The sequence below is a fragment of the Quercus robur genome, chromosome 7, assembly GCF_932294415.1.
Source record: "Quercus robur chromosome 7, dhQueRobu3.1, whole genome shotgun sequence".
Classification (NCBI taxonomy): domain Eukaryota; kingdom Viridiplantae; phylum Streptophyta; class Magnoliopsida; order Fagales; family Fagaceae; genus Quercus; species Quercus robur.
Window position 1 is genome coordinate 13,271,660 of NC_065540.1, and position 60,948 is coordinate 13,332,607.

Below are 60,948 nucleotides of genomic sequence, written 5' to 3' on the forward strand. Positions count from 1 at the left end.
TATCCAATTTATTCAAAATCCATGATCCCACCATACTTTACACATATATCATTGTACAATTCCAATTTTACCCTTAAGATCAAATGAGCGAAAAAAAAAAAAGAGAGAAAGAATTCAACATTCAAGAACAGACAATTCTTTTAAATTTGCATCCTTAAAAAATGAATTTATAAATATAATATTAACGAGATAAAAAAGAATTATGATTTTACAATATCCAAAAAAAGAAAAAAGATAAGAGTGGTTGTCACTAAGGGTCCGTTTGGATAGAACTTATTTTGCTGAAACTGAAAACACTGTAGCAAAATAATTTTTAAATGCGTGAATAATATCGTGGAACCCATTTTTAATGAAAAAGTTGTTAAAAAGTGAAGTTTGTGGGTCCATGAATAGTATACCCATGCACTGTTCATGGGAGAAAAGTCAATATAAGCGGCTAAAAAAAAAAAAAAAAAGAGAGAGAGAGAAAACGCAGCCGTGAATTAAGTTGGATCCAAACAGATACTAAGTGAGATAGTGACAATATCCTAGATTGCCAACATATCAAAGCACAATCACTTTAACCCTAACTCAGATTTCATTTCCAATCTCTAAACTTGACTCCTCTTCACGTTTTTCACAAGTAGTTTTCTCTTTCTACAAAATAAAAAATAAAAAATTGAAATAAAATCTATCCAAGGAAGATCATTGACAATTGGAATTTGCAGTGTTATACCAACTCGTGAATAGTTTTCATTCAACGTGAATCATGAAGCTTTATGATGTAGGTCAAAAGTTATAAGAAATAAAACATGTTCCTATTAAGAAAATAGCTTGAAATTCATAAAGGATACCTTGAATCTATAAAAAGAACCATTGGAATCCGCCAAAAAAAAAAAAAGAAAAAAAAAATGAGAATAACCTCTCTAAAAAATTTATTAAACAAGGTCTTAATGTCTTGTAAAAAATTTAAACTTGACAAAATTTACTAATAGCAAGGAGTAATTTGTGTATTACCAATCAATCAAAGGGACACTCCTTAGTTTTATAGTTTAGGGGGGCTTGGGGAAATTGAGATTGTCCCCATAGTTTATTGGAGCAAAGTGCAATTAACGTGAAAAGGTAAGAAAGAAAGATCATATCCATACCTACTCTACCTAAAGATAACCATATTAGTGCTTTTACATGTTGAGGAACTGATATTCAAAGGATCTAGATGATTGCGAGAACATTTTCAGGTGGGCTAAGTCATATTCTAACCCAAGTCCTACTCAAAACACTAGTTTTTTTTTTTTAAGCAATAGAAAGTCAGTCTTTAAACCAAATTAGTGTCACGTTATCATCTCCAAAAAGTTAAAACTTAGGACCTATCTCAAACCAAAATCCTAACAAAGAATGTCTTTTTCAAGATTTGAAACCCTAACAACCTCTATAGAAAGAGACACAAAATAGTGAAATACTACGGTTAGATCTAAATATACATATCTATATATTATTGGTGACACAAAAATCAAAGTTTATAAGATCAAATTTTAGCTTTTATATACAGTTTTTCAAAACTTTACTTTTTGTTACTTTTTCTCACTTTTTCAGATTAGAAATATACTTTAGCATGTTTTTAGCATAAAGCTGAATAAACTATTCTTAATTAAACGGGCTTAGTTGATAACAATCATTGGGCACCGATTCAAAACTGTTAAGTTTTTCACAGTGAATACAGCATCACGTGAGTGTGTGAAACTTGGCAGCACATGAGGGGTTGAGAGTTAAGAAGGTGTGTGGGGAGTGGGTGGGTAAGGGAGCATGTGTGAGAAGGCATGGATTGTTGGGCAGCTGTCTTTGTCATAGGATGGAAATCACGTGACTATCACGAGGGTCCCTCTCGAATGTCTGTTCCTCCACACAATTAATTCTAACCCTCTCTCAAGTCTCTAAGTCTCTGCCACCTTCTTTTTTAGCTCCTATTGTTATCAGCTAGTCATTGAGGGCACCATTTAATTCTTGACAAGCTTGATATACTATTGGGTCTTAGAAATTGCCTCTCAAATGTACATAGAATTACACACACACCACACAAAAACAGCACATTCCCACTTTTATCAATTGTAACGGAAAAATTGTAAGATAATATGAAATAACATAATTTTTGTCACAATTGTTTACATAGTAGACGGGTAGACTATGAGCAATAGAAAAAAGGTAGTGAATTTATATAAAAATAATAGACAATTATTTTCAATTTAACACATACAAATTGTGGTAGTTTATATAGTAATAGAATTACGCAATATAACAACTTTAAAATTGTGATTTGATGTGTACAATGTGGAATGTGGTACTTTGGTCTTTCTTTCAATTGGGTTTATACGGGGAGGGAGAGGGTGGGCTATAACTATCCCTTCACAGCTAAGCATGGACCAAAGGTCCAAAACTCAGTAGGAAAGAGAGTGTGTCAAGTTGTAAGCATTTAACTCCAAAAATATCCCTTATCTTCCATATCTAAGTGGACCCACTTTATATTATACCTCCTTAAAATAATGGGTTCCACCAAATTTTACTTAGTCCTTACCATTCATCAATTGGGTCCCAATTTTGACAATGCCCATTGGCCACTCTTCCTTTGACCACAAAAAGATCCAAAGCTTTTTTTTTTTTTTGGCTGAAAGATCCAAAGCAAATTATACACCCTCTACATCTACACTACATGGTAATGGACCTTTAACAACCTGAAAAAAACCCCATTTATGATTTCAAATTGGAGGGGCTTCTCATGGCCACAAAAATCCAAAAAAAAATTTTGCTAAGTGTTTTCAAGATCCATACATATAAGATATTATTAATAGCAAGAAGAAGCATTGAAAAGATTGATGGGAACAGAAATCTGGGTATTTATCCCATTAAGCCTAGAGAATTTTGTTAGCTTCTCACCACCATTGATTGTTTTATCAAATGGACAACGATGTGTAATGAATTCTCCTCTAGCCAGACAGGTGAGAGACAAGCCCCATTGCTATTGCAATTTGCCAGATGAAAGAAAGTGGATATTGGTAAGCACCAGTGCACCACATCCTCTGAAAGGGGCTGTTTTTATTACATTACTTCATGTAGGGACTGTATGTTCCTAAAGGTACCTAATGTAAGACTTACAATTATTCATTTCATTTTATTTTAGAATACAATACCAAGTATTTAGTACGTCATACGTGACGAATTTCACGTCATTTTTGTTTTTTTACAAAACGGAAAGTTAGTATTATTGATGTTATTTTAAGAGCTTTGTAGTTCAAATAATACTTTTTCCTGTATCTAATCGAGACTTTCGGAATTTAAATGCTCTTCTCTCAACTATCAAATTATAAAAATTAAAAATTAATCACATTAGTTCAATATACACAATCAGTTTTTTTCATGTCAGTTATTAGAATAATTCATTTACATTTCATTTTATAAATTATAGTTAAAGCAAAAAAGCTCTATTTATTTATCATGATATTTTCTTTTTCTTTCATGAACAAAGGTCACTAGCTCCATTTTCTTTTTCTTTTTTTTTCTTTTTCTTTTTTTCATTCACTTGAGGCCAAAACTCATTTGAAAAACGATGCATGAATGTAAACGAAGCTTGATGCCGAGGACCATTTGGCAGCACGAATTAGGGGCCGTATCTAGAAGTAGCATGTCTCAGAAAGAACATGACCACATGGGTTACAACGTGACCTATACATCAGTTTGAAGATATAAGCACATCAATATATGATTCTCAAAAAAAAGAAAAAAAGAAAAAAAAAAAAGCACATCAATATATAGTACAATTATAATAGCCCTTGATTGATTTGAGTTCTGGTGGTAACAAAGTTTTCTATAGTCTATGTATGATTCATGTGCATCGTACTACGTACGTATATTTTCTCTGACAATCTAATTGACCCACAAAATTAATGCCCAAGAAACATTTCTAATTGTCAATTGTGAATCCTAGGTTAAAATGAACATTTGTCTATTTTGCTAAAAAAAAAAGTAGTAAAATACCTTTATTTTGAAACTATTTAGCTATATGTTCTTGTCTTAAACTTGATTTTATAAAAATCGAGTTTCATTGAAAAACTTGATTTTTAGAAAATTGAGTTATAGGCAAAAAACTTAAATAAAAAAAAAAAAAAATTACATGAAACTCGAGTTCCATGTAACATTTTGCAAGTAACTCGATTTTCATTAAATCGAGTTTTTCATTGAAACTCGATTTTTTAAAAATCGAGTTTCAAAACAAGCTATTTTACTAGATAGTTTCAGAACATGAACATTTTCTACTTATTTTGAGCAAAAAGGACAAATGCTCATTTTCGCCATGAATCCTAATATAAATTTTCTTTTGGCTGAGCAAATAATGTTGTTGCATACTTACTGAAGAGCTGGAGATTCTCAGTTCCCAACAAACCCAGGTCGTGATTTTTGTAACACAAAGATTGAATTGCCTACTAATTTGCATTATGAACATGAATAATTTATGAATGTAACTCATAAAAACGAGAATTTCCTGTACAAAACACGATGCTTATTCTGATTTCCATTAATTAATGTTAGTGACATTATTAGTATTGGTATAGCAATATTTAAGTGCAACAAGTATTGGGTGACTAGCTCATCATTAGTGATTTAGAGGCAGTTTGGATTCAGCGTTTTCCGCTGAATCCAAGCTGCATTTTCTGAAATTTTTTTTTTTTTTTTTAGCCGCATATTTTGACTAAATCAACTGTGAACAGTGCATTTGTGCACTGTTTACGGACCCACAAATTTCACTTTTCAGCAACTTTTTCATTAAAAATGGGTCCCACGATACTATTCACATATTTAAAAATTATTTTGCTACAGTGTTTTCAGTTTCAGTTTTTAATTTCAGCAAAAATAAGCTCAATCCAAACGGAACTTAGTCTACTCCAAATCATTTACCATATATGTGTAGATTAGCAATAATCAGAAACCTGACCATAGAGAATATCTCAAGTACCCAATGCCCTTTTTTTTAAGGGACATATGAAACGGTTTTCAGTTAGTATGGCAGGTTCAATTATGATTTTGCTCTCAGATCACATAGCATGTGACATTAATTTTTTATGTTGTGGTTATAGCTGGCACACGATAACTTTTTGATTCCCCAAGATATAGAAAAATGGAGAAATTATGAGCCTAGACTTAACAAAGTTAAATGCATTATAATAAGAAAAAGATGAAATATATATGTCTAAGAAAAATGTTAAATTATATTATTTTATTATAACATGTTTACAAATTTTTTTATTATAAGAACATGTTTACAAATTGATACATGATGATAATGAATGTGATTGATACAACTTCAACACATTAGCTTATAAAGAATGTGAATTGTGAATGTTGAATGTTTTGATATACATGCCTCTATTTACCAATGAATTAAAATTTTGGCCTATGGATTATATAGTCTATGCAACTATTGAAACACCCCCTCTCTCACTTCTTAAAAAAAGAAAAAGAAAAAAAAAATGAAGCCTAACCAGGATATATGGGATGTGACTAAAAGAAAGAGTGGCAAAGATCAACACACACAAACACTTAAATTTACATGATTCAACTAGCAGTTTAGGGTTATATTTATGAATCGAGGTTGCTACAATTTTATTATGATGGCAATAGCATGAGTTGCATGAATCATTAGCAGATATATACCGTTCTATTACAGTATTACTTGAACTACACGCATGTGAAAAATTGCAGTAAAGGGCTTAAGATATCTTAAGTATACTCAAATACTAGAAATACTTCAAGTAATTATACAAACACTAATTTTGTTTGTCTTGACTTCCAAAACCCTCAAATAACCATCATAAGTAGTACATTAGGCTTCAAATTCATCCCGTCAAAACCATCATAATTATTGGGGAATATTAAAAATGCAATTATCCAAAATTTTCCTTCATTATGGTGTACTGACCATGAAGTTAACAATACAGATCAATGATAGAACCTAAGAACTATGGTTTTTCTTATAGAAAGATTAGGATACAACTTTTAATAAAATTATATAATATTCAATGTAAAATATTAAATACAAAAGGTCTACAAATTCTTAGATAAATATTAATAGGGTAAATGACACCAAAATCTATTGAGGTTTTATGAAATGACTCTATTCCCCAAATATTGCACGAAATGAAACTCCAGAATTCAGGTTTAGTTAATTAAGTTTTCACTAATACTAGTTTTCTTTGTAAAAAGAAATTTTAGTAATAGAATATTCTATTTTTAAAATAGATTCCTAATAATTTATACATGCCTAAGTATCATGTATGATGTATCCACAAATTTCAAGGGAATAGAGTGTTATTTCTTTCATAGTTTGCTTAGATATATTTTTTGAAAATGAAATATTCTACTAGTTTAATCATAGTTTAAGAGGACATAAATAAACTTAATTGTTGTATTTATAAAAACACTAAAAGAGGAAGTGTCATTTATATAAAAGTTTTGGGGAAAAGGTTCATTTTGATAAACCTTAGGGAAAGGTAATGTAATTTACCCATATTAATATCATCATATGATGATTAACACATCAAAATAAATAATAAAAAATAGGCAGTGTCTTTTTCCTTTTTTGTTTTGAACTAATGTGTTTCTCATTTTGGGCAAGTAAATAGCTAATCAATGCATGAAGACAAGCGAGACAATAATCCTATATAGTCAAAATACATAATTACATATATTGGGAATGGGCCACAACAACGTAAATGGAGAGGCCATTGACTCGTTTTGCATGAGATAAAAGAAGGTGATCGATCAAGTGGGCTGTATAGATAGAAACCAACGTGGATTTAGTGCAAAAGAAATCATATTGAAACCCCAATCGAACAACTCGAAAACCATATCTGACTAAACCCACTACTCGATCTCTCTTTCCTCTCAAAATTCGAGTAATTATAATCTATAAGAAGTTAAGAACAACAACAACTACTACAACTAAACAAAGAAAGAAACACTCTGAAGTGTATTCGAGATATGGCAGCCTCTTTTTCGGCGTGCAAAGAGGGCCAAGCTTTTTAGTTTTCCACAATCTCAGGCTCTCTCACAGTCTCTTATATCATATACTACTTTTACAAACAAAAACACACAACAACAAAAAAAGTAACAATTACTTAATAATAATTTTAATCAAGTGGTACAGAACTAGTGCCATGCCACACTCTCCTAGAACCATCACTTGATCACATGGATTTGTATCCATAAAGTTAGGCATCTGACATTTCTCCTAATCCAGCGCCAGATTATTTACCTTCTTTCAAAAAATTTGTGTTACTGTAAAAATAATATATACTATAAACTTGTTGCCTGTCTTTCTCGTATTCTCACTCAGACTTGGAGGCTCGAACCCCTTTTTTTTTTTTTTTGTCAAAACACTTTGTCAGTACCAAAGAAACTATAAAAGTCAACTTTTTCCATGCACGTTACCATTTTTCATACTGGAAAAGAAAATTGTGGTTGAAGTTTAAAACACATGTATATATTCGATGATTGTGTATTTTCCAATCATCCATCCACGTAGAAAGAATGTGATTGTCTAAGGAAAATTAATATTTTTAAAATAAAAAAAATAAAAAAGAGTTTTATATATGGACAATAACAATCCAATTTAAAATTTCTTCAGATGTTGATATTGTTTAGTTGTACATAGTTTGGAAAAATATAATACTTTAGAAAGTTATACATTCTTTTTTAAGATGAAAATAAATAAATAAATTTGAAAAGCCGAGAGAATCACCTAAATAATCAAAATGTTCATCACAAAACCCATGTGAAACTTGGTTTCATAGGTTTTTCCCGGTCTAACAAATTTTTAAATATTACATGGACGACAAAAATCCAATTTAAAATAACTTTACAAAATTTCAAATGCTGTGTGCCGCTGTTTAAACTTATTTTTATTAAGTTATAGTTTATTATGTGAAAGTATATTTATATCTTAAAATTTATGATATTTTGCAAGGATGTACATTCATTTTTTAGATGAAAATAAATTCAACAAAACATACTATAGTTGATTTTTTTTTTAAAAAAAAATTTTTAGAGACAAACTAACTGTTTAATACATACACTTAATTGCACTCTCTCATCAAGCTCAAACATATTACTTAACCCTATTATAAATGGTTAAATTCCTAATTAATTAGGTTGGTCCCAAGTCAGATACTCATCACCAAAATCTTTATATGTTCATCTGAAACAAAAACTATGTGAGACCATTTATGTGTATATACATAGGTCGGTCCCATGTCCGACAATTACTTTGAGCATAAGAGTGCATTCAGGTGAAAATATTGAATTCTTTTCGGAATAAGAGTTATAGTTATTATATACTTATAAAGGTAAATAATGAAAATTTATTTTGTTCTGTACGAGCCAAGCTAGATTGATCAATTCACTGTCCCCTCATCAGAGGAGCAATTGCACTGATCTCATACAGACCATTCTTGAAACTCTTCCATGAATCATCAATAGGAACAGTAGTGATTAAAGAAACTGAGCCCCCCACCAGAGACTCAATTTCACATTGAGTTTTTGGCAGTGGTTGGTACGTATATCTGTGTTAAACTTGAAAGTCTGAATATGGAGATTAATTTAGCCTGCACTGCATATACAGTACCATATTTATTTAATAATTTGCAATTATTACTCCATATAAACTGTGTTTCACTCCAGCCATGGAAAATCTCTGTACGTTTTATATGGTGGTTGAGATTGCCGTGTCCAATTAAGTTTGATATTATAGAGTGGAAAAGGTGGCCCACGTAAATGCTTGATTCTAAACAGTGATATCTGGATTCTGGAAACAATGTTGCATGGTTTGAATAACGGCACCATAGGTATCAGCCTCAATGCTTCCCAGCTTTCAACACCACACAAGCTTTCTCCTGGCCTTGCTTCTGTGCACGGTCGCCATTGCAATGTACACAAAAAATTTATGGGCCCCCTGCACCCTAAATGGGCCAATTCATCCCTCAATGTTGTGAGCGAGCGCTCTCACATTACTTTGTAGCAGAAAAATGTATAATTCTACATGATGGTGCTTCTAGTACAACTACTCCAATAGAAATTGAACACCCGTGCCCCCTTGGACTAGGGGTGGTAGACACTGAAAAGGGTAGTAGCCTAGAGCAAGACTTCAAAATTCAAACATAGGTATACATTATTTTTTGAAAAGATCCAACAACTCTAACGACTATAACATTGGACTAACCCAAAAAGATTTGTAACTTGACTGTAATATTTTGGCGTTTATAACGAAAATGTTTAGGGCTTAAATTCTCTTTTCCAATTTAACCATTAAATTTTTAAAAAAAAATCTCAAAGTGTGTTTGGATTAGATTTTTGAGCCCAATTAATGGGTTTCTTTAGGAATTTGTTTATAAATCATGTTAGAAAAGTTTTGATAAATGTATAATTCTACATGATGGTACTTCTAGTACAACTAGTCCAATAGAAATTGAACACCCATGCCCCCCTGGACTAGGGGTGGTAGACGGTGAAAATGGTAATAGCCTAGAGCAAGACTTCAAAATTCAAACATAGGTATGCATTATTTTTTGAAAAGATCCAACAACTCTAACGACTATAACATTGGACTAACCCAAAAAGATTTGTAACTTGATTGTAATATTTTGGCGTTTATAACGAAAATGTCTAGGGCTTAAATTTTGATTTCCAATTTAACCATTAAATTAAAAAAAAAAAATTAAAAATCTCAAAGTGTGTTTGGATTAGATTTTTGGGCCCGATTAATGGGTTTCTTTAGGGAATAGGTTAATAAATCATGTTTAAAAAGTTTTGATATTACTTTAATAGGAAGTAAAAAATAAAAAAATAAAAAATTGACATGAAAAGTTTCTAAAATTATTTTCTTATGAATGCCCTTAGTGCATCCATTAACAAAATCCTAGTTTTTTTTTTTTTTTGTTAGCTTATTAACTTATTTATTTATCAATATTTTTTTAAATCCACATTTTCTAGGTGCAATTTAATTTTTATCAACTTTCAACAAATAATTAAGCAAACAAGTTTTTCAACAAATTAAGAGGTAATCCAAATTCATGTTTAATCTCATTATTCCAAGTTAAGCATGTTTTTCAAATAATTGTTTAATTCTTGGCAGGATATTATTACTCATTGCAAATGAACTGTAACTCCTTATGAGTTAGTCCAATAAGCAAACAATAAGTCTAGGGAAACAATATTAACTAATCACATTTTTTTTTCATAATTATTTACATTGCATGTTGTGATATGTGTATAATAAAAGTAGTATTAGAGATCGATTCAAGTGAAATCGATGTTGTTTCAATTAAAAAAAAAATATCATGTTAGCAATTATGAAACAAAGTTAGGAAAAATGATGTGTCCTTACATTAATAGCAAGTGAAATTGCAAACCTTTAGCCTAAATGCAAATGACAAAGTTTTGCTCCTAACGTGTTTAGGACTATATTTTTCAACTCATTATGCGACAAATTATATGACTATTCATAAATATTATATAAACAAGTACATAAATCATTAAAAATGCCATGTAACTACACAAATGATTGCTTCAGTTGTCACATAGTAAATTGGAGCAAGACAGCTCCAATAATTTTTTTCCAGCTAAACTTTTTTCAAACAAAAATTAGAAATATAACATTTTTAATTTCTCATGATTAGGGACAGATGGTTGACTATATTCTGTGGCATGTGAACTCTTTTCTCTCTTTTTAGGTAAAAGACGTGTGAAATCTTTGAGATCTATAATGTTTAGGCAACCGCAATGACCCTCATGAAAAGAAACTTAGAACCCCACTTAGAGAATTAAAAAAATGATGCAATTTCTAAATATACTACTGTGGGGCCCAACAATATATGGGTCAGGCCCACTTGTTCATGGGAAGCTTTAAGGCCCAAGCCGAAGAAGGTGGTAGTCCAAGCTTATTAGCGCAAAGCACAAATGGGCCCAGAAAAGTGGCCGAGGACGGTGCAGTCCTCGGCTGGCCCAAAGCTCCACCAAGAAAAGGGGGCAAAAGCGGCATAGGGATAATCTTAAAAGAAAATCTGAAATATCTAGGAAAGGCTGCCCTTACTGCCTTTCCCAGACTGAGTTTTGCACCTAACAGAGCCATATCCTTTAGCTTTATCAACTACTCCCAACGACTTGGGTTTGGGACTGATGAGACAGGTATCAGTCTTGGAAAGGTCGACCCTACACGTGGACGAAGGAAATTGAACGCATGCGAGTATAAAAGAAAAAATATGTATCCTAAAGAGGGGGGGGGCCACTAGGAAAAAGAGGGTTCCTGAGGTGAATACACCTGAGCCATGTAAGAATACCTTAACAAAAGCCACCGCCGGGTAAACACGACTTAGCCTTTCGATCCCACTCTCTACAAATGATATTGTATGGGTTCATTCACGTCCTGACACAACAACTATTATGGTTCGTTTCGGAACGTGACCCTACAACTACATTCCAATAAAGTTCAATTTCCGTTTCCAATATTTCGGCTGCTAATAGTTGTGACTCTCGAGAAGAGGAAAATTTTCAAATAAATCGATCGATAAACTAATTATAGCTGCAAAGTTTGACCAAATGATTTACACTAGATCTTCTCCCTTAATTTTTAATTTTTTTAATTTTTTTTATTTTATGAAATAATTATTGGATTTGAGAGTTAGGAATAGATTGCATAAAAACCATGAAATTTTTTTTTTTATGAAATAATTATTGGATTTGAGAGTTAGGAATAGATTGCATAAAAACCATGAAACTTAACAAATGGGATTGGAGTTAGTGGGGTTTGGATCCCAAATTAAATTGTGCTAAGATCAGAGATTGATAAGCAAAGGGAGATGAACTTCAACGAAATCGAAAATCGAGGGATAATAATGACAAGTCAAATGTTACTTTGTATTTAATCGAACTTGTGACATATTGGTACCAATGAATTCTAGTTGTATTTATTTATTTAATTTTTTTAGAAAGAACATGGTTGATTCGAATTCAAGAAAATCAAAATAGATTTTGTCGGCGTTAGTTTAGCATGGGAAATGGCTTGCATGGAGGTGACAGAAATGGTGGCAGTGCCCAACGTTGTCGTAGGGTCCAAACTAAGTAATCCACAATTTCTTTACTGTAATAATATAAACTTCTTGGCTCATAAAAAATCAATATTAAAAAATTTCTTAAATTTTCCGTACATGTGTTTGGTTAAATTAATATTACTAATATTAATTTGTTTTTCAATTCCAACTTCTCTTCTTCTTGAAGTCACACTTTTTTTTTCATGTGAGCGTGTAAACGTTCACATTCTGAGCTATAATGAGATGTCAATTTTTTGTGAACGTGGAAGTTTTAATATATCCATCAAATAATAAAGCCTAGCAAACATGAAAAAGCTAGAGAAAAATTTTTAAAAAGCCAAAAACTTTAGCTTCTCTTCTAGGGTGGTCCAGCTTATAAGTTTATGGAAAACATGACACGGTGAAAGGCAAAGAAAAACATATCAGTATTATCTGTCTTCAATTTGATAACACCATTATTGGCATTATTATAAGCTAATCACACATAAGAAAGAAGAACCAGAGGAGCAAAATTGATAAAAACGCCTAAAGCTTTCTGACTTTTGCAAAATACCACGGCCTAGCTAAAGCTATATACTACTAGTGTTATAGTAAAGTAATTGAGTACTAAATTAAGCCAAACGTAGAGTAGGGTAACAATTATTTAGTGGGCTATTCCCAATATAATCATAATTTGCACAGAAAGTTGGTAAATAAAAATTGCATGAAAGCCACTCATATTGCATGGGACATCAATGGTGCTCTTGATTGTGTATATTTTTTTGTTTGCTTAGCTATCATGATTACTTAGTAATTAGTAGTACTCGATAAGACATGAAAATTGCTATAATTTATATCAGTCACGCACCCTCTTAATTAGCCCTACATATCAAAGACCCCCCCTAGTCCACCTGATGCTTTGATGAGCTACTTTGTATAATATAATGAAATAGAGAGACATAGAGTAACATACCAGCATAGTTATATATCCTTACAATATATGTTAATTTTTAAACCAATTTTTAAAGATATTTAGCTGGATTAAGAAACTATTAAAGTAGTCTCTTATGGTGGGCAAGACTTGGGAGAGAAATTATGTCATAGGGTTCTTGTTACCCCCACCAATCAAAAAAGATTCTAAAGAGAGAGAGAGAGAAAAAGGAAAAGGAAACAAAAGGAGAAGCCATTAAAGAAGAAGAAGAAGCCTCTCTCTCTCTCAATGCCTTCACTTTATTTTTCTTTTACTTATCCAAACCATCATATGACAATTGGTTCCAATACACCTAAGCAGCAAACTTTTGGGGATCTGGAAGCCCACAATTTGCAACTTTTTCGTTCCACTTAGCACTGTTTTTTCTTTCTAATCAATTTCGTCTTTGTTTCTTTACTAATAAATTCGGATCGTATTTTCATGATTTCACAACTTACTATAGTTGATTGGTACAGAACATAGCACTTCACATTGCCTAATCGTCATGCTGATGAACGCACTAGCCTAGAAGAGAAAAAAGAATATGGAATTTTATTTTTTGTGAAGTGGCGAGTGGGTACCTTTCAATTGAGGCATTCACATGCTAGTTTTGAGGGATTTGGGACCCCCATTGATGGGGCTAAGCATAAACACTTGAAATTGCCGACTTTGGAAATGCGTGACATGATATAAACTTATTATAAAGTTTAAGCTACAAATCCATAGTACCTAAAAAAATAATGTATGAGAAAAGAATATCCACCTAGAAAAAAAGAAAAAGAAAAAAGAATGGGCTAATTAATTAACATACATTACATGTTCAAACGTTCAATCTTTGTTAGTGTATTTGATAATTATGCTTCCTGTTTTTTTATTACACAAATTCCTTCTGTGTATAAAGTTTTTTAGGGAGCCCATTATGGGAAATTTCTAATGGGGGCAAATGGAATAAATGTCTTTGTAGCCAGCTTAAAAGGGTAAAAATTTTGACAAAGTTTTGGGTCCTGGTGATATCTTCCACGAGCCAAAGCCAAATGTTTTGTGGGGGGCCATGCCAGCATCGATATATGCTGACCTATTTCACTGTAAAATCTATCCTTGTTTGTGTTCAATGCTTTAGCTTGATAGGAATGGTAAAGAGAGAGATTATGGTGACTGATTGTTTAATTATGGGTCTAAACGGTAGTGTTTTTCCTAGGTTGCTTTAGACTAGGTTTGGATTGCGATGAAAAGAAAAAAAAATGCGCATCTGCGTTTTTTCTGTGGGTTCCGTGCATTGTTCACGGGACCCGCAAGTACGGATTTCAACAAATTTTTCTTTAAAACTGGGTCCCATGGTACTATTTACATATTTAAAATTATTTTACTACAGTGTTTTCAGTTTTTAGTTTTCAGCAATAAGCGGTATCCAAATATACCCTTAATTTCTTTTTCGTTGTGCTTTTTCCCAAACCTTGGCGATCCCAACTATTTCATATTGGAACCAAAAAGATTCCTATTTATGTGAAAGATTCCTATGTATGTGCATGCTTTGATTGGCATTATTAAGAAAGTAAGAGGCTATTTGGCAGGATGTTTTGAGTAACAATTTTTAGTGTTTAAACAATATTATATGTATTTTTACACTTTTTCACTTATACATGTTTCTAAAAAATACAAATAACATTACTAGAACAACATTACCAAACAACTCCTAAATCTCTTTAAAAGATGCATGGGATATATATAGATATGCAAGTGCTAAATTTGACTAAAATTTTAAAGGTAAAGAAAAATGCTAAAAAAAGTGAGATTGTAATGTATAATTGGTATCACATCAACAACATAAAAAATAAATTTTTTTTAAACTAATTTTTTGTCTTGTATTTAGAAGTTGACATAGTGAAGTTATTGTAATTATTTTTTTGGTATCCTAAAAACACATTAGTTTTTTTTTTTTTTTTTATAATTGAAAAAAGTATTCTATCATACTAGGTAGACCTCTGTAGTGAAACCTAGACACATGAAACTCAATAATACTCTCAAGAAAGAAGTTAATGAATTAATTAATAATGTTAGCTTCACTTCCATGTGATCATGACATAAGAAGATCACATACATAGTACTATTTATTTTCCGAATAAAACAATTTAGAACATCTATATATTCTGTTTCACTAGCTAGGTTAATTATCGGAGGGGGAAGATCAATCATTTCAAATGTGCTGGAACAACATCAAAGTTAATGTAGGACAAAGAAATTAGAAGCTTATTAAAATTTATTGCAAATAATTATACCCATTTCTTATTGGTACATAGGTCCTAGCTAGCCTCTTGGGGAACATGTGTTATACAGTGTATGAGCATAATCATTCACTAAAAGCAAGAAATTTGAATCATGCAGTAATTGAAATAGCCTTTTACTTGGACAGTTTTTACAAAAGTAGGGCATGCAAGACAACTAGACAAGGCAACAAGATGTTTACCAAACATGGTAATTAATCTACTTTTCTTTAGAAGACAAATATTATGTTATGAGAACTTAGTCATCCCCATGCAAAAAGATCCTCTCTAATAATGATGCATATTTAAGCAACTGATAAATGAATTGATAAAAATGTTGTGAATCAATTATGTTGATATATATTTTTTTCAACACCTACATCTACTCAGGTATTGATTCCACGGCAGACTTGAAGCCAAATCAATTATAAAAAAAAAAGCTTTAATGCTATACATATTGGTTCAGTCAAAGAGACCGTCAAAGCTAGTTTTGAACCAAATACCAATCTATGCGATTAAACTAATTAAATCTAAATAATTAAGAAATGAGAGGTTCAAATCTCAAACACCAAGCATCCCAGAAGATACCGATATTATTGAAAGCATCTCAAAAGATACCGATATCATTAGACTAATAACTCGAACCACGAGTCCTAATTCAACCTATTTCAACATCAATGAAGTTGAACATGGAAACTTGAAAAAGAAGCACATAGTGAATCTTAAAAATTTCCCAACCCAAATGCCAAGGAGACCGACACCACCAATGCTCATTCTTGAAATTTAGTGCAAGTATCTTGTGTAAGTGGCCATTTATAGCTTTGATGGCACGACTCCTACGTATTTTTTTTGGGGGACCTAGATTTTATATATAGTTTGGTGACTTTGGTTCGAATAGTATATGAGGGACCTCGTGACTCATGAGAGGTCAGTCTCTTCAAAGCTGGGTCCATACTAGCACTGGTTCGTCTCTTATCCAAATTCGCTTTATCCGTGTGGTCATTTTCCACCAATTATTAAAGCGTAATATTCTTCCTAAGGTGCAAAATAAGCTTTGGATCCTTAACCCCCATACCTATATACATTCCTTCTTCTTTTTATTTATTTATTCATTTTTGGGTGACTCTATGAGGTGGGGTTTTTTATATTTTTTTGCATCAAAAAGGTCGAATATTTATTAAGATAACAAGAACAATTACATATTACACGTATCTTTTTAGGGGAGATTTGTTTGAGGTGCCATATATAGTCAAAATATTGTTAGGGTTTCAAAAGTTGGAAACCCATTATATTTATTGACTTCTTTATATGTATGTTTTATTCTAAGCTATCGATTGTGAGCTCTTTGTTGGATGTGTTATTTGAAAACTACGTGAAAATTGGAATTTACTTCCTCACTTTTTCTTGATTGTTTTTGTTCCAAAAAATATGACAACTTAGAATTATCCAATTCCACCATGTTGACTATATGAGACAATTGCCGGGTCTTTAATATGTACAAACGACTAAAATTCATTTTCATAGAAAGTCCAAGAGAGGACCATAGACACCTGAGCTGGTAGGTAAGTTGGATCTTTCTTTCTTTCCAATTCTCTGTCTCTTAATATGAAATAGAAAGATTATTAATAAAATATAAAAAGCATATAGTCATCTTCTTGTTTTTTTGTAATTTTTTGTTTAATTTTATATCATAGGTGAGATAGTAAGAAAATCCTGTTTATCTTCCAAAAACTAAATTAAAAAAAACTAAGAAGTGGTAGAAAAGTAAGATATTTAAATTGAAAATGGAGTACGGTTATTAATTTATTATAACTGGTCAGAAAAAAATTACTCAATATCACCACCATGTTGTCAATTGACAATTTGACAACAAAAAGAGTAAAAACTAGGTATCAACTTTATCAATTAAATTAAACATATATATATAGCTAAAGCCTAAAGCTCAAGTTTATCAATGTCATTGAACATGTCGTTCTAGTTGTTTGTCCCTATCAATCAAAGCTCGCGTGCGAATTACAGAAACTCCTTTTCATCATTTTTTGGGCTTGTTATTGCGCAAGCATGCATTTCTAGTTTTCTCTGTTTCCTATATGTTATTTCTATTTTCTACTAGAAAATTCCTTTTGTCCTATGCATAGATGGTGCAAGAATAATTTTGCTAGGGTTGTGTTAGAGATATTATCCCTCAATACGCCCAAATATGTTAAAGCTTCATATACATGTAAAGCAAATTAAGTAATCTTAATTTTAGTTTTAGTACAAGTATTATAACTCTATTTTTATTTTTTTTTGTTTTGTTTATAACAAGTATTATAACTCTAGGGTCAATATAGGCTTAATTAATTGTTATACATGCCCTACATTGGTTGATTTTGACATACAGTTAAATATTATAAAGATTTAGTCACTTAAGAGTTATCCTTATAGACGTAAATTGTTTGGCCAAATCATGACTACTTTTTTACTTTCACTTTTTTCACTCTACATTATTTTACTTTCTGTTGTCTATTTTAACATGATAATCAGAGCTTGAACTTTGAAACCTTTCTCCCCACCTTTCTACTTCTTTTTCCGCATTCTTTTTCCATCGGTACCTTCCTCCAATGTTATTACTACAACTATTTCACCATTATTCTTCTTGGATCCCAACCTTTCCAATATGTTTTTTTTTTTTTTTTTTAATCTGAGCACACCACTTGAGAGATTTGAAGATGATCAACAATGTTGTAGTCATTCTCTAGTAGTCCTTGTTGCCATTGTTCGGCCTTCATTCATCACAGACAATCATAGATTGTTTGTCTTCGCTAGCTAATATCTTTTTTGTGCATTTCATTCTACATCATGCATTTTGTTCATTCTACATCTGATTTGGTGATTTGAGCAGGGTGTTGAAGATATTATGCCTCAATAATATATACTTGGAAAGTTGTATTTGTCTCACTGCCTTAATAGCTTTTAAATAATTATGCAAAATTCAAAATTCTTTCTATATTATTCTAATTATTTAAAATTTGAATTTATACCCAAAGTGTGAAACAATGAAAGAGTCAACTTAAGATATTGAAGGGGAAAAGAATAGTGGAGGGATGGAGTCATTATGAATTCAGTTGCATGAGAAATTAAGACATAAAGTAAGGAGTACTTGGTAGTCGGTACTAGAATTTGCATCTGGTGAAACATGCATGGGGTGTGCAAGGGAAAATGCCTTCGGTTCCTAAACACCTTTGTGAGGGCAAATTCGCCACCCTTTTTTGATGTCATGTCAATAAGGTTCTCTCTTATCTATTAGCTTCAATGTTGCATGAATGCTTTCCCCTCGACTATTTTAACTTCATCATTTCCCCAACCGTACAAATTTTTCAAACACCTTCTCCCACAAATGATTAACAAACCTTCTTCTCCATTTTCACTACTCTTTTCATATTAAAATTCTCAAATTTGTACCTCTATGGCCCATTTGATTAGGCTTTTTAGAAGATTAAAAGAACTTTTTAAAAATCCAAAACTCTATTTTGTAACTCTTCTCATAGTTTTTTTTACAATTGCTCATTTTAAACTCAAAACATAGTCTTTTAACAACTTATACAAATACACCTTAAGAGATGAAAGTTTTGAAAGCTTTATGATATATGACTCATGGAAAATTGTCTATAAATATAGCAATATTCTAAACTTATTACCCTTCCTCTTATCAAATTCAATGATGCTAACAACTAGGGTTTTTTTTTTTTTTTTTTTTTTTTTTTTGAGGAAAAGAAGAAATAGTTCTTGTTTTTTTTAGGGGGTAAAAAAAAGCTAGTTCTTGGTTGGAAGAGCTTTGCACTATGTGCTACATGGCCTTCCGTAAAAGTAAAAGTGTGAGAGGACGTATTGAGTCCACTAATCTCTTGAACTCACGGAAAAGGCAATTTCCGTCTTTGGGTTCATGTACTGGCCCTAACTCAATCCCTAATCCTTGATACTTACATTATTTATATATTTAAGATTCCCTTTGCTTTAGAAATGCGCTTGATGCAAAAAAGCATGCTCATTCATATAGAAAGGGCTAGGCAAAAGATCCACTAACTATTTCTAAATTACTTTATTTGCTCCAATCAATCTTCTGACCTAATAAAATCAATGGATTAGCTTGCTTAGTTAAACTTGTACTATTGCAAGTGATGTAACATTTCGAAAACAACTGCATACATCATTGTGTATATAAGGAGAATTAATAATATGAATGTGACAATACCCTCCTCCTTGTTCTTGATCAAAATTCCACTTAAATAGGGTTTTTTTTGTCGGCAATTTCCTTGTTTTTAAGCCATCATTAGTTGTGAATATTGCAGGCCTTAGTCGGCAAGCATCACTATTTTCATTATGTTTGTAATTCTTCGCATATAGCCTTAATTTCTATAATGGGGGAGCAACAGTCTTTTCGTATCTAGTACTCGGATCCCAATGATCAAACATAATGTTCAAGATGATTAAGCTGCTTAAAATTTGGAGTCTCGAACTATTCTTTTGGTTAGACCTTTCTTTCTTTGAGCTCTTTAATATCCTACTCGAGTTCTTGAACTAATCAACTAGATTTGACATCAATAATCTCTTTCCAAATTATGATATGCTATCTCATCTTCCATATCACGCAGCATGCTCAAAAGATGGATTAAGGCCCGGATAGAAGGGTACATGTGAGGGGCAATGGTGGAAACAAAACCCTTATTTTGATCCTCGTGGCAAAGGGATTAGTGATGTCAAAATCCATTCACTAATCATTACTTCTTCCACTAAGCCCCCCCACAGTAATAAGAAAATAAAATTTCTAAATTTATTGGTTATAGTGTTTGACAAAATCTAAGCGGCTTGCTCTCATTGGTTAGAACCACCTCACCACACGTTCACTTTAATTAGTCAAAAAAAAAAATTGCGAGGACACGCTCACACAAATCAATGATAAAAAGAGTAAAGCATATATGTGTGAGAATCATTGGGGTTTTTGGGTAGAGTAATGGTAATAACGGTAATTCCACATAAAATATCATAAATTTTGTTACAATTATTTTACGAGTCAATTTATAATTGATTATCTGTCACTTTTACATAAACTCATTACTTCTGATTTACTGTGTAAACAGTTATATAGCACTAATTGTGGTATTTTATGCTGCCTTATCATTTTCGTTTTGTCTAGGCATGAAAATCAAAGTGCGGAATGTGTAATGTGTTGGGCCGGGAAACGGTTCAAGAGGCAAACCCTCACCCAGCCGACAAAATCCCGTTTGAACGGGGCAACGTGGGGGTCTTTGCAAGGAATATGTGTGACAATTTTTCCATTTTACATGGACTCGAATTCAGCCCAATACTTTGGTGGCTTTTGTGGCTCCACTACTTGATTACCTTTGCATTTCAATTTCACAACAATGATTTTTTTTTTTTTTTTAACTTTTTACTGTGCGAGGTCAACAGCATGTACTTGTCCTCTTTCTAAGGTTAAATAATGTATTTTGCATTAAAAATAAAAACAGTTGAGAATCTAGCATTATGCTTCACCCTTAAACAATAGCACATCTTTGTAATCAATCCACTTTGATTATATACAAAGCAATCACCATAATCAACACATGTCTAGAAGAGTCATTAACACATGACCTTTCGGTACATGGTTTGATGACTTTCATCTTAAAAAATGGTAATGACTTTAACTTAGAAATATTTTATGAATAAATGATGTAGCTATCTAGCTCCACGAAATTTTGTAGAAGTGTGTTTTAGTTCATTAGTAACAACAACATTTCAGTGTGTATTGTCATAGCGACTGTTTAGAAACAACAATTTCTTTGGACTTTTTAGTTTATTTGTTTATATACAATTTTTTAAAGTTTTTTTTTTTTTTTTTTTTTTTTTTAATGTGTGTTTATACTTTAACCAACTTTTAAAAAACAAAATTTCAATAAAAGTTACATTCAAATACACTTCTAGTAATCCTTAAGTGAATCAAAATTGTACCTTTAACTGGGCAAACTTGGGACCTTAACGTGGTGTTTGGTACGGGAGAATCCACATTACTCTTGGTAAGTTGGTATCCAGATTACTGGAAATGTAATGTCTTGCAATTTGGATGCCTAGGAATGTAACTATTCCTATGTTTGATTTAATTGAGAATTTAATAAGATTTCTAGGAATGTGAGATTATAATGTTTGGTTTATTCCTAGGAATCTTAATTGAATTATTTATTTTCCCATTCTATCTTTAGATTTGTAAATCCAGTATAAGTCTTTTAAAAAAAAATCTTCCTCTAAATAAATAATGAAAAACAAAATATAAACTATAAATGATGACAAATTCATTAAAGCTATAGTTTAACATTTCAAAATGACAAATACAATACAAAAATAACTATTTTAATTCTCAAATGCTTTATTTTTTATAATAATTTTTAAAAGAGTTTAATTCATAACAAAGCAACCTGACAATAAATAAAAGTAATTCATCAACAATGAAACAAATGCGACCTATTACATATATAATGTATTCACCCCTACATCTATGAACACTTGAATAACATAGTCATACCTAAACAAAACAAAACCAATATCTGAGATATGAATACGTTAATAAATTTCCATGAAAATAGATCCATTAATAATTTGTTAAGCAACACACACAACAATAAAAGTGAATACCTGGCAATAATAGAGGGTCTCCTTCGAAATTTTTTTTTTTTTACACATGAAACCTAAATAGAACTTTGTTAATGAATATATCAACAAAGTTGTCTATCCTGTTTATGTTGTTTAGGCAGGAAGATATAATATTGTTTAGGTGGGAAGAGATAAAGACAAAGGAAAAGATATTGATGATTTATTTTATATTCTATCTCAATTGCTTAAATGATAAGGAAAAAAGGGATAAAATTGTTAATTTATAAAAAATACACATTCCTTTAAGTTTGGAAATCTAGATACCCATCTGTTTTAAAAGGAATCTAGATTTTCCTAGCATCTGATTCTATAGTGTGATTTGCAACCAAACATGAAAATCTTTAAATATTTCTAAGAATCCTAAAACGTTACTCCATACCAAATGCCACATAAGTTTAATTCCACTACATAAGAGTAAGCCTTTGTCAAGAGCCAATACTTTAACCTTCATTTCTTATTTATTTATTTTTTTTCAATAAAAATGTTTAAGATTCAAATACTCTATTATGCAATTACTATAACTATTGAATAATAAAATTTAAATTTAAAAAAGAAAAGAAAAAAGTAAACCCATATGCTCATTGTACCATTTTCGAGGGATGTTTGTATAGTATATTTGTACAAGGCATCCACAGTAGTGGAGCTAAAATTTTAGCTATTTAGCACTACAAAAAGTTACTTTATCTATTTTACCTACTAATATGCTGCAACAGTGGATCTATTTTAGCTTTCAACACAATAAAATAATATAAACATCACAATAAAATAATATATCCATTATAATAAAATAATATATCCTCTACAATAAACAACCATCACAACCACACACACAACCACAACTGCCGCCGCCGCCGCCACCACCACAACAAAGACAAAAAAATCAACCAAGGCCACACCCACCACCACGAAACCCACCCGAGCCACCACCACGAACACATCGATCTACCCACAAGCCCAACGAGGCCGATCTACCCACCACAGCCCAGCGACTATTCAACCACACTACAGCCCACAGCTCACCGATGCCGACAAACCCAGCCACCCACCGACACTGATCTACCCACACAGCCACCACCAACACCACCGGTGAGACAGAGAGGTGAGAGTTTGAGAGAGTGAGCTTGAGAGAAGGTGAGACCAAAAGACGCACAGTGAGGATAAAAGATAGAGAGACGCACAGTGAGGAACAAATATTATTTTAATCCGGTTGGGAAATTTTTTTTTTCTAAGCTACAATGCACATCCATAGATAGATGTACACTATAACAATGAAGTTAAAAAAATAAGTTTAACTTCATTGCTGCATAGGTTTTTTTGTGTTTCGGTGGAGCTAAAACCAGTGCTCTTAAAAGAACGTTGTATTTAATTCGGTAAATCAACAGTGCAACACAGTACAAAGCTGCCAGAGTGAGAGAGAGACATGTACTTATTATATACATTTAATTTTTTTTTTTTTTTTTTTGCACTGCACATTTAATTTTTATCCAAAAAAAAAAAAAAACCAAAGGTAAATTAAAAATAATAATAATAATAATAATCCTTTCAAAAATAATAATAATAATAATAATAAGGTTAGAATAGGGAGATAATGGGGAGTGATGGGGTGGGGCCCAGGTTTGTTGAAATGGGCCATTCAGAGCCGTCGGATAAAAGGGCATTGTGTTGGTTTGTATGATGAGCCGGCGATAAGTGTGGGGCAAAGGGGCTTCAATTGTGCGCATGTTTTTCTTTTAAAGCGTGCCATTCGGTGGCGGGGGTCACCATAATGGCTCGTCTTCGGTTCACCCTCACCGAGCTTTGTCAAATGGGACACGTGTGCTTGTGCCGAATCACACCTTTTTTTTTTTTTTTTTTTTTTAATTCTCGAGTTATTGGATGCTCTCAAGATATTTGTTAATTGACAGTTTAAAAAAAAAAATTTAATATGCTTTTATGAAAAATATAAAATGTTGTCAAGATATTTAATTACTTTTTCTTTTCTCAAATTTTTTTTTTAAAAAAAATAGTTCCTAAACCAATGCAATTAAAACATCCACCAATAATAAAAAAAATTGGTATCATAGTTTTTCTGACGAAATTATTTTATTTTGAGAAAATTTAACAGGATGTCTTAATGGCATTGATTTAGAAAATATTTTTATGGGAAAAAAATAATTGATTTTTTTGAGAATTTTTATGTTTTTTATGAAAGTGGTATCAAAAGTTTTCTAAAATGGTCAATTAAAAAATGACCTAAGAGCACTCATTAATAGGACCATTTTACCTTTTGCCTATGAGACATCTCGAAAACCACATGGTCTGATAGTTCAGTGAATAAAGCTTGAGAGTTGAGATATCTAGATTTATGATACGTCCTTTAAGTCCATCACTTGGATGTCCCACAAGAATAATTTTGGGAATATTGAATCATATACATAATTTCACAACATGCAAACTTGTACGATCGTAAATAATTGATACTTTCTATCAACAACACATTACTTTTCTTCAATAATTGTATGAATTAATATGTGAACTTGTGTGACCGTAAATTCTTGATACTTTCTATCAACTACTCGTTACTTTTCTTCCATCACTCACAAATGCATGAATTAACACGTCTGTGATGGGATGAATGTGTCCGTCCCACAAAGATGAAACACCAAATTTTTTTTTTTTTTTTTTTTTTATCTCTTTTTTTAATCAGAACGGAATCAAGCTGATAAAAATCATGATGCAATGGGCCTTCATTTTTATGGGTTGGCTGAGTTGGACGGCCCAGAATTAAAATACCAAAAATAAAAAATAAAAAAAAATCAAAATCGTATCTCTCATTGGGTACTGTTACTTTCACTCGCTATTGTAGAGTGTGACAGTGACACCATTTTTACTTCGAATTCCATGGGGGTGTATAATCCACGCAATGAAGTATGAGATTGGGATTGGGATTTGGATATTGATTGGGGGACAAGGAGGAAGTTGATGGAGCCTAGGTGAATTAAAATTTAATAAATTGAAAATAATAATAATAATTGAAATAAGTGAAGGGAGAGAATTAATTGGGAGATTAAAATTGTGGGAATTATTGACTGAGATTTGGATCTGACCTCCAACATTTCTCAAAAGCGTGAATACATGGTATAATGAATAGATAGTTGGGAGATAAGCTTCTGAGTTTGTAATTATAGAACCCCCAAAATTATTGTACCCTGAAACACTGAATGATGTTTTATTGTCTCTCAAATAAATAAATGATGTGTGATCAATTGATAAAAATTAATTCTGGTATTTATTTACGGTTTAGGATACTACAAAATTTTCTCCATATTTACTTATGGCTTTCATTACAAGTAAAGATAAATTAAAATTTAATGCAATTTTCTCCATATTTACTCATGGTTTTCATTACAAGCAAAGATAAAATAACATTTAATGCTATAATAAATAATATATTTAGAAATTTTTTAAGATAAAAGTCAATTAAAGAACATTGGTTTAAAAAATATTTTTATAATCTTGTTACGAGAATACACTTATCAATGATGCATTGATTTGAACTTACAGATTCTTTATAATTATATGTTTTTCTTGACAGTTGTGTTCGTTTGACTTTTTTTTTTTTAAGGGTGAAATTAATGTGTGTTCTTAGAACAGTAGCTAATAATTCATTTTTAAAAAATTTTGACACTATTTTTATGAAAAATGGAAAAAAATTGTCAAAATATTAATTATTTTCATATAAAAATTTTTTTAAATGGATTATTAAGCATTTCCCTAAAGGTATTTGTCAGTATTTTACTTTTTTAATTATTAAAAATTTATTTAATAAAATATAAATTGGGGCCCATTTGGTAATAGATTTTTGATAACATTGTTTAAGTGTTGTGAAACTATGTGTAGGTGAAAAAGTGTAGTGAAAATACGTGTATTGTTATACAACAGTACCAAACAAACCAATGATATTCCTTAACTTGTATTAGGACATTCATTAACAAAATTCTTGTTTTTTTCCCCATTAACAAGCGAGAACACAGATTTGAGTTCGATCAGAAGAAGTTGGCAGATCAAAAGAAGTTGGCACTATTATTTATGTAAGTCTTTTAAAAATAAAATACACTTGTTAATAATTTATTTACGGTTATAAATTCATTCTATTCGTTAGGATTTTAGAGTATATTTTTATTGATATTTTCATATTATTTGACTTTATTATTTATAAAAATATATATAATAAAATATTAAGTGCCTCTAAACTATGATTTTATATTAGTCATTAACAAAAATATTATTTTGGCAAAAATAAAAATTACACCAATTAAATTTGGTCAATTGTCATTTTTGTCATTTTGATCATGTAAGTTGGGATTTGTTGTCATTGATGTTAGCTCTTCCATCCCTAACTCTTGTTATCAATTAAAAAATATATTTTCAAGACTAAGAAAATAGAAAGGTTTATAACATGCAAATTATAGCCTTTAAGTTTGGTCTTTTGTCATTTTAGTTTATTAAGTTTCATTTAAAAAAAAAAATCATTTTGGTCCTGTATGTTTACATTTATTATCACTATTAGCCCTTAGCTGCAACTTTTCAATCGAATGGAAGGACTAACAATGACAACAAATATGAACATACTTGATTAAAATGACAAAAATAAAATTTATTGGACTAAAATGAGAATTAACTGAACTTCATGGGTGTAATTTAAATTTTTATCTTTTTTTTTTCTTCTTTTAAAGAACAATTTGGATTAGGAACCTAGATTCCATATAGGAGCTTACAGTTTGTAACATGATTTAACAAATACTATTTTCTTACCTATAGGAGCTTACAGTTTGTAACATTATTTAACAAATACTATTTTCTTACCTATGACAAAGTATATATAACATTTCTCTTTTAAAAAAATTAAAATAATTTTAACTCTTAACCATGAAATTAACATTTATTATTTCTTGTGAGTTCCAAGTAGCTCAACTAGTAAAATTTCTAATAGTTGAATAATAGATTTGGAGTTTAATCCCCGCTTACACCAAAAACCGATTGGTGTTTTGGTTTGATGATAAAAACTATTATTAAGAGCGGAAGTCATTGGTTGGAACTCTCTAAAAAAAATATTTATTATTTCTTTTAAAAGGAAAAAGAATAATGTCTGTATCTCTAGTTTTCAAAATGAAAATTTTTTAAAAATAAAGAATGCTTTTATTAAAAATATTTACTTATATATTTCTAAGATTTGTCATTATAAAATAAGAGTAATTTGAGGGAAGAAACAGTGCATTAGTATTATATAAATATGGGCAAGATTTAGGTATAATACTTAGTTACTATTATTTAAATTCCTATTTTAAGATTCTACCATGTGGATTTTTGCTTAAATGAAGAAAAATGCTAGAAATACAATTTTTTTTTACAAAAATTTTATGAACTGCTGATATTATGAGTGATTATTGGTAAATTAAAAAGAAATAATGTTATTAGTGAGCTTATATAAGAATTAGTAAGAAGTTGAGTAGTTGGCCACAACAACAATTTATAAAAATATTATAAAATAGTTTGCCTCTATAACATTACTTTTAAATAAATGTGTTGCAAGTTTTAAGTAAAAATCTAGTCTCTAGGGGAATAAATATTTAAATTTATATTTAAAGTTACATTTGTTTTTGTCAAAAATATAAAAGAAGTGAGGAATTTTTGAAAAGTCAAGGGACCCTAGCCCCCCTCCCTTGCTTACAGCATCGTTAAACTCTTTGGCTTTTGACCATAGCTACTATATAAATTTGTCTGAAAATTAATACATAATCTACTAGTAACTTTTTTTGCTTTAAAAAAAAAAAAAAAAACTTGTTTATTTATTTATTTAATTTCATTTTTAATTTTTATTTTATAATCTTAGCCGTTGCAGCTGGATTTTGGGCTATAAAAAGCCTGGTCTAAGGCATGGTTAGGTTCTTACTGATGAGAACAACGTCCCAGTCACTTTGATCTGCAAATTCTCTGTCATCAAACGGAGGAGACCCAAGAATCGAATCGGAGTTTAGAATACAGGGAATTTGGGGAGGCCTTTGGCTTTGCTTTCGTTTCGTCTCTCTCACCCTTTTTCTCTCTACTCCAAACCCTTTACTTTCTTTCTCTTTGTTGAGAGTGCAGAATTTCAAAACCCAAAAAAAAAAAAGCATTGCACAGCGCCATAGCCAAAACCATATTATTATATTGTGCTAGTAGAATATAGATTAGTTTACCTTGGTATTTGGTTTTATATATAAATATATTTGGTTGAATAGGAGCGAAAAGGGTCTTTTTCCTGAACTTCTCTTGACAAAGGGTCTTTGAATGAGGTGCAGAGATATTTCCAGCTTTTGAGGTCTCGCCGTCTTTACGGTACAAATTGGTGGCGCATTAAAGTCGTGCTTTTACTGAGCCTAAGTATAGTTTTGCAGAGTACAGATAGAGAGTGTCCTAGCTGAAGAGTTTGCCATTATTTCAACGCATTTAAAGGGCTTTCATTTCAGCTATATATATATATTGCTGTTCTGCAAAAATCTTTGAAGCAAGAAAATCTTATTACTCTCTGCTTTTCTTGCTTATTTTTTTCTCTCTCTAAACAGTTCCATCGTTCACTGCTTGTGCTTTTTAATAAAGCCGCCTGTTTTATTACCATTCCGAAAGCGAAGTAAGAAAAAAAAAAGGTTATAAATATTAAGTATTTTAGACAGAGACAACAGGGTTATTGAAAATACACAGACTCATCTGGAGGACAGATCTGTGTGCTTTGGTTGCTTCAATCTTTAAACGAAAGAGACATCTCAAACAAGGAAGTTGAAAGTGGTATTGGGTTTTTATTTCTTTTTCTTTTTGTGTTTTTTCTCTTTGGTCTGGTTTGTGAAAAACATGTTGAACTCTGCTCCTTTTGTCTACTAAAAACTTGGTTTGCTTTTTTATTATTATTATTGTTTTTTACTTTGTTGGACTTTGTGTTGTGGAAGGTTGAATTTTTATTTTTATTTTTAAGTACCATAGGAATTTTCTGATATATGGATCTGAGGTGTTATTGGCTTTCGTTGTCTGGGGTTGCGTTGGGTTGTAGATATTGTCTCATTTACTGTCTTTTATATAATGTTTCAGATCTACCGGGATTTCGACGTTGCCTTTAGTGAAAAACGGAGACAATGTTGCCTCAGAAGCAAGCAGAGGAAGCAATAGTTCCCAACTTCAATGAGACAGAACATGAGGGCAAAGAGGAAGAGAGAGATGAAGAACATTCTATGCTTAGCGTCAAGAACCTCCTCTGGCATGGCGGCTCTGCCTGGGATGCTTGGTTCAGCTGTGCTTCTAATCAAGTAATTCAACTTAACCCACAAATTAAAATCCATTATCAAACACTTCCAGTACTAAATTTCGTTTTTTGTGTGTGTCTGTTTTTTCAGGTAGCACAAGTGCTTTTAACTCTACCCTATTCATTCTCTCAACTGGGACTGCTATCAGGCATATTGCTTCAGGTATTCTATGGACTTATGGGAAGCTGGACCGCATATTTGATTAGTGTACTGTACATAGAGTACAGAAGCAGAAAGGAGAAAGAAAACGTCAGTTTCAAGAACCATGTCATTCAGGTTGGTAATTGGTTTTTACTTAACAGAGAACCCACCAGCACCACTTATTCCTAATCTTCATAGCAAAACCTCTAGAGGCCCCAAAAAACAAATAAAAATACAGTCTTTGAGATTGATGTACTGTTGTTAGTACTGTAGCAAAAAAAAAGTTTTAGTCATAGTCTCATAGACTATATAGTAGTATACAGTTAAAAGCACACTGTTTTGGACTGCAGTGGTTTGAAGTGCTAGATGGCCTACTGGGTCCGTACTGGAAAGCAGTGGGGCTTGCTTTCAACTGTACTTTCCTCCTATTTGGATCTGTCATTCAGCTTATAGCTTGTGCAAGGTAAAGATCTTTCCTGAATTTTCACTCTCTAACTTGTATGAAATCTGAACTGGGTTTTTTTGGTTGGTTGTGAACTAATTTTGTTGGTTCTTGATGAAAAACAGTAACATTTACTATATCAACGACCGATTGGACAAACGGACTTGGACTTACATATTTGGAGCTTGTTGTGCCACCACAGTGTTCATACCTTCCTTTCATAACTACCGAATTTGGTCATTTCTAGGCCTTGGAATGACCACTTACACTGCCTGGTATTTGACCATAGCTTCTTTTACTCATGGCCAGGTAAAACTAATTACTACCTTCTTTGTTTTTCATTTGAAAAAGGTTAATGGGGTTTCTCTGATTTGGTTCAATTTTGTGATTTCAGGCTGTGGGTGTGACACATTCAGCTCCAACAAAGCTAGTGCTATACTTCACCGGAGCTACAAACATACTCTACACTTTTGGTGGCCATGCTGTGACTGTGTGAGTTTTATCTTTTTACACAGCATATTATCCTCTTTTCTTTTCACTTGTTTCTACGCGGCTTCTGTGTGCAGCTTTTGCCGGCCACTTTGGTGTTGGCGACCCACAGACAATATCATGCAATCTACTTTCCTTTTTTTTTTGTATGCTCGGAAACAACATTACCCACCTTCACTTTTCTATAGGAAAAATGCACAGTAAAAATGTCTTTGTAGTTTTTATTCTATTTTTTGTGTCTTTTGTTTTTTAACCATTGTGAATTTTTTACTCTCAATTCCTAGTCCATTATTCCTTGTTTCGTCTAGATTCTGTCCTAACCTAGTCTCCTTTGTCTTTACCTGTAGAATAATATCTGTGTCATAGGCTAAATATTCACTTATAGCTACTGGGTGATGCCAATCTCTTAAAAATTTCACATTTTTATGTATGTATAAAGTTGGCATGAAATTATTATTGAAATGGTATCACTTTCATACCAACCTTGATATCATTTTCACTAACATTAATAACCTCATGCTATGTTTACAATTGTGACAAATTCTAAAATGCACTCAATATTGTTTTAAAAAAAAAAAAATAAATTCCAATGGATAGGGGGCACTTTAGGAAAATGATAATATCATTTTCTTACAGCTGGTTCCAGTCCCTATCATGAGTTGTTGTTTTTGGGGATAAACGCTTATGATGATTAAAATGTTTAATTTTGAAAATCAAAGTATCATGAAGTGTTAGAAAAGAATTAAGGTCAAAGTGAAAGTGATATGTAATTTCCGGATTTTGACTGTCCTTTTTTTCGGTTCCTAGAATTTCGAGGTGGAAGGAAATTGATTTTGTGACCAGGGAATTAAAATTTTTTAACGTTTTTGGGGAAATTGTTTTTCAGGGAAATTATGCATGCCATGTGGAAGCCACAGAAATTCAAGTACATATACCTAATAGCCACATTATACGTTTTCACACTAACGATTCCGTCAGCCTCTGCCGTTTATTGGGCCTTTGGTGATGAGCTTCTTAACCATTCCAATGCCTTCTCTATGCTACCAAAAACTCGCTTCCGTGATGCCGCCGTTATCTTGATGCTCATCCACCAGGTTGTATTTTAGCTTAAATTTTTGTTTAGTCAACGATAAGACTTAGTACTTAGTAGTATAAACCAAGCAAAGGCTTAGACTACAGTGTGTGTTTTGCTTAAAATCTACCTTTACCTAACTTATTTTTTAAGCAAAGTAATAAATCATTGACTATAAGTTATTTCTTACTTCTTACATTAAGAAATATTAACTAAATACATTAAAATAATTCATATTTAGTAATAATTGCACTCATATTTAGTAAAGTTTATTGTCATTGAATAAGAAACTTGGTTTCAAATTTTATGGTAATTATATGTATAAACAAGTGATAATTTTAATGGAATCTGACATTGTGCTATGTTCATGGAATGATTTATATTTTTTTCAGCAAAATAAATCATTGAATATAAGTTATTTCTTACATACCCTTTAAGAAATATGATCTAAATACATGAAGATAATTTATATTTAGTAATAATTGCACTTGTGGGTTCTAATTAACTCAACTGTTAAGATTAATTATCATCAAATAAGAGATATGAGTTCAAATTTTATAGTATCTATCTCTACATATAAAAAGAAAATAGTAACTTGAATGGAATCTGACATTGTGGTATGATTATGTAATGGGTGCAGTTCATAACATTTGGGTTCGCATGTACTCCATTGTACTTTGTATGGGAGAAGGTGATAGGGATGCATGACACGAAGAGTATTTGTTTGAGAGCACTAGCAAGGCTGCCAGTGGTGATACCAATATGGTTTTTGGCGATAATCTTCCCATTTTTTGGGCCCATAAACTCTGCTGTTGGGGCTCTATTGGTTAGCTTCACTGTCTACATCATCCCCTCTTTAGCTCATATGCTCACCTATAGAAAAGCCTCAGCCAGACAGGTAAAAAATCTATACCCACTTTTTAACCCCATCTCTTCTGTGTTGTATCTCTTACATATTGTCCCCACTAAACCACTGCCATCTACTATAAGAGAAAGAAAGGTATCTCACATCACATAGTGGGTGTGGATTCCATTATATTAAGGGATTCATACACTGTGAGAGAGAATATGTTTTATATATCTAATGTGTGAGATACTTGATACTGCGAGCTTTTTTTTTCATTGGGCCAAATTGTATGCTTTTCATTTATTTATGAATGTGTTATGTTGTAATTATCTCGATCTATTTAGGGTATGTCAGTCATTGGAGATTGAGTGGGCACACCCAAGTTTGATTGGGAATTTCCATATTCCACAGTTTTCAGAGCCCACTAGAGAGAGGGTGTGTGTGCAGCCACTAGCCAGTGTACAAAAACATTTAAGGCTTGGATTTGGAAATATTACAAGAAATATTGAGATGGGTGGCATGTCCCTTTCTTTTAGTTATGAGCTACAGTTGGAGTATGGTACTATGTCTTAGCTGAGCTGGCTGACTAGCCTAACTTGTTCCCAATAATTCAATTGGGGCAATTCCAGCATAATTTGTCAAGAAATCCCCTACCAATTAAACAAATGTAGTTGGCCTGCCTGTTAATTTTAGATTTTTTTTTTTTTTTTTTTTTTTTTTTTTTTTTTGTCAAGTAAATAGTGAGGTGGGGTTCAAACTTCAGACACCGGGCATCATAGTCTTCATAGATGATGGCGATAGCCGCGACACACTAGGCTAACAGCTTGAACACGAATAGATTTAGTTGGTAATTTGATAGATCCAATGGGGGAAAGGATTTCAATCCTAAATATCTATGTTGGAAATTCTAGTAGGTGTCATTTGAGCTACAAAACTCATGTTGCACTCCGGCTAGTTTGTTCTACAATCAAATTTTTAATCTGCCTATGTATTTATTTACTGATTTAGTTTACCTTTGTTTTACTCTTATGCAGAATGCTGCAGAGAAACCTCCTATCTTTTTACCAAGCTGGACTGCTATGTATGTGATAAATTCGTTTATAGTGGTGTGGGTTCTAGTGATTGGATTTGGGTTCGGTGGATGGGCCAGCATGACCAACTTTGTCAAGCAAGTTGACACATTTGGGCTCTTTGCCAAGTGCTATCAGTGCAAACCTCCAACACCACCAGTAGCTCCAGCTCCTCATCATTGAAGCTGAGTCTGAACAACATGGCCCAACCTCTCTCTCTCTCTCACTCACTCTCCATATTTTGTATCATACATGGGGAAGTAGTAATATTTCCCCAGCATGTGATGTGTGCTGGTTTTTGCATTTTTTTTTTCTTGGGGATCTTCTATTTTTTTTCTTCTTCTTAATTTAGTTGATAATATAGTGTGTTTGTGATGATTCCTTTGCTATCAAAGCATAGGTTTTAATTAAATCAGATATATATGTTTAGGTTTTTTTTTTTTTTTTGGCTCTCTCTCTTTCTTTTTTTACCTTTTTTTTCTTTGTTGGAATATTATATAAGATTTTGTTGGTTCTTCGCTGTTCTTAGCTTCCAATCTCATTATTACTAGCATGTTTCCAATGCGTTGTTTATCTTTATAAATATTGCCTATGGTATGGGTCTCTTCAATGTTTTTTTTAATTGCAACGTGGCTAGATCACAAAGTTTGTACATGTTGGGACATTTTCGTTTTATATATATGGACCTTTTGACTTAAGATTCCATTTGAATGAGTGGATCGTGGACCCGACCCATGTTCACATAGGTTGCACGTGGGCTCATCTGTTTGTCACGTGCCATTCTTCACATGCAAACATATGCATGAACCATTGAACCCCTTCTTCTTTGGTAAATTTTTCTTGAAAGTGTGTTCATTGAACCTATTAATTGGTTTTCCTTTATGTCTATGTGAATGGGGATCATGAGCTTTACTTGTAAATGTTGTTAGTTCTTTAATTTCTTTTCTTTTTCTCTTGTACCTTTTCGTGATATTGAGGGATAGTCTTTGCTGTTTATCTAAATATATAAAGAACAAGTGGTTTGGTATCCACATTGAAAATGCTGTGTTCTGATTGAGTAATGAGCATTTGATTAGAAAAACTTCAATATTTTAAAGGCAACTAGAGCTGAAAGTTTTTGAAAACAAAGGTCTTTCGGTCTCCATTTGAAGCTAAAATCCCTCTCTTTCGGGAAAAATAAGAAAAAGAAAAGAGTCATGTGTATCATACTTAATCAGAAAATGAAGTTGGGTTGTACCAATAGTCTTATCAGTAGTACTGAATGTCCATTAAATAATGGGAAAGGAGATCAAATTTCCTGAACACATGGGATTGTACAATAAATCTTGACAACCAATATATAATTCATGTGAATACTCATAAAAGTTCTATTCAGTTGGTTATGAAATTTTCGAACAAGGATATATAAACCCCAACTTGCTGTACGATATCACTAAATCAGTTCTCTCTCACAGCAATATGAAATTCATGATCATTTGTTGTTGGTTTTAAATTCTATAAACAATATAATAATTGTCCATTCGACAACATTCCAGTGGCGGGCTTAATGGGTTTGAAAAGATGCTGTAAATTTAAAAGTTCCAAATTTCATTAGTCACATTATCAATCTGTAGAATGCTTGGGGTGTCTCATGAGAAAACATGTGTACTCCCTACTTCTTTATGTTATCTTTCTTTTAGAGTGTTGCTAAAATTAAGTGTTTGTTGTTCAGGCTTTAAGCATCAAAGCAATAAGGATAACAGTGGACACAAATATCATGAAGGGTGTGATTTGTCCTTACATTTAGTTCACTTTTGTAACCTATAAGGTGACGGTGGTGTCTGTAACATATACACTTATGCTAAGAGGTAAGAGCCTTGTACCTTCCAAGCCAAAAAAAAAAAAAAAAAAAAAAATTATAGATCGATTGGTTGATACATTTTGTCGTTTTTAATGTCTAGAATGATTTTGAAAACACAAAGGAAATGCATTAAGACACTTGGGCAAAATAAAGACACAAACAAAATACATAGCTAGAGAAGTCAAAATTGAAGAAGTGATTGACTGACCAATGGACCCATTCTCAAATGTTGGGCTCACTAAGGCTAGAAGCATTAGGATCTATTATTATATGTTCGAAGAACCATCATTAAAATGTTAGATATGACTATTCCGCAAGGAAAATTATTAGGCCTCTAGTCTATCTTTCAAAATAAAGTATGATAATTTGGTACTACCTTAATTAGTATAATAAATTATAAATATAAGATGAAAGAGTACCGCATCATTATACTCCGAGAGTTTCTTATAATTACATGCACATCAATTATCTTAGGTTTTGTTATGATGATATATCAGTGATACACGACTTACTTATAGTTTGGGTGACCTGCTTACCTGAATAAAGGAAAATGATTCGATGGGGTTTTCTTCCATGTACTTGGGCTGGATTATTTTTAGGCGTGGGCCATTACAAAATTTGCTTTCATATTCAAATTGCCCCATTGTACCTGCCCCGCCTTTTCAGTGCATGATTGTACAGTGAAAAACGTGTTCAACCCAATGTGTAATAAAAGAATGTCTAGACCCTGACCCAATGGGCTTTACTGAACAACTGAACAGTCCAAAACCGTGAAACAACCACAGCCCAAATGAGGTTGCTTTGATGGGTCGAGTCCAAAATACTTATTCCCTTAAGTCTTATGTGGTCCAAGCCCATATGAAATATCCAAATAGGAAATTATGAAGTTGTGGATTGGAGAGTAAAATATGCTTTTTATTTTTATTTTTATTTTTATTTTTTCTCATATCTTGGACTTAATAAGAAACCTTGTAGATGGGTTTGGAGTATTTGTGAAAAAAAGTAGTTTTTATTATATACATCTGAAAAAACAACTGAAATTGTGACTTGAAGTCATGATTTTTAACAGTGTAACAGAATGTGTGTAATAGCTTTTATCCTTTCTAAAATCCATGAATTCATGATTAAATTGCTAACCATTAATGCACACGGCCATATCCCACAGATTTAGCAACTCTAGAAGACACCAATCCCCTAAAGGAAACTAACTAGGTCACCTTGTTTGGTACAAAACCAAACTAGCTCAACTAAAGAAAGTCCCAACGTCACACCTCAAACCAACCCCCCCCCCCCCCCCCCCCCCCCCCACACACACACACACAAAAAAAATGTTAATTTTTCTAACTCTTGCGCATTCAATAGATTGTGTTGTGCATTCAATAGACTCTAGGATTAGTTTCTCATCTCACTTTGCCCCATTCATTATGATTTATTAATATAAATTGTTATAAAAGATTGGGATGTTATTGTCACCCCTTTTAAATTTATATATAATAAATTATATACACACTCCAGATAGGACAAGAGGGAATGAGGCAAGACAAGGCGGATTGGGTTAAGGCAAGACATTTTTCCAATCCTATTTGGTGGCTTACGAAAACAGAAATAATAAATTCATGTCTAGATATATTAGACCATCAAATTTCAAAAGAATACAATTTTCCTGTATGAGATTTACAATCAATCAATGCATCCTATCTGGCAAAGTAAAACAATTGCATAATTCTTGCTAAGATAAGAAGATTGCAATACTTCTTGGCTTGTGAGTTCTTCATAGTTAGGCAGTCCATTTGATTGAATCGGGTTCCGCCAACTTATATCTGACAAATTTTCTTCAAGAATCATAAATGTGTTCACAAATGACACAGTGATCTAAGATTAACCTTGCCATGACACTTCCCTCTTCAATTTTCAATTCTCTACTCCACTTGTTCCATAGGTGTAGTGCATAAGTCTCACCATTATTTAGCTCTGCCAACTTGTGCTCCACCCATTGTGAATCAGCCTCATTCTCGGGCTTCTTTAAAAGCCCTTTTATTTTAAGCCAGTCCACTGCATAGAAGGCCTTGGGGGAAAAGACAGTTATGTTGTAACCAGGTGTGTTTCCAACTCTTTCAATAACCCTTGAAACCAAGGATGGCCCATTGAAACCCCATTTATTTCCATTGAAAGTTGTAGCAAATTCCTGCATGAAATCAATTAGAAGTGGATGATTTATGTCAAAGATCATAACTGCACCATTTAACCTGTTCCAAGTGTTTGTCGCAGGGTCCATGCTCTGTGCCCCAACTGAGTTTCTCAACCCTGAAAAGTCTTTCAAAATTATGAAATCTGTGTCCAAGTAAATTCCTCCATATTTGTACAACATGGCAAGCCTGATGAGATTGGACAAATTGTGGAACAATGGAATATTTCCAGGGTCTTTTCTTCCACTCTTTAACTCTTCTAACCAAGCTTCAGCTGGGGTGTTCTTGACCAAAAAGGTTAAGTCAGGTGTGATTGCTAGTATATTGAAACCACGGTCTATTATTGGTTTTAAAATCCTGTAGCCACGCCTGGTGTCCATGGTGTTTGATATGATCATCAAACATCCTTGTGGGTGCACTTTGAATAGAGTATCCACAGCCAAGAGTTCTCTTTTTCCAAAAGATTGTGCTGTTGAGAACCATGTCATGTAGAACTGAACCGTGCAACCATGATTAAGGAACTCCAAAACTCGACCATGAAATTTCTGTGACAGGTTGTTGGACTGGAGTATCTCTAGCTCCGGTAGCTTTCTTTGGAACCACATCAGTCTTTCATCTTTTGAAACATTGTCTGGTGGAATAAGAGGGTCCTGAGTCTCAGAATCTTCTTCTTCAACCACCTTCTCTTGTGTTGGAATTGATGGCACTGTGCTATTAAAAGTGGTCTCAAACTCGAGTGCTGTTTCTTGGTTTTTTTGAGTCTCATGGGGATCAATAATTTCATTGCTTTTCAAGTCAAAAGGATTAGTTATGGAAAGATTGGAAACGATGCTGTCAGCATAGATGAGAAAGAATATGGCTGCAAATGAAATGGTGGAGAAGATGGGATTTTTGGATGCGCGGTTAAGTAGCCTGTAATCAAACATCTTTTGAGACTTTTTTTTTGTTGACATTAGAGACTTGAATAGGAAAAGAAATTTCTCTAATAATACGGTATAGCTCTTTGGATGACACTCATGGTGATCAGAGCAAAAAGGTATATATATATATACACAAAGTTTTGCATGTAGTTACTCTAAGAATTTTGCACCAGGCTTGGAGCCTTGAACGTTAAAAACATGTGTGATAGGAGTCATGATGAAATAATTAGACTAAAAAGTGGGAATTTATTAGGTTGAATCACTGGTGTGGTCCATCAGCTATAAGAAGACAGTGATTGAAACATATGTGGGGGATCATTTATTTTCGTTTATATTATTAAGAACCTGGGCGGTGATAATGTGATATGTGTTAACTTGGATCTGTTATAAGGAGCTGAAAACCTTTGAAATCTAAAGAGAAGTGCTAAATTTATTATTACTTTTACAACAAAAAGTTTACCAAGTGATATTGCAGAGAGTCTGTTTGAGTGAACGTTACATCAACAACATAATAAATAAAAATTTTAATTATATTTTGTCATCAATTTAAAATTGAGTGATATTAGGAATACTACCATACTATAAATTTTACTAAAACTAAACAAATTGATGTCTCATTTATCACAAAAAATTAATTCATATATTAATTTATTAGTTGTTAAAGTGGTATCAATCACATTTATTATAACGTTAGATGTTAGATATTATGTTTTATTTGCAAAGCTCACATAGTAAAATTTGTAACATCCCAAATATTACTCAATTGTAAATCAATCTGCAGTGCAGTAGTTTATAAAGATTCTTAACCTGTTAATTTATAGTACCAACGGGGAAGAGAGATGAATATACAGTTAAAAGGACTTTTACAGCATCTTAGCATTGGGGTGGATCAATGAAAATGCTTGAAACACTTGAAGTTATATCTATTGCAGATTGTATTGCTGCAAGCCTGCAACCCAAAATTTCCTTCAGTTGGTATATTTTCTTAAATGAATTTGTTCTTCAATATTAATAATGTTATTGTTATGGCTTTTATTGCCACTTTGACAGCTACATTTAGTCATTTACACCCATTACATCGCTAAATCAATTTAGGAGTAATGATATAGTCGTATCTTTCCATTTAATAGAGCATTTATATAGCAACTTATCATGTAATCAAAATCGAATAATACTCATGATTAAATAATGACCTCTCACTTCAAGAACACGATTCGTGTTTGCGTGCACTAAATTCTTCTTCCATTTTTTTTTTTTTTTTACCTCCCTAAGCCCTTAAGCTTGTTCCAACCAATTGGATAAGATGAATAAATCATCGTTTTAGCTTTTTTGGCCACTTTGACAGATAGGATGTGTATAAATGTGTTTGTTTGGAGGTGAAATAGAGTGGATGAAAAACTTTGGAAAGAAAATGGGAAGAAATTTTTTTTGGAGTTTTTGATTGGATGGGGAGGAAGGAAAATAAATAATGGGACTCAAGTGTTTTCTCCTCGGGCCCACAAAAAAATTTTCTCTCAAAAATGAAAAGAAAACTGAAGGAAAAAATTGAACATCATTTTTGAACAAAAATACTCCATGTACAAGGCTTGTCCACGTTGCTCTTTTTCTTTTTCTTTTTCTTTTTCTTTCTCTTTCTCTTTCTCTTTTTCTTTTTCTTTTTCATTCCTCCTGGACTTGTCTCTTCTTCCCTTTTCTTTTTTCTTTTTTATTTTTTTTTATTTTCATTTACTGGACGTTGCCTCTTCTTCCATATATATGTATATATATATTTTTTTACTGGGCAAGCTTCCTACACGTCTAGTGCTCATATTCTTCTTCTTCTTCTTCTTCTCTTTTTTTATTTTTTATTTTTTTGCTTTTTTATTTTGTGTTTTATTTTTTTTTTTGTTTTGTTTTTGTTTTTTTTTTTGTTTGTTTAGATGTGATTTTTTTTTTCTAGACATGATTTTTATTTTTAATCAATTTAGGAGATTGATTTTTTTTTGGTTGTTTATTCCTTTTTTGGTTTTAATTGAGCATATTTTTTAATAAAGATATGTGCGTAAATTTATACAAATTCACTTTTTCTATTCTTCCACTTTTTCACTCCCAACCAAACAAAAATAAAGGAAATTAGAATCTTTTCTATTATCTCAATTTTCCATTCTTTTATCATTTTCTATCATCTCACTTTTCCATCCCTCCAACCAAACGGACCCTTAGTATAGCTTGTGGCACATTTACATCTATTACATCGTCGCATTTAAGCATAGAATTCTGCTTGTTGCATTTATACCTCCTTAAAATTATGGAATAACTCTCATTAAAAAAAAAAAAAAATTTATTGAATAAGAATTGGAGACCAATGAAATGAAAATAATGATTAAAACAAGGACCTATCATCTGTAAGGCGTGATTCATGTTTGTATGCGCTAGAGTAATTTTTTCCCCTACTGAAAAAGCCATACTGATTATATTTCGGGAATCAAAGCCCTCACATATTTTTACACCAAAAACTGTTTAAAACAATTCTTCCTTAGTTTTAAATTAAAATTTGAAAATTTAATTGAGCATTTCCATCAGCTCTCTCATAAAAAATGCCATTTTGACACTCCAAAATCATACTTTATCATTTTAACACATCATTTTACAACATACTATTTATCGGATGTTCTATACTTCAATTCTATACATTAAAATAATATTTACAACACATTAAAATAATATATTAATTCCTTCCATCATCAACATCAACAACACCAGCAACAACGGCACAACCCCCACCGCCACTACCGCAACAACGGCCACCAACAACCACTGCCGCAACAACACCGACAGCCACCACCGACATAAACTCACGTCCACCAACGCCACCTTTAAAAAAAAAAAAAAAAAAATCCATAACAACCCACCACATTCACAAACCTCAAAACCCATCCCAAATCAAACAATCCAATCCCAAATCATTGTTATCCTCCAATCCAATTTCTCAAACCAGATCCAATCCCCAAAATCAACCATAAACAATCCAAACAAATAAGGAGAATCGGATCTTAGTGAGATCAGACAGATTTCGGCAACATCGGTGGAGGCGAAGCAAGTTGCTTGGCGAGCGGCATCGGCGGAGGCGAGCGGCGTTGGCACCGGAGGAGAGGCGAGCTGCTTGGCGAGTGGATGAGGTGAGTTGCTGGCAAGTGGAGGAGGTGAATCGGATCTTAGTGAGATTGGGCAAATTACGGCGGAGGCAAGTTGCTTGGAGCGGCATCGGCGGAGGCGAGCGGCGTTGGCGCTAGAGGAGAGGCAAGTTGCTTGGTGGATTGTGAGAGAGGCTGAGATAGAGAGAGAGAGGAGAGAGAACGACTAAGAGAAGTGAGGGAGGCGGACGAGAGAGAGAGAGAGAGAGAGAGAGAGAGAGAGAGAGAGAGAGAGAGAGAGAAAAGAAAGGAGATAACATGACAGAGAGGAGAGAGAAAATCATTAAAAAATTAATTTTTGCATATAGCATTTTTGGCTGTACCGTTCTATTTTTAGAACGGAACTGTTCATATGTGCCAAATGTTTTGGCATTTGGCACACCTCATGAGAGAGGATTTTTGATGTTTGGTGTGCCAAATGCCAAATATTTGGCATTTGGCACACCTAATGAGAATGCTCTATAAGTATATATAGACCCAATTCTTTTAAATCATTATCGGACATTCTTATTTTCATTAGTATATAACATGTCAAAATGACAAAAATAAAAGAAATTCTTAGTGTGCGTTTGGATACCGCTTATTTTGCTGAAAATTAAAAATAATAAAAAAATAATTTTCGGTTACTATTCATTAATGAAATCACTGTTCATTTGCCTATTAAAAAAAATAAATAAAAGCCAAAAACGCAGACGTGATGAACGCAGACGCCAATCCAAACAAACACTTAATGAATAAAAAAAATGTCTAACGTGAGTAAAGAAAAGAAAAGAAAAAAAAAACACACATTCTTAATGGAAAAAAATAAAAAAGAAATAAATTAGAGGTGAGTCAAGTAATGAAAAAATAATAATAATAAGGAAAATGATGTTAAAAAAAAGAATAAATCTTTCTCACATTCTAGTTGAAATCATCAAATCAGTAGAAATTTTGCATCGATCTGATACGTGCAAGCAAGTTTTGTTGGCTTCCTTGCTTCCAATAGTTTGGACTTAGGACCCCAAGGCCCAATCTTGTTACTTCTTCCCCAATTTCATTATGTTCTGATGGAATTGTTCAATTCTACGTAGAGGTTTATGTAAAAGCACAAAAAACAAAAGAGAGGAACCTTAAATACTGATATTCCAAAAATACTGATATTCAAGGCAGTGCTCACATCTAACTTAAAATGCTCATATATATGCTAACTATTTTAGTTACTAGTTGGTATTATTGGCAATTACAATTCTGGAAACTTCAGCATAGCCCTTGAAAAATACATGCTCTCTATTTACTTCTAAAATGGACCCAATCCACTTTCTAGTGTGCATTCAATCCACCAATCCACAATAAATCAACTTACTTTCCTTGGTTGGTGGTTTGGGTTGGGTTGTAATTTTATTTTGAGCCTTAAGTTGGGTTGGATTTGGGTTGATAGTTTTTTCAACTCTTCTGATACAACCCGACCCATCATATATATAAATTTATTTTTTTACCTCTAATTTAATTTTTTTTTAGTTTAATTTATTTTAGAATTTTAGGAATTTGAAAACTAGCAATATAATTTAGGCATATAAGAGATCCTGATCCCTCTTTCTTATATGTTTCTAGAAAAATGATCCCTATTGCTTTCTAAAAAACATTCCCCATTTTCTCATATGTTTCTTGAAAAATAATAGTAAATGGAAGAAGTCGCGTTTCTAGAAAAAAATAAAATTTGTGCCTTTCTTTTACATCAACAAATCGTGGTTAGTAAGCCTGAGAACCCTCATACCCGTCATACGTCAAAGATGTTATTAAGAAAAGAAAAATAAAAAGAGTAACTTGTAAATTTCGTGTGCAACAAAAGTGTACACACAAGTTATATTGGTTGTCAAAAACCTGAAGTTATGTTTACCAGGTGAAAATGGGATTTTGCCCCCTTTTTTTATTTATTTATTTTTTTTAAATATCCAGCAAAATGCTCCATATCTGAAACTATTTAGGGAAATGTCCATGTTTTGAAACTCAATTTTCTAAAAATCAAGTTTTAATTTAAAACTCGATTTTTGGACAATCGAGTTATAGCGAACTGAAAAATTATTATTATTATTATTTTTTTTCTGGAACTCAAGATCCTTGAAAAAATTCAAGTGGAACTTGAGTGAACTCAAGTTCCAAAAAAAAAAATTTTTTTTTCTTAGTCCACGTTCGCTATAACTCAATGTTCCAAAAATCGAGTTATATATTTGAAACTCAATTTTTAGGAAACTCAATTTTTAGAAAATTGAATTTTAAAATATGGGCATTTCTCTAATTAATTTCAGACATGAGGCATTTTGCTAGATATTTTAAAAAGAAAGGGCAAAAGCCCATTTTCTCCATGTTTACCAAGAGAAAAGATTAAAAGGCCCCCATAGTCCGATATTCTATATATTATTATTGCTTGAAGCCTTCAGATATAAATGTTCCATATATATAGAATTGAGGAACAAAAAGCCTTAACATGGTGAGTTCCAGTTAGCTCAACTAGTAAATTCTTCGATGGTTGAATAAGATATCTGGGGTTTAATCTCTGTCTACACTAAAAACCGATTGATGTCTTAGTTTGATGATAAAGAATTATCATTAGGAGCGGACACCATAGATCGAAACTCTCTAAAAAAAAAAAAAAATTCTTGATTCTAAAAAAAAAAAAAAAAAAAAAAAAGCCTTAACATGCCTTCATCTCAGCTTGAATGCTGGTGAAGACTGTGCGTGTGATGCTGCCTTGGTTCTGTGGTTTATGCATAAGAATCAACTCTATTTGGAATGAAACGTGCATTCCTCGCCTGATATAAATACAACATGGTTTGGCTTGCTTGTAAAGTTAGCTTCAATTATATAACATTTTATTTTCGGATCTCTCTGGAGTTTTGGATATATTTATCTAGAATGGTTCATACATTTGATTGGCCAGAATGTTTTAATCTAGTATTTAGTATTTACAACTATCTTGAAAATGAAATGTAGTAAAGCAAATGTTTCTCATCGCCGGCTTTCACTAAAATGCCTTCCATTGCTGCATGCATCCATTGGTTCTTCATTTTCTTCTTGGTTTAGCCAAAATCGATTAAATACAATGAATTCACTCTTTCTGATTGTTTCAATTCTATTAATCCTTTTGCATTTTGACGTTTGACGTTTGGAGGAGATCTTGTCTTCCTTTTTAGTCAAGTAAAAAACGACAACAAATTACCTTTCCATATATTTCATACATATAACAAAACCTTTTAAACTACGTAGATATTGTTGTAAAATAGCGGAAACTCAAATTTATCAAAATTGATTGTGAAAATATTTTTGACTTGAGAAAGATCTCTAAACTAACAATAGGAACGAAGAAAATTAATCCAAATGAAAATAGACACAAAATACCAAGAATTGCGTGGTTCAGCAATAACTTATATTCACGGGCGATAATGAACAAATTTTACTATAACAAATTTGGGATAATACAAATTGGTGTAAAGGCACTCTCACAAACCCAAATCCCAAATAGATTTCTCTCTCACAAATACAAAACCAAAGGTTCACAAACACCAAATACGAATACCAAATACCAAAAGCAAATTGTGCACAAACCAAAGAGAGAGCCATAAATCAAATCCAAAAGTTGCAACACACCAAGAGAGAGCAAATCACCAAACAGTAGAACCAAACCAAGTGGCAACAAACCTCTCTCACTATTCCAAATTGCAACCCACAAATATCAAATAACCAAACCAAGAGAGAGCCTCTTTTTCTCACACACCACCCTCTGAATTTGCCGCAATAGCACTATGCTTATATAGGAGCAAGGTTTTAAAACCCGGACCGGATTGTACGGTCCAACTGGAAAAACCTTGAACCGTTCATTTTTGTGGTTCATTTAGCCTTAAGAACCACTTTATGGGAAAAAAGCAAGGACCCGTGTGAACTGCGGTCAGACCTCACGGTTCTGAGAACTGTGAACGATTCTAGCGATTCTCACGGTTCCTTTTTTTTTTTTCAGCAAATATCGGCTGAAATTAAAGATTTGGCCAGCATGCACTTTGGACTTTTTTCAGATTTGGAACCAGAAGATTTGTGAGGGAAAAAAAACAAATTGAGAAGAAGAAGATGACAAAGTAGGGGCTGTGTGAAGTTGAAGCAGCAAGCTAGCAACCCAGCACAGATCGCTAGTCACGGCCTTCATCTTCATCTTCTGCTCCTATTTCTTCTTCTTTCTTCTTTTTCTCCTTCTTCTCTTTCTTCTTTCCGTCTCCATAGCTGTGGTTTCTGAGTTTCTCACATTCTCTTTGTTTGTGCTTGTTTTGAATTGTTTTCAAAGTCCCTTCATGTGACTTGCATTGGGAAAGAAAAAGACTTTTGATTTTTGAATTAAAGATGGCAAAATGTTTCACCCGTTAGATCTTTGAGCCCGTGATGTGGCACTAGACACTTCTTTGTATTTTCCCCAGTAATGGTACAATGAATAGAGAGAGCATGCTCTTTTGTTTTTGTTTTGTTTTGTTTTGTTTTGTTTTTTTTGTTTTTTTTTTTTTTGCTGCAAGTCTGGTACATTGTGGACATTACTGCACAGTGCACAATTTTCATAATTAATCCATCTCGTGACATAGCACAATGTCATAATTAATCCATCAATTGTCATAATTAATCCATTTGAAGAACCTAAGTTTTGACCATTCAAACTTTGATATGTCTTGCTATATCATAATTGTGACAAAAAAACTGTGAAATATTTTGTAATATTAGATTTTCTCGTTTAAAAAAAATTGTAAATATTAATTAAAAGTACTTATAATATTTTATTTGTTACATTTTTCGTGTGTGTTCTAATAAGTATTATTGTTTACTCAAAAACAAAAGTTTAAATAGTAGAAAAAAAATAGTGAGTCAACAAATAGTATATAATAATTATTAAATAAATATTTTAATTTAAAATTACTAAGTGTCCTTCTAATTCCTATATTATTACAGTATTACTATCATGAGTTCAACTAATCAACATATAAATAAATAAAGAAATATTATATCTGTGTATACTTAGGATATGATATTTCTTATTTGTCCTGTGAAAGTTATGATATGAAAAAATACATTTGAAAGATAGATTTCTATATTTAATTGGGTCATTTAATTTAATTTTTCTATTTATACTAATTTTTAATATGTTTATTTATATTTAAATAATTATTAAATTAATTATGATGTCATCACGGTTTGACCTCGGTTGAACCTCAGTTCGACTTTAAAAACCTTGAATCTCTCTCTTTTACGGTTCAATGAACAGTCTGGGTTTGAAAATCTTGTATAGGGGTTGATATGCCAAAGTCCGTTTCCAAATTGTTTTAGTAGGAGGAGTTTTAAACCAAAACAAATTTCTATTCCTATTTAAAAAGGAATTCCAAATCAAGTAAGAGACAAGATTTATAATAGAGTTTGATAACTTCAAATAACAGTAACCCAAAAAAAAAAAAATTCATTTCTTATCCAAATTCAATAAGGAGTCGAACTCCTAATTCAAGCCATATTCTATAGATATCAGATAACAGAAGAGAAAAATGAAGAGGCTTCTCCCTTCATTGACTAAGAAAGGATCAGGCAGATTCTAGAGTACCAGAAATCTTTGTATTTGTCTTCATCTTCTTCTTCCTTGTATTTTTCAGCTCCTTTGTGTTCTTCGTTTTCTTCCTCCCGGAGAAGTAACAGTTTGTTAGAATTGAGGAAAGATGGAAGCACATTTTGAGGAGATTATTTGATATGGAGCATACTAGTTTGCACAGTTTTTGGAGGATTACAGAGTCTCACCTATGATAAAGACTATACCTTGTGGGGGCAGTGATACAGTGGCAGTTTTCGGAGCATACTAGTTTGTGTCCCAGAGTTAATTCACGCAATACCAATCAGCAAGATCCTCCTTGAAGAACTAATATATGTGTTGGCAAAGGATACAATGCTCTAAGATTAGTCTTCCCATGACACTTCCTTCTTCAATTCTCAAATTTCTAGTTTGCTTGTTCCATAGGTGTATCCCATAGGTCTCTCTACTGAGCCGAAGCAGCTTGGCTTGTACCCATATAGAATCACCTGCGTTTGCTGGCTTCTGAAAAAGTCTGTTTATCCTAATCCAATCAACAGGATAGAAGGCCATAGGTGGCAAGACTGTGAAGTTATAGCCAGGTTTCTCTCTTATTCTCTCAACCACTCTGGAAACCAAATAGGGACCATTGTGATCCCACTTATTTCCATCAAAAGTCGAAGCAAATTCCTCGATGAACTTGAGCAGAAGTGGATGATTCACTTCAAAGATTAAAACTGCATTGTTCAACCTGGTCCAGTTCTTAGATTCCATATTTATACTTTGTGCACCAATCAAGTTCTTCAACCCACTAAAAGGCTTTAGAACAATAAAATCTGTATCCAAGTAAACCCCACCATACTTGTACAATACTACAAGCCTCATCAAATTGGATAAATTCTGAGCTATTGGAATCTGACCAGGGTCCTTGTTCCCACTTTTCATCTCCTTAAACCAAGCCTCAGCTGGGGTATTCTTGAATAGAAATGCCAAGTCCGGGGTCACTGGTTTAACTTTGAATCCTCTATCTACTAGAGGTTTTAGAATCCTGTACCCTGTTATAGAGTCCAAACTTCTTGATAAAATCATCAAACATCCAGTCGGGTGTGCTTTGAAAAGGCTTTCCAAGGCCAAGAATTCTCTTCTTCCAAAAAACCTTGCTGGTGCAATCCAAGTCATGAAGAATTGTGCCTCACAGCCACTATTAAAGAATTCCAAAACCCGACTATGAAATTGGCGTGTCAAGTTGTTGGACTTGAGTATCTCTAGCTCCGGTAACTTTCTTCGGAACCACACCAGTCTTTCTTCTTTTGAAACATTGTCCGGTGGAATAAGAGGGTCCTGAGTCTCAGAATCTTCTTCTTCAACAACTTTCTCTTGTGTTGGAATTAATGGCGCTGTGGTATTTAGAGTAGTGGACTCAAACTCAAGTGCTGGTTGTTCTTGGTTATTGTGATCAGTCTCATGGGGATCAATAATTTCATTGGTTTCGAAGTCAAAAGTAGTAGTTATGGAAAGATTGGAAACGATGCTGTCAGCATAGAGGAGAAACAATATGGCTGCAAATGAAATGGTGGAGAAGATGGAATTTTTGGGTGTGCGGCTAAGTAGCCTGTAAGCAAACATCTTTTGAGACATTTTTTTGGGTGACATGAGAGACTTGAATAGTAAAAGAAAATTCTCTGATAATAAGGTAGCTCTCTGGATGGCATGCATGGTGATCAGAGCAAAGTGGTATATATACAAAGTTTTGCATGTAGTTGATTTAAGAATTTTGCACCAGGCTTGGAGCCTTGAGCGTTAAAAACATGTGTGATAAGGAGTCGAGTCATGATGAAATAATTAGACCAAAAAGTGGGGATTTATTAGGTTGAATCACTGGTGTGGTGTGGTCCATCAGCTAGCTATATGAAGACAGTGATTGAAACATATGTGGTGTCATTTGCTTTCGTTTATATTGTTAAGAACCTAGGCAGTGATAATGTGATATGTGTGTAAGTTGGATCTGATCAGCTAGTTATATGAAGACAGTGATTGAAACATATGTGGGGTCATTTGCTTTCGTTTATATTGTTAAGAACCTAGGCAGTGATAATGTGATATGTGTGTAAGTTGGATCTGTGATAAGGAGCTAAAAACCATTGAAATCTTGTTTAATTTTTTTTTTTTTTTTTTAAAGAATAAAAACCCTTTGAAATCTAAAGAGAAGTGCCAAATTTTTTATTAATTTTACAACAAAAAGTTTTTCAAATGACATGATAAAGAGTGTGATTGGTGTTACATTAACAACATAATAAATAAATTTTTTTTGTTATTTTTTGTCATCTACTGTATTTAAAAGTAAGTGATATTAGGGATACAATTGTTCTACCAATTTTACTAAAGTTATACAAATTGATTTCTCATCTATCACATAAAAGTAATTTATATATTTATTTGTGAGTTGTTAAAGTGATATCAATTACATTCATTGTAACGTTAAGATTATAAATCTTTTATAATAAATTTTGTAATATTTTTAACATTTTATTTTTTTTTGAGAATCTTTTAAGTTGATGTATTATTTGCAAAGTTTACATAGTAAAATTTATAACATCCCATAGATTACTCAATGGTAAATCAATCTGCAGTGCAGTAGTTTATAAAGATTCCAAACCTGTTTTTTTTTTTTTTTTTTTTGAAGAGATTCCAAACCTGTTAATTTAGTACCAACGGGGAAGATAGATGAATATACAGTAAAAGGACTTCTACAGCATCTTAGTATTGGGGTGGATCAGTGAAAATTCTTGCAACACTTGAAGTTATATCGATTGTAGATTCTATTGTAGATAATATTGCTGCAAACCAAAATTTCCTTCAGTTTGTAACCTGGTATATTTTCATAAATGCATTTGTTCTTCAATGAATCAAAATTAATTATGTACGTTATTGTTATAGTTTTTATTTCCAATTTGACAGCCTTTTAGGCATTTAATCATTTACACCCATTACATCGCTAAATCAATTTAGGAGTAATGAGTAATTATATAGTCAAATCGATCCATTTTTAGGTTACCAAAAAAAAAAAATTCCATTTAATAGAGCATTTATAGAAACATATCGTGGAATCAAAATCGAGTAATACTCATGATTAAAAAATGACCTCTCACTTTAAGAACATGATTCGTACGTATTTGCATGCACTAAAATTTTTTTTTTCTTTGTTTTTATTTTATCACCCTAAGTCTAAAGTCCTTAAGTTTGTTCCAATTGGATAAGATGAATAGATTTCTACTTTTTACAGGAATCACAACCTCTAAGCATTGGACCGGATTGGAGATTGCAAATTTCACATTTGATAATTTTCAAAATTGCATATGTTTGTTTGTTTTTATTTTTTACTTTCAGTTTCAGGATCAAAATATTATTCTTATCTTAAGAGTTTTTGTTACTCAACTAAAACCTTTTACTATTTCCATTAATGATATCGTTACATTTATGCATATAATTCAGCTTGTTGCACTTGTACCTCCTTAATTAATAACATTATCAACCATATATCTTTTAAATTGTTGCAACTTGGAACTTTAATGAGTTTTTGTTAACTAAGAATAACTATATATAGACCTAACTAATTCTTCATTACATAGTGTTCTTTCATGAGTAATATTACAGTTATAAATTATTTTACAATATTTTTACAAACTATTGATGTGGCAAATTCTTATTAGTTCTAATACGGGTCCACCACTAACATCATATTTATGTTTATCAATGATTATTTGGAAATTACTAAAGCCACATCAGCAATTTGTAAAAATGTTGTAAAATAATTTGTGTTTATAGCATTACTCATTCTTTCATATCATTACGGCACATTCTTGTTTTTATTAGTATATACGTGTCAAATATGATAAAGTAAATGAAAAAAAAAAAAGATTCTTAATTATAAAAAAAAAAATGCCAAAAGGTGAGTAAAAAAAAAAAAAAAAAATCTTACTAGAAAAAATAAAAAAGAAATATATATTGTGAGTTTCAATTAACTCAACTAATAAAGTCTTTGATAGTTGAATAATAAATCTGATATTCAATCCCCCGTCTATACCAAAAACCAATTGATCTCTTAGTCTAATAATAAAGAACTGTCATAACGCAAATTTTCAAATGTTTAGACCGAAAAGAAAATGGATTTGACAACTATAGTGCAAAATCTAAGAGGGTGTTTGGTACATGCACTTAAAAATTGAAAACATGTGTTTGAAAACATATGTGAAAATATATGTAGATGAAAAAGTGTATGAAAATATGTGTAATATAATTTAAAAACTGAAAATTTGTATTTGAGTGAGTATACCAAACGGGACCTAAGACTCTAGACATTAATTCAAGAAGCCCACACAATAAAATCAGATATATGTCCAACTCTTTATAAAGTTTTACCATAAACCATATCATATTCCATTGAATCAGCCCAAATATAATGGGCCCAGACAAGTCCAAAGACCATAATTTCCTCGTTGATTAAAACCTTATCCAACCATTTCTCACTCACTCTCTCTCTCTTTCTCTCAAACTCAAGCTCAAAATCATGGCGTCTATGGTACTCATAGCTCCTTCTCCACCTCCTACCTCTTACCAATCACTTACTCTATCTTCTCGCTTTTCCTTCTCCAAGTCCCAAACCTTAGCCAACTCTCTCTCCTCCTCCTCTACTGTTTCTCTCTCACTCTCTACAGTTACTTCACCCACGCTCCCTTCAGGTAACCCATTTACCAATCTTTACGTGTTTGTGTTTGTGGGTTTTTCTCTAATGTTTTGATTTTTCTACTTTTTCAGTGTACTGTGGCAGAGGCGATAGGAAAACCGCTAGAGGAAAACGTTTCAACCACTCCTTTGGCAATGTAAGGCTAATAATTCTTTAATTATTTTCTATTTTTTTTTAAGTAAGAAAATAGTTATTTTAATTTTGTTTTTGTTTTTTGTGTTTTTGTTTTTGTGGAAATATAAAATAGGCTCGGCCAAGAGACAAGAACAAAGGGAGAGGGCCACCGAAGGTACCGGTTACTCCGGCTCCGCCAAAGAAAGATAAGTTCGAGGATGATACAATTGTCAAGATTGAAATTGATGAATCTCTGTCTTCTAACTAATAGTGCAAAGTATTTTTAATTTTTAATTTTTTTTCCTTTTTTTTTTTAATGTTAATTTTGAACCTCGGAAAGCTTTATTTTGTTGTTGTTGTTGTGATTATTTCACTGTTGTGGCTGTATGATTTTTACAATTTGCTTTCTACTTATGGCAGTGCTCATATATAACATTAGAGGGCCACGTATTGAGTTTCTTTCTTTTTAATTTTTTTTAGTGCTTGTGTATCTTATAATGCAAAATACAATACCAAAAAAAAAAAAATAAAAAATTGATTCACCAAACGATTCACGTTTTAAAAACTATGCTCACAATCTTCTGTGACTCAATTTGCTGTGTTTTGGGACTTTGAAGCAAGAAGACTCATGAATATTTTACAATGATGATGTTGTAGATCATGTTAATACCTTCTTTGTGGGATGCCCAGATGGGCCAGGTCTAGTTTAGCAATCAAGGCTTCAAGAATTGTTAATACGTGCAAGCAAGTTTTGTCGGCTTCCTTGCTTCCAATAGTTAGGACCCAAAGGCCCAATCATGTTACATCTTCCCCAATTTCATTATGTCTGATGGAATTGTTCAATTCTATGAAGAGGTTTATGTAAAAACACAATAACAAAAGAGAACTACCTTAAATACTTATGATCAAGGCAGTACTCACATGTAACTTAAAGTGCTCCTATATATGCTAATTATTTTAGTTACTAGTTGGTATTATTGGCAATTACAGTGCTGGATATTTCTGCATTACCCTTGTAAAAAAAAAATGCTCTCAATTTACTTCTAAAACGGAGAAAATTCACTTCCGAGTGTGCATTCAACCTACAAACCCACAAAACCAACCCGTTTTCCTTGGCAGGTGGGATGGGTTGGGTTGTAATTTTATTTTTAGTCTCGGGTTGGATATGGGTTGATTTCTACACATGTGATGGGTTGGTTGGGTTGAAAAAACCCTCAAACCCAACCCAACCCAACTTATGCACACTCCTACCTCCAAATAAAGATATATTATTATATAAGATCTTTAAGGCAAATATGGTGGATGACATAAAATTATATATCTTTGGATGCATGAAAAATTCAATCTTTAGCACCAAATAGATTATCTCTATTTTTTTTTTTTTTTTTTGAAATAGAAAAGTAAAACTAAATGAATAAAAAAAATAAAAAAAAGAAAAGAAAAAGAACAAGGTAAAACTAAATCTTCATTATAAAAGAAACTCTCTTCATTTGCTTTGAAATGAAGAGATCCCCCCCTTTCTTATATGTTTCTTTAAAAAATACCCCATTTTCTTATATGTTTCTTGAAAAATGATAGTTAATGAAAGAAGTTTTCTTGAAAAATATAATATTTGTGCCTTTTTTGTAGATCAGCAAATCGTGGTTAGTAAGCCTGAGAACCCTCATACGTCAAAGAAGTTATTAAGAAAAGAAAAATAAAAGGAGTAACTTGTAAATTTCGTGTGCAACAAAAGTGTACTCAACCTGAAGTTATATTTACAAAGAGAAAAGATTAAAAGGCCCCCATAGTCCGATATTCTATATATTATTATTGCCTGAAGCCTTCAGACATAAATGTTCCATATATGTTTGAATCGAGGAATAAAAAGCCTTACATGCCTTCATCTCAGCTTGAATGCTGGTGAAGACTGTGTGTGTGGTGCTGCCCTGCTTCTATGGTTTATGCATAAGAATCAACTCTATTTAGAATGAAACGTGTATTCCTCGCCTGATATAAATACAAACTTGGTTTGGTTTGCTTGTAAAGTTAGCTTCAATTATATAACATTTTATTGTCGGTTCTCTCTGGAGTTTTGGATATATTTATCTAGAGTAGTTCATACATTTGACTGGCTAGAATGTTCAGTCTGGTATTTCCAACTATCTTGAAAACAAAATATAGTAAAGGAAATGTTTCTCATCGCCTGCTTTCACAATTTTTTATGGGGAGTTTTAGCTGTTTTAATTCCATCTTCTAGTTTTTCCTTTGTCCTTCTACTGCTTATCGGCGGCACCAATCCATATATGCTTTGGACGTTGATTCTCCTCTCTTTATTTGTGGCTTCTTCTTAACAAAGAGCTTCCTAATCTTCTTACTTGTCGGAAAGGGGAAAAAAAGTTAGGCAATTAAGGACTAGGGGCTTATAGGGGGCACCTCTTCTTGTTGGATGTTACAGATGAAAATGCCTTCCATTGCTGCATGCATTCATTGATTCTTCATTTTCTTCTTGGTTAAGCCAAAAAAGAGCAAATCCTATGTATTCCACTCTTATTGTTTCAATTCCATTAGTCTGTTTGCATTCTGATATTTGGGGGCCATTTTGTCTTCCATTTAAGTCAAATAAAAAACTACTACGAATTTCCTTTCCATATATTTCATACATATAGCAAAACATTTTACACTACGTCGATATCAGAGATAACAGAAGAGAAGGACGAAGAGGCCCCTCTCTTCACTGACTAAGAAAGGACCACGCAGATTCTAGAGTACCATAAATCTTTGTATTTGTCTTCATCATCTTCTTCCTTGTATTTTTCACCTCCTTTGTGTTCTTTGTTCTCTTCCACCCAGAGAAGTAACAGCTTGCTAGAATTGAGGAAAGGACGAAGCACATTTTGAGGAGATTATTTGATATGGAGCATACTAGTTTGGCACACTTTTGGGAGGATTTAAGTGGCTCACCTAGGATAAAATCTATACCTTTGTGGGGGCAGTGATATAGATGATGAAATTTATGATCCATGGGCAGCCATTAAGCAGTTTGGACCCACCAGTGATTCTGGAACTGATGGTCAAACTAAGTTTACTACAGAAGGTAGTTTTATGGAAAGTGAGTTTGGCTTTGGGAATCGGAAGGTGAAAATTAGCAACCACAAGTTGACTAGGAAAAGCCTTACAGGAGATTGCCAGGATTTGGTTCAGGGAGATGCAGAGGTTTAGATTCAGATGGAAATTGAAAAGGCTTTAGAATTATGATTTGTGGAAGAAAGTTTTGACATTATTCTACATTAGCCATCAATATCACATAGTCAGAAGACTCAGAATAGTGAATGTTTATTTACCATTGTTATGCTGTATGATATTTACTGTCAAATAATTATTGAAAACAACCCAAAAAAAAAAAAAGAGTTAAAAAAGAAAAAAAACAAACAAAGATAACAAGGATATACCCATAACTCGTGTACCAGAGTTAATTCAAGCAATATCCAGTCAACAAGATCTTCCTTGAAGAACTAATATATGTGTTGGCAAAGGATACAGTGCTCTAAGATTAGTCTTCCCATGACACTTCCTTCTTCAATTCTCAAATTGCTAGTTTGCTTGTTCCATAGGTGTACACCATAAGTCTCTCCACTGAGCTGAAGCAGCTTGTCTTGTACCCATATAGAATCACCTTGGTTTGCTGGCTTCTGAAAAAGTCTGTTTATCCTAATCCAATCAACAGGATAGAAGGCCATAGGTGGCAAGACTGTGAAGTTATAGCCAGGTTTCTTTCTTATTCTCTCAACCACTCTGGAAACCAGATAGGGACCATTATGTCCCCACCTATTTCCATCAAAAGACGAGGCAAATTCCTCGATGAACTTGAGCAGAAGTGGATGATTCACATCAAAGATTAAAACTGCATTGTTCAACCTGGTCCAGTTCTTAGATTTCATATCCATACTTTGTGCACCAATCAAGTTCTTCAACCCCCTAAAAGGCTTTAGAACAATAAAATCTGTATCCAAGTAAACCCCCCCATACTTGTACAATACTGCAAGCCTCACCAAATTGGATAAATTCTGAGCTATTGGAATCTCACCAGGGTCCTTCTTCCCACTTTTCATCTTCTTAAACCAAGCCTCAGCTGGGGTATTCTTGAATAGAAATGCCAAGTCTGGTGTCACCGCGTTAACTTTGAACCCTCTATCTACTAGAGGTTTCAGAATCCTGTATCCTCTTCTAGAATCCAAACTTCTTGATAAAATCATTAAACATCCAGTAGGGTGTGCCTTGAAAAGGCTCTCCAGGGAGAAGAATCCTCTTCTTCCAAAAGATCTTGCTGGTGCAATCCAAATCATGAAGAAATGTTCCTCACAGCCACTTTTAAAGAATTCCCTAACCCGACTATGAAATTGGTGTGTCAAGTTGTTTGTCATGAAAACCTTAGACTTCGGCATCTTTTCCTGGAACCAAGCAATTCTTTGTTCTACTGTGACATTAAAAGGAGGAACTAGAGATTTCCAATTTTCATCTTCAACTTCATCAATCTCTTCTTGCATGGAACGCAGTTGCAGTTGCATGTTACCAATACTTGATCTTAGTTGTCCTTGAGCTCTCTCATGTGCCTCCAAGAACTTAGGAATTTCATTGTTACCAGACTCAAAAGAATCATATATGATATTGTCTGTGTAGATGATATAGATCATGGCAACGCCAAATAGTGTGAGGGTAAAAAGGAGAGGAAATCTGGCACGGCTAAGTACCTGGTAATGAAACATCTTAACCTTGATGAATTTTCTCACCATCATCAGAGTTTCAAGCTAAAACAAATAATGGACAAAAGCTTGGCTTATGAAGAAATTTATTGACATTTTTTTTATAAAAAAGAAAAAAAGAAAAAGAAAAAAGAAAACATATAAAACATCACATTGGAGACTTCTAAGATAACTTTTATTTTATTTTTATTTGGAAGGTGACTTTTAAGGTACTTAGTTTTCTAATTCAAATCTCTAGAATCACCCTTCCTCCACTTCCAGTTCTCCACTGCGTATGGAGAACTTGGCACTATTTGATTCTCATCAGGTTGTTTCAGTATGTCCGATAAAACAGCAACAAATGCAATTATTTAATGGCTTATATCTATTCATAAATGTAAGAGCAATACTAAAGACAAAACAGAGGAACCTTAATATAATCTTCATAAGGAAATTGATTTTATTCCTAGTGAAGTTGAGAGGATCCTGTTCTGCCGATCAAGGTGTGCTTACAGTAACTGGAACTTGGATTATGATGTTTTTGGTTGTATTCCCAGGGCCTTTCCTCCTCGTTTTGTGACTTGTGTTGAGGAAAGACTCTTGTATCTTTGAGTCTTTGTTTGCGTGTTTATAACATGTCTTATTTTCCCGGGAAAAGTGAAAGTAAGGTCAGTCAACTTGCCATTCATATCAGCTTGTGCAAAAAATTCTGTATATTTTAGCATAAGAACCAATTTTTTCTATTTTATATACTTGCTTTTCAAAACACCTCATATTAGATTATCTATAATTACACTACATTACATTAAAATATCAAATTTTCTTGATATTTTTTTTTTATAATTGTTTTTCTTTCTTTACAAACAACAACAACCATCCAGCCTCTTCCTTCATCCTCAGGATACGTAGAGGAAAAAAAATTAAATGCAAAGTGAAAAGTGTTAGTGTAAATTTACATAATTACTATAGCAACTTTACATATTTACATAGTTTTAGCTTAACTGACCTAGATGATTTTGAGGCTTAAATGTGTAAAATTGATACATTTTTTTATTTTGCGTTTTCTAATGCATATGCTCTTACAACGTATCTGGAAGTTTTGAAAGGTAGGAGAGTACAGAGTTATTTAGGGATAACAATGGGGCGAAGTGAGATTAGATCATGGGTACCCTATTCCCTTTTTAGGGTAGGCAAAACATGTGTGGGGAAGGAGCGAGATAGGTTGGGTATGATGTATTTTGTCATCTCTAATAAGGTGACTTCAACGTTAATGAGTTAGAGATGAAACAAAGATAGGTGGGGCAATCATGAATTATGATAAAATTAGCTGCGAACCCGCATGTTGCGCGTGATAATTATTTTTATTGTGGTTTTATTAAAAAAGTTTCTACAATTTAAACTAATCTAATAATGAGTAATGTATTTCGTAATTATATTTTTATTTATTATAGGAACAATCATAAATGTAATATAGGAACAATCCAAAACACCAAAAAAGCATAAACTAAAAAAATTTAATAAAATTTAACAATGATTAATTGAACCAATATTAGGATAAAATTTTGTTTTTGATAATCTATTAAGGTTATTTTTTTTTTTGTAGAAATTATAATTTCAGCCGCCCAAAACATATTATCAAATAAAAAATTATTAGGAAATTCTAAGAATTAAATTTCTATACATGCATTGTTATAAAATAATAATAATAAAAATAAAATTGCAAAAGTTAAAATTTGTCACCTATCTGATTATTTTCGTTTGGCTAACATTTGTTTTTCTTTAAATAAATGGCATTATAGAGTACTTCTAATACAACTATTAAGAGTACTTTGTCCACCACAAAGGATTAGAAAATTAACAAAAATTAGTAAAGTCTCATAGTTTAACATCTAAATTGAGCATTATAAAAAATCAAGCTATGTAGCAGAATAAATATAATTATCCAAATTGAAAGTTCAAATAGTGTATAAAACACCCTTGAACGTTTAGACCCCAATAACAAAAATCTCAATTCAAGCTTAATGTCAAACAATAAATGTGCGGAACATGAGCATAAGCTAATAATCGAATCGATAAACAATCTAAACCATAAATAATCACAATCACAACAGTAATTAGATGGTAAAGATAAAGGGAAGAGAGATGCAAACACAAAGATAACACACGATGTGTTATCGAAGAGGAAACCGAAGCCCTCGGTGTAAAACCTCTCCGCCGCCCTCCAAGCGGTAAGTATCCACTAGAAAATGTAGTTGGGATACATGAACAGCAATAGACCCTCCAAGCCTAATCTACCCAGTGTACCTAAGCCCTCCAAGTTTCGTGCTCCAACGAGGTTACGCCAAACCTATTTCTTTTCTAGTTTCCCAGATTCCGCTACTTGACCATAGCATCAACCAATGTAGATTGGTTCCTTCCTAATTGCTTCCCAAAACACCAAACAGCACTCTCACAGTAATGGATATGGTGAGAAAATGTTTTGGTAAAAAGACCTCTCAAGGGTTTAACAATGGAGAGGAAGAGAGTTGAGGAATTTGAAGAGTCTCTTATGTGAAGATTGTGGATGAATCAATCTTGTATAACACTAGGGTTTCTCTCTCAAAATTCTCTCTGGAAGCTCTCTTTCTTTCGTGGGTATAAGGGGTATTTATACTGGGGTAAGAATGGAATGTGAAGAGTCAGGTTTTTCAAAACAGGGCTGACTCGCGGCTTGACTGAGTCGCGAGATCCAGCCGTGAGATACAGAACGGCTAGTTGTCCTATTTTGTCCTGTAGTGCTCCAGCTAGCATGACGCTTCAACTTCTGGCATGCCTGGCACGTGTGCATCTTTTGGCGGCTTGCAGCCGTGAGTCACCCGCGAGATCCAGTCACGAGTCTCTATTTTCTTGCACACTCTTGAGCATTTCATCACACTATCTCACTCACTACCCTTACAACAATCCCACCTAAATACAAGGTTACTAATTGCTGAAATACAAGCAAATTTGGCACGGAATAAAGCCAACAAAATGATTGATTAAATTCAACCTTACACAAATCATGTTATGTAATAGAATAATATTATATTTATTTTATGCTATATTTAATTATTTAGAACACAATAGGATAACATTTAACAATCAAAGAAAGAAAGAAAAAAAAAAAAAAAAAAAACCTAAATCGCATTAACCCAAAATATAGTTTTAAAGAATATAAAAAATTATCAACCTAAAGTAGAGATGCAAGAAAAATAAAAAAAATCCACCAAAAAATTTTAGAGAGAGAAAGAGAGGGAACCTTTTCCTTTTTTTTTTTCTTTTTTTTTTTGTGAGGGAAAACTATGCATAGAATAGAAGAGATAGTGACAAATTTATAGTAAGAGAGTGTGAATAAGAAGAAACAAAAATAAAGGGAAAGAGGAAGAATGATATTAATGTAGAAGGTAGTGGGGAGATGAAAAAGTAAAGGAGGGAGAAAGATTGAAGAAGTAGTGGGGAGATGAAATGGTAAGGGAGAGAGAAAGGTTGGAGAAGTGTAAATATTAAAAAAAATAAATGTTACAAAAAATTATAAGAAAAAAAAAAAAAAAAAAAAAAAAAAAAAAAACAACAACAACAACTAAAGCTTGAAAGGCTTAAAGTTGTTGTTGTTGTTGTTGTTGTTTTTTTTTTTTTTTTTTTTTTTTTTTTTTTTTTTAGCTGAAAAGGCTCACACAAAACCCTAAAACTGAATTGAAAAGTCTTTTGGTTGGGCTGGCTTGATAGTGGAACTAAATAAATAAAAGGTGGGCTGGATTAATTATACAGATTTATTATATAGTGATAGTGGAAGTAAATAAATAAGTCATGGTCTGGATTTATTATAGGGTAATAGTGGAAGTAAATAAATAAGTAGTGGACTGCATTTATAGGGCTAAAAATTGTAAAAATCATTTTAAAATTGTAGGACAAATTATATTTTAAAAAAGAAAAGAAAAAAAAGAATGACGTGACAGCTGATGTGGCGCAACGTGAGAATAGCAGCATTAAACGCTATGCTTCAGCTTTTAGTAATATATAGATATAGATATTGCCAAGTTCTCCAAATTTGCATTCTAGAGCACTTATTACCTAAATAAATAAATAAAAATAGTATATATGTCACTAAATAAGTTAATAAAATAAAAATTAAATTAATAAAAATCACATTCCAAAAATTCTTTTTTTGTAAGTAATTTTAGTTTTCACATTTTATATTTCAAATAATCGCAGACCCACCCGATGCGTGGGAATATATAATTATTTATAATATAATATAATCCATAATTTATTTCTCTAAAATTTATTAATGATA

The 60,948-nt window shown here is 32.5% G+C and overlaps 5 protein-coding genes across 6 annotated transcripts; 2 read left to right on the plus strand and 3 right to left on the minus strand.

The window, feature by feature from the left end:
- The first annotated feature begins 27,921 nt into the window (after window positions 1-27,921).
- LOC126692337 (auxin transporter-like protein 2) lies at window positions 27,922-33,940 on the plus strand. 2 transcript variants are annotated; one of them, XM_050387914.1, is made up of 9 exons: window positions 27,922-28,808; window positions 29,106-29,320; window positions 29,408-29,593; window positions 29,809-29,921; window positions 30,026-30,209; window positions 30,295-30,392; window positions 31,276-31,483; window positions 32,102-32,359; window positions 33,343-33,940. In XM_050387914.1, the coding sequence occupies exons 2-9, from the start codon at window positions 29,150-29,152 to the stop codon at window positions 33,559-33,561; spliced, it is 1,437 nt and encodes a 478-aa protein (XP_050243871.1). In that variant the 5' UTR covers window positions 27,922-28,808; window positions 29,106-29,149; the 3' UTR covers window positions 33,562-33,940. The 2 variants fall into 2 exon arrangements, with proteins under 2 accessions (XP_050243871.1, XP_050243872.1); XM_050387915.1 differs by having other exon boundaries at window positions 27,922-28,361.
- Window positions 33,941-36,824: 2,884 nt separating this feature from the next.
- Window positions 36,825-38,411, minus strand: LOC126692338 (uncharacterized). The gene has a single exon (XM_050387916.1). It carries the CDS (start codon window positions 38,355-38,357, stop codon window positions 37,053-37,055), a length of 1,305 nt encoding a protein of 434 aa, XP_050243873.1. The 5' UTR covers window positions 38,358-38,411; the 3' UTR covers window positions 36,825-37,052.
- An 8,539-nt stretch (window positions 38,412-46,950) lies between these two features.
- LOC126690840 (uncharacterized) lies at window positions 46,951-48,751 on the minus strand. The gene has a single exon (XM_050385965.1). It carries the CDS (start codon window positions 48,708-48,710, stop codon window positions 47,406-47,408), a length of 1,305 nt encoding a protein of 434 aa, XP_050241922.1. The 5' UTR covers window positions 48,711-48,751; the 3' UTR covers window positions 46,951-47,405.
- A 2,814-nt stretch (window positions 48,752-51,565) lies between these two features.
- On the plus strand, window positions 51,566-52,374 carry LOC126692339 (30S ribosomal protein S31, chloroplastic). Its single transcript, XM_050387917.1, has 3 exons — window positions 51,566-51,796; window positions 51,873-51,937; window positions 52,049-52,374. Exons 1-3 carry the CDS (start codon window positions 51,625-51,627, stop codon window positions 52,181-52,183), a joined length of 372 nt encoding a protein of 123 aa, XP_050243874.1. The 5' UTR covers window positions 51,566-51,624; the 3' UTR covers window positions 52,184-52,374.
- A 2,936-nt stretch (window positions 52,375-55,310) lies between these two features.
- On the minus strand, window positions 55,311-56,766 carry LOC126690841 (uncharacterized). The gene has a single exon (XM_050385966.1). It carries the CDS (start codon window positions 56,688-56,690, stop codon window positions 55,410-55,412), a length of 1,281 nt encoding a protein of 426 aa, XP_050241923.1. The 5' UTR covers window positions 56,691-56,766; the 3' UTR covers window positions 55,311-55,409.
- Between the last annotated feature and the right edge of the window lie 4,182 nt (window positions 56,767-60,948).

What these genes read in the sequence shown, in the direction of transcription:
- LOC126692337 (XM_050387914.1), top strand. Translation starts at nt 29,150, where the DNA reads ATGTTGCCTCAGAAGCAAGCAGAGGAAGCAATAGTTCCCAACTTCAAT. An exon ending in TCAGCTGTGCTTCTAATCAA is followed by an intron (nt 29,321 to 29,407) that starts GTAATTCAACTT and finishes CTGTTTTTTCAG; the next exon opens with GTAGCACAAGTGCTTTTAAC. An exon ending in GGTGGCCATGCTGTGACTGT is followed by an intron (nt 30,393 to 31,275) that starts GTGAGTTTTATC and finishes ATTGTTTTTCAG; the next exon opens with GGAAATTATGCATGCCATGT.
- LOC126692338 (XM_050387916.1), bottom strand. Translation starts at nt 38,357, where the DNA reads ATGTCAACAAAAAAAAAGTCTCAAAAGATGTTTGATTACAGGCTACTT.
- LOC126690840 (XM_050385965.1), bottom strand. Translation starts at nt 48,710, where the DNA reads ATGTCACCCAAAAAAATGTCTCAAAAGATGTTTGCTTACAGGCTACTT.
- LOC126692339 (XM_050387917.1), top strand. Translation starts at nt 51,625, where the DNA reads ATGGCGTCTATGGTACTCATAGCTCCTTCTCCACCTCCTACCTCTTAC. An exon ending in TTCACCCACGCTCCCTTCAG is followed by an intron (nt 51,797 to 51,872) that starts GTAACCCATTTA and finishes CTACTTTTTCAG; the next exon opens with TGTACTGTGGCAGAGGCGAT. An exon ending in TCAACCACTCCTTTGGCAAT is followed by an intron (nt 51,938 to 52,048) that starts GTAAGGCTAATA and finishes AATATAAAATAG; the next exon opens with GCTCGGCCAAGAGACAAGAA.
- LOC126690841 (XM_050385966.1), bottom strand. Translation starts at nt 56,690, where the DNA reads ATGATGGTGAGAAAATTCATCAAGGTTAAGATGTTTCATTACCAGGTA.